Raw genomic sequence first — 60948 nt, forward strand, 5'->3', positions numbered from 1 at the left:
GAACATAGACATAATTTTTTTTTAGTTTTTATTTATTTGTTTTTAGTAATCCCGACACCCAGTGTGGGACTTGAACTCACAACCCCGAGATCAGGAGTCCCATGCTCTTCCAACTGAGCCACCCAGGTGCCCCTAGACACAAAAATTTTAAACAAAACATTTTCAAACTGTATCCAGTAACATAGAAACAGGATTATACACTATGACTAAATGGAGTTCATTCTAGGAATGTAACATTGCTTTAAGTCTAAAAATAAAATAATGTAATGTATCACACTAATAGAACAAAGGAAAAATGCATGATTATCTCAACTGATGCAAAAAAAGAATTTGAAAAATCCAATTCTCATTTATGATTTTAAAAAAACCTTCAAAAATTCTCAATAAACTAGGAACAAAAAATACACAGCTAAGGGGCGCCTGGGTGGCTTGGTCGGTTAAGCGTCCGACTTCGGCTCAAGTCATGATCTCACGGTCCGTGAGTTCGAGCCCCGCATCAGGCTCTGTGCTGACAGCTCAGAGCCTGGAGCCTGTTTCGGTCTGTGTCTCCCTCTCTCTCTGCTCCTCCCATGTTCATGCCCTGTCTCTCTGTCTCAAAAAAATAAACGTTAAAAAAAAATTTAATAAAAAAAAAATACACAGCTAATGTCACACCTAATGATGAAAGACTGACTGCTCACCCACATAGCCAGGAGCAAGACAAGAATGTCTGCTTTTACCACTCTTATTCAACATTTTCTGTAGATTCTATCCAGTTCAAAAAGGAAAGAAAAAAAATTAAACGCATACATACCATGCTCAGCACAGAGACTGCTTGGTACACTCTCCCTCTCTCCTCTCTGCCCCTCCCCCACTCACATATGCTTTCTCTCTCTCTCTCAGAATAAATAAATAAACTTAAAAAAAAAGTAATCTGGGGGCAACTGAGCAGCTCAGTCAGTTGAGCATTTGACTTCGGCTCAGGTCATGGTCTCACAGTTCATGAGTTTGAGCCCCGTGTGGGGCTTTGTGCTGACAGCTCAGAGCCTGGAGCCTGCTTCAGATTCTGTCTCTCTCTCTCTCTCTGCCCTTCCCCTGCTTGTGCTCTGTCTCTCTCTGTCTTTCTAAAATAAATAAATAAATGCTTAAACAATTTTTTTAAAGTAATCTGTATGCCTTAATTTTTTTTTTTTTAAGAGAGAGAGGGGCAGTGGGAGAGAGAATCTCAAGCAGGCTCCATGCCCAAAGTATACATATTACTTTTGAAGAAATGGATCCAGGGGTGCCTGTATGGTTCAGTCAGTTAAGTGTTTGACTCTTGGTTTTGGCTCAGGTCATGATCTCATGATTCATGGGTTCAAGCCCCACACTGCTATCACTGTGGAGCCTGCTTGGGATTCTTTCTCTCCCTCTCTCTTTGTCCCTTTCCTGTTTGCACTCTCTCTCTAAAAAAAAAAAGAAAGAAAGAAAAAGAGAGAGAGAGAGAAAGAAAGAAAAGAAAAGAAAAAATAAAGAACAGAAATGGATCTAAGGAAGAAATAAAATTGTCTTTATTCATAAATGACATGGCCTTTTATGTAGAAAATCCTAAGAGACTCATAAAAAGAAAAAAACTATCATAACTAATAAGTGAGTTTAGCAAGGTCATATGATCCTAGATCAAAATATAAAAGCCAGTAATATTTCCATAAACTAGCAATAAACAATCAAAAATAAGATTTAAAAAAACAATTCCACTCCCAAAAGCATCAGAAAGAATAAAATACTTAAGAACAAATTTAGCAAGAGAAGTGCAAGACCTGCACAGTGAAAACTGGAAACGCTACTGAGCAATTTAAAGGACAGACAAATGGAGAGATATATACCATGTTCATGGATTAGGAGACTCAAAAGTATTAAGATGGTAATTATTTCCAAATTTATCTATAGACTCAATGGAATCCCTATCAAAATCCCAGAAAGCTTTTTTTTTTTTTTTTTTTTTTTTAGTAATTGGCAAGCTGATCCTAAAATTTATATGGAAATGCAAAAGACCCAGAATTGCCAAAATAGTTCTGGAAAAGCAGAACAAAGTTTGGGAACTCACTCTACCTGATTTCATAGCCTCCTATGAAGCTGTGGTAATCAGGATAGCATGGCATTGACATAAGGATAAACATGTGGAACATGGAATAGAATGGAAAGTCCAGAATAAATACTTATATTTATAGTCAATTGATTTTTGACAAAAGCTCCAAGAAAATTAAAAGGGGAAAGAATGGCTTTTCAACAAAGAGTGGTGGAACAGTGAGAAAACCATACAAACAAACAAGGAATGCTTATCTCATAACATATACAAAAATTAATTAGGGGCATCTGGGTGGCTCGGTTAGTTAAGTGTCTGATTCTAGGTTTCAGCTCAGGTCATAATCTCACGGTTCCCTGCATCAGGCTCTGTGCTGATGGTGCAGAGTCTGCTTGGGATTCTCTCTCTCTCTCTCTCTCTCTCTCTCTCTCTGCCCCTCCCCTGCTTGCTCTCTCTCTCTCTCTCTCTCTCTCTCTCAAAATAAATAAACTTTTAAAAAATAAAAAATAATTAAAAACAGATTAAAGACTGAAATGTAAATGTTTTAGCTATAAAACTTCGAGAAGAAAACATAAGAGAAAATCATGCCAAAGCATGACCCATTGGTAAAGTGGACTCATCAAAATTAAATACTTTCTCCTGCAAAAAGTATTGTGAATAGGATGAAAATATAAGGTACTACAGACCGGGCAAAAATATTTGTAAATCACAAATCTGACCGATGACTTGTGCCTAGAATATATAAAGAACTCTTGAAACTCAACAATAATTTAAAAAATTCACTTAAAAAAATGGCAAAAGAACAGACATTTCACCACAGAAGATATACAGATCAGCATGAGAAAAGATGGTCAACATCATTAGCCATGAGGGAACTGCAAGCAAAAACGATGATGATGATGACGATGATGATGATGATGATGATGCTATCACACCTACTAGAAATAAAATAAAGAAATCAGACAATACTAAATGCTGGCGATGATGTGGAGAAACTGAATCTTGTGTACTTTCCTGATGGGAAGGTAAAATAGTACAACCACTCTTGTAAAATAGTTTGGCACTTCTTGTAAAATTAAACATACACCTATCATAAAACTGAGAAATCAGGGGCGCCTGGGTGGCGCAGTCGGTTAAGTGTCCGACTTCAGCCAGGTCACGATCTTGCGGTCCGTGAGTTCGAGCCCCGCGTCAGGCTCAGAGCCTGGAGCCTGTTTCCGATTCTGTGTCTCCCTCTCTCTCTGCCCCTCCCCCGTTCATGCTCTGTCTCTCTCTGTCCCAAAAATAAATAAACGTTGAAAAAAAAAAATTAAAAAAAAAAAAAAAAGAAGACACCCAGATGGCCAACAGGCACAGGAAAAGATGTTCAACGTTACTGCTCATCAGGGAAATACAAATCAAAACCACACTGAGATACCACCTCACACCAGTCAGAGTGGCTAAAATGAACAAATCAGGAGACTACAGATGCTGGAGAGGATGTGGAGAAACGAGAACCCTCTTGCACTGTTGGTGGAAATGCAAACTGGTGCAACCGCTCTGGAAAACAGTGTGGAGGTTCCTCAAAAAATTAAAAATAGACCTACCCTATGACCCAGTTGTAGCACTGTTAGGAATTTACCCAAGGGATACAGGAGTGCTGATGCACAGGGGCACTTGTACCCCAATGTTTATAGCAGCACTTTCAACAATAGCCAAATTATGGAAAGAGCCTAAATGTCCATCAATTGATGAATGGATAAAGAAGTTGTGGTTTATATATACAATGGAATACTACTTGGCAATGAGAAAGAATGAAATATGGCCTTTTGTAGCAACGTGGATGGAACTGGAGTGTTATGCTAAGTGAAGTAAGTCATACAGAGAAAGACAGATACCATATGTTTTCACTCTTATGTGGATCCTGAGAAACTTAACAGAAGACCATGGGGGAGGTGAAGGAAAAAAAAAAAGTTAGAGAGGGAGAGAGCCAAACCATAAGAGACTCTTAAAAACTGGGAATAAACTGAGGGTTGATGGGGGGTGGGAGGGAGGGGAAAGTGGGTGACAGGCATTGAGGAGGGCACCTGTTGGGATGAGCACTGGGTGTTGTATGGAAACCAATGTGACAATAAATTTCATATTAAAAAAATAAATAAAAATTTAAAAAATAAAAAAAGAAACACAGAAAATGCTAATACAATATTAAGTTAGGTAAGTAAACAAAAATATAAGCACACTATAAATACAACTATGTAACATATATTCCTAAAACAGAGACCAAAAGAAATAAACACAGGAAAAGGTTATTTTGTTACAATGATAGGAATGTTTTATTTTGTTACAATGATGATAGGAATGTTTTAAACTTTATTTTTTAAAAAATTTTCATGTTTATTTATTTTGAGACAAAGCAAAAAGGGGAGGGGTTGAGAGAGAAGGGGAGACAGAGAATGTCAAGCAGGCTCTGTGCTATCAGTACAGAGCCCAATGTGGGGCTCGATCTTACTGTAAGATCATGACCTGAGCCAAAATCAAGAGTTGGACGCTTAACCCACCGAGCCACCCAGGTGGCCCTAAACTTTACTGTAAATGATTGGGGTGCCTAGGTGGCTCAGTCGGTTAAGTGTCCAACTACAGCTCAAGTTATGATTTCACAGTTGGTGGGTTCAAGCCCTGGATCAGGCTCTGTGCTAACAGCTCAGTTCTGTCTCCCTCTCTCTCTCTGCCCCCTCCCCCACCCACTTGCACTCTGTCTCTCCCTCTCTCAAAAATAAATAAACATTAAAAATAAATAATCCTTGGGGCGCCTGGGTGGCGCAGTCGGTTAAGCGTCCGACTTCAGCCAGGTCACGATCTCGCGGTCCGTGAGTTCGAGCCCCGCGTCAGGCTCTGGGCTGATGGCTCAGAGCCTGGAGCCTGTTTCCGATTCTGTGTCTCCCTCTCTCTCTGCCCCTCCCCCGTTCATGCTCTGTCTCTCTCTGTCCCAAAAATAAATAAACGTTGAAAAAAAAAATTTAAAAAAATAAAAAATAAAAAAAATAAATAATCCTTATTATTTGTATAAATTAAGATTAAAACCTGTGCTCAGCTCACACTCCCCAAATACCTACAGAACAAAGTTCAAACCTGCTTAATGAAAACCCCATAAATGGCTCCCCATTACTTTGAGGCCCGACAGGTAATTTTTAAGTTTGTTCTGCCTGCCCACCCCCATCTCCTGCTACTTCCCTCCAGCCACCTGTGCTTCAGTCCTATAAGACCAACCACCCGTGAGAGGCCTTCCTTGCCTAGGGTTATCTTAAGGGACCCCCAGCATCTGGTAAGAATCCACATGCCCCGCCCCCATACGTGTCTTTGTGGTAACCCTTATCACTTGGCTGTAGGTGAGTTATCCCTTAGCTTAGGAGTCTTCTCGGGGAAAGAAACCGTCTTCCTGGACCCCATAGGTATTTTAAGTAATTGTTCAATGTTTGGGAAGACAGGGTAGGACAGCCACTGAAGGCTGCCTCCTGCATGAAGCCTTCCTGATTCCCACACCACCTCCACCACTCCGGGAGAAATCAAACTCTCCCTCTCTTGTATTGGCATAGCACTTTATGTGACCTTGGGTGACAGAGTTATTCTCTCTTAACTCAGAGTCCTCATCTGTAAAATGGAGCAGTAACAGTACCTATGTCACCAGGTTATAGTGAGCATTAAACCAGGTTATGTTTTCGATGCCCCATGCCACGCTCAGGGTAAATACCCAATAAAAGAAGCCACTGTGATGATTATTTTGACGTTTGCCTTGTTGTCTCATATTGCAGCATGTACACTCTCACCTCCCCTGTTAAATCGAAAACTCATCTTGGGCGGGGAATATATCCTGTCTATCTCTGTATCTTCCATAGTGCGTGGCAGGCTCTCTTACCGCAGTAGACATTGACCAATCATTCCTGAATGTGCACAAAGAAGCACACACAAAGGCCATACACATGTGCAGGTGTGTGCCTATACATTTGTGGACACACATGCATCAGTCTGTCCTTCTGTCCTCACTTGGCTGGACTGTCTGGTCTGCAGCATTCAACAGCACTGATCACCCCCACCTTCTGGAAGTGAAGCATTCCCTAGCGTGGCTCCTAGGATCTTTCCTCCCTTGGATTTCCACTCTTAGCCCTCTGGCGACTACTTCTCACCTCCTGCACGCCCAGCCCCTCCCCCACTTGCCCTGAAATGTCTGGTACCCGTAGTGCCATCACAGCCCTCTTCTTAAAGTAATTTTTTTAATTAAACTTTTTTAATGTTTATTTATTTTTGAGAGAGAGAGAGACAGAGCATAAGCGGGGGAGAGGCAGAGAGAGAGGGAGACACAGAATCCAAAGTGGGCTCCAGGCTCTGAGCTGTCAGCACAGAGCCCGACGCGGGGCTTGAACTCACAAACCGTGAGATCATGACCTGAGCTGAAGTCGGACACTCAACCGACTGAGCCACCCAGGAGCCCCTCAGCCCTGCTCTTCTTGCTTTGGACACTGTTGACTGACTTCACCAAAGCACAGATACACTGGAAGAGTGTGGAACGGTCACAAGCCTGGATGTCGCCAGCCTCACTCTTCCCTTCTCACCTCCAGACTCGCAAAGCCTGCCCTCCTTCCTTCACCTCCCTCCCCAGGGTAAGTCATCAGTGCTGTGGTGTCAACAATAGCTCCTTGAAGGATTCCATCCTCCTCCACCCTCCGCTAGGTCCCACGGCCACTGGGTCTGCTCCAACCTCTCCACTTTTTACCTGGACCCTGCAGCCAGAGTGAGCACTCCTTGGTTCAGCATCCTGCTGAAAGCCCATCACTGTGGACCAAGGGATGCATACAGGAATAGATACGCAAGAAATCAACTTTCATATCTCAACTGTAGAATCTAAGTGATAGGTATATGAGTATCTGTGGCAATTCCTTCAACTTTTTTGTGCTTCAAATTTTTCATAAGATATTGGGGAAAATATCCTTCAATGGTTTCTTTTGACTTCTTGGATAAAACTCAGACTCCTTCATGTACACCATAAGGCCCTCTATGATATGGCCTCTGCGTCACTCTATAACATCATCTGCCGCCACTCAACACGTCCCTTCCCATAAACCATCCTGAAATACTTGGAGCTACTGGGGAGAGTTGGGGTATTTCATTCCTCTGTGCCCACCGATTTGCTGTTCCCAATTCCCAAAATGTTCTTCCCTGCGTTCTTCCTCCCAACCTCCTCTGTGCCCTTCAAACTCATCTCAAGTGATGCCTCCTCCAGGAAGCCTTCGCGGACTCATCTGGTTCCTCTGCCTCTCCCCTGGCTCGGCAAAGGTTTAAGGCGTGCAGGGCCCCACCTAGGACTAGATTGGCAGCTGTGCCGTCTCACTGGAGGCCTGGCCCGAGGGCTGGGCTCTAGTTACATGGCTCTGAACCGAGGAGGAGCTCTCATTTCTCCCCTCAGAGGACGCGTCCTCGGGCAGGTCCTCTGCGTGTGCCACAAACACACTTAGCTGGCTGAGCGGATCCTGATGCTGGATCTCACAGGGCGACCTGGGGAGCCCCGCCGAGCCCCGCGGCCTGCAGCAGGGGCCGCGCCGGCCAGGGGTGGAGGCCCCCCCCTCCCGAGGAAGAGGTCCGGCCTGGGGTAGGGAAGAAGGCGGGGCCTGAGGCCGTGCGAGTCGGTGTCCCGGCTGGGGACGGAAGTTGCAGAAGTACCATTACTTTCAGTTTTGTTTCTCTTTCAGGCACCAGCCCCAGCGGCTTCCAGGCCCCGGGCCCCCCACGCCCCGTCCCGGAGCCCAAGGTCAGCTCAGACCTGGTAAGCAGGGCGGATGACGGAAGAGCTGGAAGGCGTGGGGGGAAGGGAGCGGGAGGAAGAGGAAGGGGGAGGGGAGGGACCCGGAAGGCGGGAGGAGAGGAGAGGGTGGGAGGGAGCACCCCCCTCGCCCCACTCCGGGGCCAGAGGCCTGAGGCTTACCTGGGAAAGGCCTCCTCCCACTCTCTGGCCTGTCTTCCCCGACCCCACGCTCCAGAAGTTTGGGGGAACACCCCCCCCTCCCGCAGTCTCTTCCTGGAGGATTTCGTCCACTGTGCTGGGATCTGGGGGGGAGTCACAGACGGGTCCACACAACTCCCCTTCAGAGGCTTCTAGAAAAGCTGAGGCCCCTTTCAGCAGGACAGGTAGAAAGAAAGGCCTCTAGGAGATGAGGCACAGGTTGCGGTGACCCCAAGGTCTAAGAGCTAGAAGGAGCGCAAGGCCGCCCCCTCCCCACAGCCTTACTTCCACCTGCTCCAGAACCCTCCAAGGGGAAATTGGGCAGGAAGTGGGGCCCCTTGACCCCTGATGCGGTTCCCAGGGTCTAGAAGACAGGTGTGAGGGGCTACAGGAGTTGGGGCCCCTTACCCTGCCCCAGTTGCCACAAGTAGAGGTGACTGCGCAGCCGGACCCTCTCCTATGTCCTCTCTGCCTGCACCCCACCCCTGCACCGGTCCCCAGCAGGGCCTCAGGACTACTCACACAGGGCTAGCGCCACACTTGCCAACAGGCCTGTCAACCCTGGGGTGCTGATCATCACACAGCTCCCTAAGGCTGGGCTTCTTGGTCTGGTTCTTTCTCAGGGCACTAGGCACAAGGTACAAGGCAGGAAGCATTTACTTTTTTGCATTTGCTGAATGTATGCCCGGAGAGGGGCGGCTCCCTAGCTCAAGAGCAAGCGGCCACAGGCCCTGGAAGACCAGAAGGACGTTCCTGGCCATTCAGGTGAGACCTCAGCCCTGGCGGGGCTTGGGGATGGGGGGAGAGGCAGGCTGGCAGGCTGGAGGCAACGTGGAGGTACCCTCTGCCCTCTGACCCCGACCTCTCCCTTGCAGCATGGTTTCCCAGGGATCCTCACCCTCCCTACTGGAAGCCCTGAGCAGCGACTTCCTGGCCTGTAAAATATGCCTGGAGCAGCTTCGGGCACCCAAAACGTTGCCCTGCCTGCACACCTACTGCCAGGACTGCCTGGCCCAGCTGGCCGAGGGAGGCCACCTCCGATGCCCTGAGTGCCGAGAGACCGTGCCCGTGCCAGCGGCGGGCGTGGCCGCCTTCAAGACCAACTTCTTTGTCAACGGGCTCCTGGATTTGGTGAGGGCCCGGGCTGGCGGAGACCTGCGCGCGGGGAAGCCAGCCTGCGCGCTGTGTCCCCTGATGGGGGGGGCCGGCACGGGGGGGCCGGCCACTGCCCGGTGCCTGGACTGCGCGGACGACCTGTGCCAGGCCTGCGCTGACGGGCACCGCTGCACTCGGCAGACCCACACCCACCGGGTGGTGGACCTGGTGGGCTACCGGGCAGGCTGGTACGACGAGGAGGCCCGGGAGCGCCAGGCGGCCCAGTGCCCTCAGCACCCGGGAGAGGCCCTGCGCTTCCTGTGCCAGCCCTGCTCCCAGCTGCTGTGCCGCGAGTGCCGCCTGGACCCCCACCTGGACCATCCCTGCCTGCCACTGGCCGAGGCTGTGCGCGCCCGCAGGCCAGGCCTGGAGGAGCTGTTGGCAGGCGTGGACAGCAACCTGGCGGAGCTTGAGGCCGCCCGGATGACGGAAAAGGAAGCTTTGGCCCGGCTGCGGGAACAGGCAGCTAGGGTGGGAATGCAGGTGGAGGAAGTGGCCGAGGGGGTCCTCCGGGCCCTACTAGCCCAGAAGCAGGAGGTGCTGGGGCAGCTACGGGCCCACGTAGAGGCTGCTGAGGAGGCTGCTCGGGAGAGACTGGAGGAGCTGGAGGGCCGGGAGCAGGTGGCCAGGGCGGCGGCCGCCTTTGCCCGTCGGGTGCTCAGCTTGGGTCGCGAGGCCGAGATACTTTCTCTGGAAGGGGCGATTGCCCAGAGACTCCGGCAGCTGCAGGGCTGTCCCTGGATGCCCGGGCCATCCCCCCGCCTGCTGCCCCAGCTGGAGTTCCATCCTGGACTCCTGGACAAGAACTGCCGCCTGCTAGGGCTCTCCTTTGAGGAACAGCCCCAGAAGGACGGTGGGCAAGAAGGAGCTGGAAGCCAGGGAGGTGATGAAACTTCGAGCCAGAGAGAGGACGGAGCCAAGTCAGAGAGACACGGTGGAATCCAGCCCCAGAGTAGGGCTGGAGCTTGCACCCCAAAGGAGAACAGAGCCCAGACACCCCAGGAGGATGGAACCCAGACCCCAAAGGAGGACAGAGCCAAGACACCCCAGGAAGACGGAGCCCAGACTCCAAAAGAGGGCAGAGCCCAGACACCCCTAGAAGATGAAGGGGCCCAGACCCCGAGGGGTGGCAGATCCAACAAGAAGAGGAAGTTCAAAGGCAGGCTCAAGTCCGTTTCCCGGGAGCCCAGCCCAGTGCCTGGGCTGAACCTGGAGGGCTCTGGCCTCCTCCCCAGGCCCATTTTCTCCTGCAGCTTCCCCACGCGGATGCCAGGAGACAAGCGGTCTCCCCGCATCACAGGGCTCTGTCCCTTTGGCCCCCGGGAGATCCTGGTGGCGGATGAGCAGAATAGGGCACTGAAGCGCTTCTCCCTCAATGGCGACTACAAGGGCGCGGTGCCCGTCCCCGAGGGCTGCTCCCCATGTAGCGTGGCTGCCCTGCAGGGAGCAGTGGCCTTCTCGGCCGGCGCGAGGCTCTACCTCATCAGCCCTGATGGTGAGGTGCAGTGGCGCCGGGCCCTGAGCCTCTCCCAGGCCAGCCACGCTGTGGCTGCCATGCCGAGTGGGGACCGCGTGGCCGTCAGTGTGTCAGGCCACGTGGAAGTGTACAACATGGAAGGCAGCCTGGCCACCCGGTTCATCCCTGGGGGCAAGGCCAACAGGGGCCTGCGGGCGCTGGTGTTCCTGACCACCAGCCCCCAGGGCAATTTTGTGGGGTCCGACTGGCAGCAGAACAGCGTGGTGGTCTGTGATGGTCTGGGTCAGGTGATTGGTGAGTACCGGGGGCCAGGCCTGCATGGCTGCCAGCCAGGCTCTGTGTCCGTGGATAAGAAAGGCTACATCTTCCTGACCCTTCGCGAGGTCAACAAGGTGGTGATCCTGGATCCAAAGGGGTCACTGCTCGGCGACTTCCTGACGGCCTATCATGGCCTGGAAAAGCCTAGGGTGACCACCATGGTGGACGGCAGGCACCTGGTTGTGTCTCTCAGTAACGGGACCATTCATGTCTTTCGGGTCCGGTCTCCTGATAGTTAAAGGGCTAGGACAGGAGAGGGGCTGGGGAGGGATGGGGGGGGGGGGTGCTGGGGCTATAGGGGGGACGAGGGAGGCAAGGCCGCCATGGGATGTGGTGGCTGAGGGTGTTTTCTGGAAGGCAGGGGCTGGCAACCTTTCAATGTGAAGTGCCAAAATGCTAACCCCTCTTCAGGGTGTTGTGGGGATGGGACCAAGGGCAGCGGTGTGACCACAGCTCTCAGAAGCAGGGGAGGAAGGGAGGAGTGCGCCGAGAGCTAACTGTGTCTCCTGCTTTTGGGGGGTGACTGCTGCTTCCGTCGCCACCCTTGTAGGTCAAGTTTTTGAAATTCGTAAGCTTGTGCTGGTTGGCGTTCTTCAAAACTACTCCCGATGGGATGGCCCAGGGAGAGTCTTGGCGAGGCTGGCAGAAGGAATCCTCCGAGTCGAGAAGGGCTTGGGGTATGTCAGGCATGTGCCTTCTAGAAGAGAGCTGAGAACCCAGCTCCCCTCAGACTGGAAGCAGGGACACACCAGGTCAGAAGAGGTCTGGGATTTTGAACCAGCCACAGTCCTGACGTAGAGATCCCTCTGAGGGTGGGCTTTGTGGGGGACCAAGTACAGACACCAGCTGAGGCCAAGAGGTGTGTACCTCAAAGTCCGTGAGGTGAATGTGCCAACAGAAGGGTTGGAGTCTAAAACACAGGGTTCTGAGTATGAGAGGGGAGACCCCAGGGTCTCCCCTCCCACCACCAGGCTAATCCAAGGCAAGACCTACATAGGATGTATAATCTCTGCTTTGATGTCTTTACACTTCCTAGAGTCTTATTTTTAGTTCCCCTTAGTTTTCCGGTGTGATTCCTTTCGAGAAAATTTGGGTTTGGCAGAACTAAAGGGTGAAGGAGTTTGCCTTCAGGTGGGCCATTACTGTGGGATAAACAGCCTACCCTAACCCTGGAGGCCAGGTGCTGGACGGTGGGGCCAAACCAGCTGGAAAACTTGAGAAGTCAGTTGTGGGGCTGGGCTGGGTGGAGGGATGAAACCCACAGGGAATTCTGCCAGAGGTGAGCCGCGACCACTGCACTCTTGCATGGGCCATGGCAGCACCAGAACTGAGGTGGACGTGTTGAGCCTGGGGCTGTCGTGAGATGACCAAAGGGAATCTTAATCTAGGGATCATGGACAATGGAATGTTCATGGGGACCAGAGGGATTTTGGACAAGTCCAGAGGGAAAGTCCAAGGGAAAAGAAAACCCTTTTCTGGAGAGGTCGTTGCTTATTCCGTTGAAGTAATGGGGGAAATCATCAAGGTCAAGTGTACAAATTCAATTATATAAAAACTGGAAATGTATACACAGCAAAAAAATAATGAAAAGGAAAGGAAAGCCAGTAAGATGAGGAAATTATGTAGAATTGGTCCAAGTAAGGGCTGAGCCTCCAGTACAAGCAGTGACCAAGAGATCTACTTGGTTAAAAGACCAATCAGGCGACGTACGCAGGAGGAAATGCACACAGGCCAGGACTGGGAAACTATAAAGTAAAGTCAACCACTTGGCATTCACAAAAAATATGTTAAAAATACGTCATGGGGAGGTAGACTGCTGGCATTGTAAAGTGTGATGCTTTCTGGAGAACAATTTGGTAATAGTTGACAAAGGTAAAAAGAAATGACCATAGGACTAAGTTATCTCACTTTGGGGAATACGTTCTGGGAAAATAATTCAAGAGGAAGAAAGTAGTTGCACAGAGATATTTGTGGCCGTCTTATATGTCACAGTCATCGACTGGAAACTGCTTGGCTGTGAGGGACAGCCAAGCAGCTTGTGGTCTGTTCGGACCATGAGCTATTGCCTTCACGTATGACAACTATGAAAACTATTTAGAAGAATATGTTATGTGATGCAATCATAGCAAAAAGAGAGAGAGAGAGAGAAAGAATTTGGGATTATGACCACTTAATGATAGCAACAAGGTAAAAGTATGTCTGAATAGTTACCGAGTGGAAATATGTTCAACATTTGTAAATAGTGATTTGGGAGACTGAGTTCTGAGTTATTTCGTGTACATATATATGCACATTCATATATGCACATTCCTACTTCAGTTCTTATTGACCATTAGGTAACATATATGCTTAATATTTACTTCAAAAACATACACCTCTAGAAATGATGTGTGAGCATAGCTATTGGATTTGCAAATGAATGTGTCAGTTGGTATAAACGAGACTGTCCAGTTGAAGGAGAGGCAGGAGTCTGGAGGAGAATCCCAGCTGGCCAGGGCCTGGCAGGGAGGAAGGGCAGAGCAGAGGAGCAGAGGCTTGTCTGCAGAGGTTGGAGAGTCCTCTCAGGTGATCAGATCATTGTGGAGTGTCCACAAAACAGGGGAAGGTCATATTGAGTTCACCAACTAATTCAGAACAACTGGAAACCAAGTGGTATTTCTACAGAACCAACTAGTATAGAGTAAGTTGTACGGGGGTGGGGGTGGGGCAGTGTCTCATCTGCTTTGCAAGCTCTGTTTCCAGAGTGAGCACAGGGATGGCTCATGGTAGGTGCTCAATAAATGTCTGTGAAATGAACAGACAGTGGTAAGACTCTTGTAGAGGTTTCCCACCTCAGATGTCTAAGCCCCAGCCAACCAAGCTGTCCAAAAGCTTGGCTTGTGAGAAATTTCTGGTAGGGGGCACTATGGACACAGTCCACCATATGCCTCCTGGGGGGTGGCCCTCCTCTGAGTCACAAAAGAGGTGAGATTGGGGTGACTTGATTGTGTGTGAAGGGGGACCTGGGAGGTCATAGGCTCTAGGGGGTCATACACCTTCAGGTTAGCAGAGCCGTTCTGAGGGTTGCATTGGAACCACAGGAACGCCATCTGGCTGCAAGAAGAGAATCCCACAGATGCTTCAGAGCTGCGGGAACCACTTGGCTTTCCAGAAAGCTGTAGGAATCCTGGGAAGCCAGGCATTGGAAGATTGACAGAAGTACTAACTTTTCCTCGTTGAGGGGTAGGGGTGGGAAGGCACAGAACACTGGCAAAACGTGAAATGCAAGAGAAGTACAGTATTGAGCGTGCTATGGAGGTAAAATCTCCATCACCTTACCCGTGACCTAGGAATCCCACTCAGCACCAAAAGAAAATTCTTGGTTAAACTAAAGATGTGAAGAAATCAGGAACATCATGAAAGATGCAACACCCCTCCCCTACACACACACACACACACACACACACACACACCACATTGGGCTTGTAACAATTTTCATTCCATTTCGTGTTTGGAACTTTCCAGGTTGTGCATATACTGGTGAAAGGAGCATGCCGTCCCGGTAGGGAGAGGGTGGGTAGAAAACCTCTTTCGTAGTCTTTGTGTCTAAAGGGAAGTGAATGAGGTAGCAGAGACCTAGGTTGAGTGCTGGCTCCTCCACAAGACAGCTGTGTGATCTTGGCTAGCTTCCTAACCTCTCTGAACCTCCATTTCTATGTCAGTAAAATACACAACATACCCACTTCACAGGGTCGTCATGAGTGCTGGGTGAGAAGCACAGAGAAGTGTTTTGCATACCATGAAGTTCAGATCCGAAGTGTGGGTTAGGAAAAAGCTCAGCCAACTTGTACTGACTTCATATGGACTGTTCTGCCAGTGCAAGCCTGAATGGGGATGTTATAGGAACATGTTGACGAGGTCAAAGCTCAAGAAGGTCTGGGTAGAGTTGTTACCTGTTTCTCTTTTGGAGGAGATGTTTTGCCTTGCCGCATTTATTTGAAGAAGCCATATGTAAGACACAACAGTAATTGTAGGAGCAGAAGGGACCAATGGCCAGCTTGCTAAGACTCAGTGCTGTTCCTAAAAGCCAGCTGAGAACCAGACTGTGCTAAATTAAGGACCGATAACCATAGACATTTAGGAAAAATTCAAAATGGCAAGCGTGGCCTGATCTTTTGATAATTTAGAGAAAATATAACTCGGGAGGGACTAACTTCCCCTTCCACTGTAATCTTGTAATTACTATATCTATAAAGCCATGTTACGTAATACATGCTTAAGAGGGAGAATTCCAAAGGGGCAGAGGTCTAAGAGAGAAGTCAGAAATCTTCCAAGGAAATCGGTAAAGTCGGTGATCTGAGCTGGGCAGGATTCAATAGGTGGTTGCCAAGGCCAAGGTGTTTGACCATCTCTCTGTGGCAGGTCAGCTGACACTATAGCTATCCTGTAAATTGAGTGGGAGATTGGACACAGGGCATAGAGGTCTGTTTCAGCAGAGGGGAAGGCGATTTTGGACTAGCTGGGGCAGAGAACTGCCAGAGCGGGCGCTCAGGAAGATGTTCCTGGCAGGAGAAAGATCAAGTTCAGATGCAAGCTTAGGAAAATAGGCAGTTTGACTGAAGATCACAGAACCAGCCTACCCAACTGGTTCATGAATATAGCTTAATTAAACGGATCAGGACAGAAGCAAAAACCGGTTTTCTGGGGACCATAGACGCCTTTGACAGGAGAGTGGAGTAGTACAGTGGGATCAGGCAAGACCTCACCTGAAGCCCCAGGTGAGGAATCTTTGGGACCATATAAAGAGGCGATTAGGAAGGAGGTTTGGAAGGACAACTTGACTGTCTCTGGAGAAACTTTGAACCGGTTAGCTCAGCAGCCAAAAGAGACAGGGTTGGAGACAGAACCGAGACCTCAGTACCCATGGGGTCAGCCCAGCAAAGTTTTAGTTGCCATGGGCTGAAGAATCTGTGTTGTAAACTCTTTCATTCCTTTGTGTACTTTGTATTTTTCTTCCGTTTCATAATAAATTCTTCTGAAAAAATGTGAACCTTTTCTTACATGGATTCATGGCTGTGGGGAACTGTCAACACCAAAGCCCAGAGAGCAAAGGTATCATGGCCACCCCTGCTGTAGCTCCAAAGATGCCAACATCTCGTCCTTGGGGACACTGCAGGAGGTCCCACCTAGTCCCGGCCACTGCCACCTATAGACAGAGGGCCCTCTGGGCAGAGGTGTCTTACAGGCTAGGCCTCGGTGGGAGCCAGCCGGTGACCTGGCTCAGCAGGACTGAATGTGGGCACACTCAGGTGGGGAATGACTGCGTGGAAGTGGGGTGGGGGGCAGGCAAGGGGCCCAGGTCAGGGTGGCTGTGCCCACCACTGGTCTCTGCTTGTTTTCTGGTTTGGAGGAACCAAACAAACAGCTGTGGGCACCGTCCAGCACGCACGGTGGGCCCTGCAGGGCTGGGCGGAACATGTGCCTGCTCGCCAAACCTACCCGCTCTGACCTAGTCTCCAAAGCCCCTGAGGGAGCTCCTGCCCCCAGCTGTGCTGAACCAGAAGGGGAAAGACCTCAGATGTTCTCTCTCTCTCTTTTTTTAATGTTTGCTTATTTTTGAGAGAGGGAGAGAGAGACAGCGGGCGCGGGGCAGAGGGAGAGAGAGCCAGAGGATCTGTGCTGACAGCAGCAAGCCCGACGCTGGGCTCAAACTCACCAACCGTGCGTGAGATCACGACCAGAGCCAAAGTCAGACGCTTAACGGGCTGAGCCACCCGGGCGCCCCAGTTGTTATTTCTAACTCACACCACCTCTGACTTCCCCATCAAATATAGTAGATGGAATAGCAGTTACTGAGTGCCTGCCCACCTGTGCTTCATACCCATCGGCTTCCAGAAGCTTCAACTCCTACAGAGTAGGAATCGTTAGCATTATTTGACAGACAAGGAAACCAAAGGTGGCAAGGCTTGCTCTTGGATCCTGACTCCGAAGCTCCCCTTCCAACCAGCTCTGAATCCTAAGCCTATGTTCCTCTTCTCCCCTTCGTCAATGACGGCCGAATGAAATGAGATCTGAGGTTCCTTCCTGAGCTAACAGACCAGGCCCTTGTCCCTATAATAGGACTGGAATCTAACACAGGAAGGGAAACTCAGAGATACTTCTGAGCATCCCAGCGGCTAGTGCTCACTGCAGGGGGGTGGGGCGGGGGGAGCAAGACGGAGAAGAGAAGACAGCGGAGGAGACAATGTTTTGAGTGGCCTGGTGGGGAAGCAGGGGGTGGGAGTCAGGGCCCACCACTGCTGCGGTGACAGCCTGGAAAAGAATTCCGCAATTCATCATCGAATGACTCAGCCTGGCTTTGGACCGGAGCCTCTGTGAACCCCGGGGAGCATGACTCAGCAGCTGAGGGGGCCGGGCGCAGGAGAGGCTGCCGCGGTCCATGTGAGCGGTAACTGTGGGGAGAACGGCCTGTTCCAGGCCCCAAACCCCAAGGCGGAGCGTCTGCCTCTGTGGTCAGACACACACGGCCTGGGGTTCCTAGCCATGTGGCCAAGCCTCCTCCCTCAGACCTGGGTCTCCACTTCTGCAGGCCTGGCTGCCTCCTTTCCCCATGGCCTTGGGGTCTGCTGCAGGATACTGTGGCCACAGACTCTGGGGGCCTCTTTCCCCTTCACTGCTCTGCCAGGGTCAGGCCGGCCTCTCTAGAAGGGCAGCAGGGGCCCCACTGTAGGGGTGGGGGAAGGCGGGCACATGTCACAGGCAGGGCACGCGACTAGACAGATGGTCACAGCATCCCTCCTCCTGCTGAGGGCCGGGGAATGGGGCGCTCTGCTCTTGATTTTGCTCAAGGGTTAACTCAGAAAACGTCTCTTCCCCCTCAGAAATTTTCTCTCCCCTTAACACTCAGGTCAGGACAGTCCATCAACTTACCAGCTGAAAACAGCCAAAGCAATGGGGAGACAGAATGGCCCCCGAGTCCTATGGGGGAGGCCGGGACACAGAGGTTGTAGGTTAGCAGGAGGGCACACAGACCCGCTCCTCCCCGCCAGTGCCTGGGCACTCTTGTCTGGTGACCCCAGTTACTTTCTCACCTCGATTATTCATACAGTTCTTTCCTCCCCTGCCAAACCCTCAGGACAAGAACTTCTGATTCACATGGAGCATTCCATGATCAGGTGTTCTGTAAATATTTGTTGGTTGAAAGAACAAATGAGTGAATCTGTGCTAAAACCCTAGTCACCGTCCCTAAGGTCGGAGGAAGCCCTGGGAGGAGAGGACAGGCCCTGGGGCAAGAGACCATTATGCCTCCTCCTTAGAAGGGAGGCATGAATAGAAGTTATCCAAATTCTGGGGGGAAAAGATAGTAATCCCACTGTGCTGTCCTTTTTCTTTTTCCCACCACTCCTTTAACCTTCTAAGGTGCTATTTCACTTAACTGTTTATCTTTATCCTGTTTATTGATTATTGTGTTCCCCCCCCCGCCCCAGTTGCTACCCTGGAAGGATGCAAGCCCCAGAAGGCATTTTGCCTATTTCATGCACTGATCTAACCTACGTGCCTGGGGTATAGTAGATACTGAATGAATGAATGAATCAATCAATGAATGGTATCTATTGAGCATTTACTCTGAACCAGGCCCCATTTTACATGTATTATCTCATTTTGTGCCCTTAACAGTTCTAGGAAGTAGTATTACTGTCTTCCCTGGTTTAAACGTGAGGAAGGTGAGGGGCGCCTGGGTGGCTCAGTCGACTAAGCTCCCAACTTCAGCTCTGATCATGATCTCATGGCTCATGGGTTTGGGCCCCAGGTCAGGCTCTGTGCTGACAGTACAGAGCCTGGAGCCTGCTTTGGATTCTGTGTCTCCCTCTCTCTCTGCCCCTCCCCTGTTCACACTCAGGCGCTCTCAAAAATAAATAAACGTTAAAAAAAAAGAGAGATTAAAAATGAGGAAGGTGAGGTTAGAGATTATGTAACACGAACAAGATCACCAGGAGCTGGGCAAGGGGCTGGGCAGAGGCCAACGCCAGCTGTGGTCTGCCTGGGGACAGCTTTCTATCACTCCCTGGGGAAGCACTGCACACACCAGGCCTTCCAGGTAAGCCACACCCGCTTCATCCCTTCTGCTTGATGTTTTTCTTTATCCTTCTTCCTACCGACTTCCCACATGATCCTGTCCCACCCCCAGAAGATATCTCTGCCCTGAAACACAGCACCCCAGCTTCCAGACTTTTCCTGGCAGAACCGCAGAGGCCTGAGAGCAGAGAAGGGGACTGGGGAACCTAGGCCTGGCCCTCCCCACCCAGGTCCTGCAGAGTTGAGGCAGGAATGTTCCGGTAGCCCACTCCCTAACACCTCCCTTCCTGCTGTCCCTCAGACTGTGTGGGAGGCTCCCCAGCCCCAAGTTCAAGGAAGGCAGAAACCCCCAGATCACTTTTCTGTGGACTTCCTACCGCTGGGAAGTAGGCTAGAACACAAGAAGGCCTCTGCCTACGCCAGGGGGCCAGTGCTCCCAGACACGTCTCCTGGCAAGGACAGCTTTGCAGGCCCCTCACCTCCTACCTCACTCTCCTGGCCCCTTCCCTGCATCCCCTTAAGCTTCTGTGGTTCTCCTGCCAGGAAGAGTCTGGAAGTTGAAGAGATGCTGTGCTTCAGGGCAGAGATATCTTTTGGGGGTGGGATGGGCTCATGTGGGAAATCAGTAGGAAGAGTGATAAAGAAAAATATCACCAGAAGGCATGAAGCGGGTGTGGCTTCCCCAGAAGGCCTCCTGCAGAGCACCTCCCCAGGGAGTGATGGAGAGCTGGCCTCGGGCAGGCCGCAGCTGGCATTGGCCTCTGCCCAGCCCCTTGCTCCTAGTGATCTCTGGGGAAAAGAACGGAGACCCAGGAACAGCAGGAGCAGCGAGAAGCCTACAGACACCTGAGGGCACCCATGTCCATGCTCAGGGAGACACAGCACCTCCACCTCCCTCCAAGGGCTCAGGAGGGCAGTGAGAGAGCGAGGGTAAGGAGGCTGGGATGTCTAAGCAACATCTGGAAATGGGCCGTCAGGGGAGTCAGAAGCTAGACTGGGGGTTGTCAGGGAGAAACTGAGTCCAGATGTTGGGGAAGCAGTACCACGCCTCACACCTGGGATCCTGCCTGTGGCTGGAGCCAAGCATCCTCGCTGGTGTTGATATGAGAGAGGGGGTGTATCTCTGTGGTCTTATAAACACATGGCGGTAGGCATGCCATTAGGATGTTCCCAGGCAGGCATGCGCCCCATCAAAGAAGCAAGACTGGAATTTCCCTGAGGCTATCATTTCCTACCATTTAATCCTCAGTCGAGGACCACAGGGCCTCCCAAGGGCAGGTGCTGGGGGAGTGGGCAAGGTGCACAGCTCTCCAGGAATGCCCCCATGCCCCATCCGCCTCTCCACCCGCAAGCCCCTCTCCTAACACAGAAGGTGATATGCTCTCCCTCTGGGGTCTTTCCCTCCAAGAAAGGGATTCAGGGTGAGGACAGCCTCATTTTATCCCAGCTCTGTCACTCACTAACAGGGGACACCCGCATGGGTTTCTTAACCTCTCTGGACCTCGGTTCCTTGCCTGTGTAATGGAGGCAGTGAGATATCCCATGGGGCTCCCAAATGAATAAATGAGATAAAGAATATGAACACACTCAGCCAGCGTCTGGCACATAGGGGATGTCTAGTCAGAGTTCATGGTTCCTTCCTGCCTTCACCTCTTGGGACCACGTGCCTTCTCCCCACACCTTCTGGGCACAAACCACCCGGGCTGAGCTCTTTTCCTTCCACCCCCATGCACCACCACTCAATCAGCGCACCAAACCGAAAGCATTTACTGGGCCCTGCCTCTAAGTTACCAATGCAAACAGCAAGAACAAAGATGTGGAGGGAAGACGTGGCCAGCTGGGGTAAGTAGCTGGTCACCCAAATGAAGTGACTTCTCTGTGGAGTTTCATCACATCACAGCCCAGCACTTGATTCTCCAACTAACATGTGCACACCATGGACAAACCGATCTCGGGGCGTACTGACGTCAAGCGTGCGTACAAGACGCACAAAGGGTAGCGTTAGGAACCAAATGCCAGCTCGTTAGTTTACCGACAGAGCCACTATCCCCAGGCACCTGGGCACCTCTCTCCTGGCGGCTTCAGAATGGAACTGCTGAGGATGGAATTAGAACAAGGCCAGGCCACTGGATGATTTTAATGGCTGGATGATAGCCTGAGGTGTCCACACCACCTCAGGATAAGCCAGTCCCAGGGCCCGGCCCCCTGAGGTTTTAGGGACAGAGCACCAACTGTCCTGCACAGCCTAGAGACCCGGCCCCAAGCTGGATCTCCTTGGATCTCCCATTTATAATGAGAAGGAACTCTCTCCTCTGTTGGCATTTTCCCTCAGGCAGAAGACAATGCAGTTAGGTCCCTAAAATCAATTGCAATCTTATCTGCTCTTCCAGGTTTCACCCAGGTCTCCTTAATTGGATTTCAGATATTTACAGACAGTCAGTCTCCTAGGTAATTTCTACAGAGGGCTAATATCCTCTCCTAAACCGGGTTTCTTCCTAATTGGATTCTCCAAAGGCAATGTTAACTGCAAGGTACTTGGCTGTCAGGCCCAAGTCCTGCCCACGTGGGGCAGTATTAAGGGGCAGAGGAGGAAAGCACAGACCCAAACATTCCCTACCTCTAAATGGCACATGACCCAGTAGGGAGAACAAAATGAACACATGTGGTACAGATGAAGAACCCTCCAATGCTGAATGGTGTGTCTGATCATAAGAGTGTTCAAGTTCAAAGGAGAAACAGCTTAGGGTGGCCTGGAGGATGCTGGAATGGCTTTGGGGAAAAGGTAGGATCCAAGCCCCCCTGGGAGGCTCCGTGAAGAGCTTATTTGCATATGAACAGCAGGGGGTGTGTGGAACATTCCAGAGGCCAGAGATGGGTGGGAAAAGCAGAAATCAGGCAGTGTAGATGGAGGGGATAGATACGGCAGATGGAGATCCTGTCCCCGCCGTTATGAATGCCTTCCCACTTTCCCTCTTTCACCCACACTGTTCTTGCTCATCTTCCCCACACATGAACTGGGTTTGTTGAGAAACCCGGGAGGCGTCAGGAGGCCCGGCAATTAACACAGACCTGGCACATATACCAGGACCCCCACACACATAAACACACACTCCTGTCCTGCTGCTGAGTTAATGGTCCACTGGCAGGAAAGCCCTGTCAGAGCAGAAGGGTGGGGAACCTCGGCCCCAGACCAGGAGTGACAGACCCGCGCCTTCCACCTGCTGCGCTGACGATGTGCCTGATTCAGCCCGGAAACCAGGCCGGTGTGCCAGACACAACAAGACGTCCTTCCCCTTACCTACAGTCCCTTGGGGTTCGCAGAAATGATAACAGGGAGTTCCCGAGTCAGGGGCTTTCCGTCTGGGCTCAGCTCCCACCTTAGCCCCATTTCCCCGGGAAAGCCGCTACCACAGGCTACCCCACAGAGGGGGACCCGCCATTTCCTGAAAGGATAAGCACTTGAGGACACAGGTCCCCTGAGCCCATCCTGAGGGTTTAGGTCTACTTGATACACTCAGAGCAGAACGGGGTCTGTTGGCGCTAGTCTGAAACAGGAGCCCAGGGGGCGCCTGGGTGGCTCAGTTGGTTTAGCATCCAACTTTAGCTCAGGTCATGATCTCACGGTTCGTGAGTTTGAGGCCCGCATCAGGCTCTGCGCTGAAAGTGGAGAGCCTACTTCGGATCCTCTGTCTCTCTTTCCTTCAAAAATAAATAAACATTTTAAAAAATAAATGAATTCTCAGTATGGGGCGCCTGAGTGGCTTAGTCGGTTGAGTACCCTACTTCGTGATCTCTCGATCCCACATTGGGCTCTGTGCTGTCAGTGTAGAGCCTGCTTGGGATTCTGTCTCCCCGTCTAGAGAGGGACTTGCTCCCCGCTTGCACTTGCTATTGTGCGCGCGCTCTCTCTCTCTCTCAAAAACAAATAAAATATTTTTAAACAATTAAAACAGGAGCTCAGAATAAGAAGGTCCCCCCCCCCCAAGCTTTCCTGGACCCTAAAGCTCTCCTGTTGGCCCCGCTGTCATTCCACTGGAAGGGTCTAGACCTTGGAAAAGAGGTCTGCTTCCTCAGACCGCCATATCCTTTGACAGAGCTGGCCGGTGCAGGGCTGAGGGCTCAGGAGGAAGGAGGGAGGGGTGTCCACCCGCATGGCCCCGAGCTCCTGACGACCGTGGCAAGACCGACAGAGGCCGTCTGGGTCTGGGCCAGCCCTATAGGGAGGTGAGCTGGCAGGCTGGGGCTGCACCCTGGGAAAGAGGGAGTGTGCCTGAGGGAGCTAGCTGTCGGTCTGGGCCGTGAATAACGGGGGCCTCATCACCACCCCAGAGCTGCAGGGGCAGGAGCACCCAGCACGGGGACTGACTAAGAGAGCAGGTCTGGGCGAGTGGGTGACGAGCAAGGAGCAGAGTGCCGGGCTCCTACACACAGGGCAAATCCCTCGGCTGCTCTTTGGGCTCCTTCCTTCTCGGGCCCTTCTCCCCACATGATTCTGCTTCTCCAGCCTGACATGTCGTCCGCATCCTCTCCACCAAGCCTCTCTGCCTTATCCCAAAGGTCGGGTCCCTGGACTCTTCCTGCCTGCCCCCAGGCCTCAGACATCCCTTGGCTGGATGCCTGATCTCCCGTGTTACTCAACAGGCATTTGGCACACCCCTCCTTGGAACTCCTTGTCTTTACAGCAGTCTGTCTTTCTACCGGAACAGGGCCCTAAGGCCCTCCAGGGCCAGACCCTTATCCTCGGCCCCAGCACCTTTACACGCCCCGCGGACAGAAAAACCAATAAAAGCAGTTCTCTGCAAATGCTTGCAGATCATTCTTTCAGGTCTAGCTCATAGGTCCGCTCCCACAGGGGCCTCCCGAGCATTTCACGGGTACCTCTCCTGAGGCATTCGAGGCCGGTTCTGGCTTCTCTGGCTCTGAAGGTGAGGACAGTGCCTCCGTGCCCTGACCAGCTTCTCATGTCCTCTCTGCCTTCTCCACCCATCTCAAAGTCGAGCCTGCAGTCCAAGGTCCACAGATAACCAGCCCACAAACGTGAACAGGGCACAGAAACTGCTAACCGAGCCTATGGGTCAAAGGGCAGTGTGCTTCGTCACCAGGCAACCCGGGCTCAGGGCCTCCGGTAGATTCTTTCTGGGTCGATGAGATCCCTGTCTCCAAAAGCCACCTGGGGGGTGGGGGTGGGGGAAAGCACACAGGTCTGAAATTCCCCACCCCTGGCTGGGGTGGTCTAAGGCTGCAATCTCAATCCCAAAGGGGAGCCAGTAAAGACCAAACCAAATCAGCATCCTGGGATTCTGATTCAAGATTCAAATCATCAGAGATGGGCCCGGCTCTCACGGCTTTTTGAAAGCTCCTGGGTAAGCCTAATGTGAAGCTGGGGCCGAGAGCCACTGGACGAAGCACAGGATGTCACAACTCCCAAGCGAGCGTGGCCTTCGAGGGTATGAAACGGTCAATCATCACGGCTTGAGCCAGAATCAGTTCCTTGCTCAGAGGACAGGAAGGTTCTGAAGGAAGGAGTCAGGGATGGGAAGGGGAGCCGTGAGATATAGTGAGGGCGGAGCCGGGCCTATCCTGGGTCGGGGGGTTAGGGGCACAGGCCCACAGGGGACACCACGGGGACAGCTGTGGCGCCGAAAAACAGAACGGAGGCAGGGCGTGCTGGAGCCAGCTCCTGTCATTAGCTGAGGGACCTGGAGCAAGAGATCCAACCCATCTCTGTGGCGGTTTCCTCATCTGTAGAATGGGACAGTGCCATCCCCAATCTCTGAGCCAGATGAGAACCAACGCAGGTAATGAGAGGACAGCAGGGCCTGGCAGACAGCAACTTCTCTGCACACTTTAGCCACTGGGACCGCGGCAGATCGGGGAAAGGGGACTTTTCCCTGCAACTCTGAAGAAAAGGCATGCAGACCCAGCACTTTAGGAATGAAGAGATGTGCAGATCGGCAGCTGCCTAAATAGGGGCACCTGCGGGGCTTGGTTGGTTGAGCGGATGACTTGGGCTCAGGCTGTGACCTCACGGTTTGTGGGTTCTAACCCTGCATCGGGCTCACTGCTCTCAGTGCAGAGCCTGCTTCAGATCCTCTGTCTCCGTCTCTCGCTCTGTCCCTCCCTGACTCGCACTCTCTTTCCCCCGATCAAAAATAAATAAAACATTTAAAAAAGAAAAGAAACTGCCTAAAGAAATAGACAGGGGCAACCACAAATCCAGACAGCCTGGCACGAGTTTTCAAAGTCTCAGCATCCCCAGCCTTCCCAGCGTGGGAGGCTGGGATGCATCCTGGGGGCACTGCAGCCCCGGTTGGGTGTTTCTTTCTGTCGCTTCCAATGTTAGCTTCTTCTGAGCTCCGAAAGAGGAAGGAACCTCTCACCTCTAGCCCTGCACACAGTGGGGAGCCCTAGGCTGGCCTCCGCACTGGGCTGGCCTGACCGCCTTCATCCCAAATGGAGTGCTCAGAGGCTCCAACCTCCTCAAATCCTATCCTAGAACCTAGACTTGCCTTTGACTTGGTTTCTGGCAGCCGACTGGCCATTTGGGGCCGGGGTGATCCCAGCCCAAGCATGACTGGCCTTCTTCGCCAGATGCTCCTTCACTTCTGCCTTTGGCCTCCCTACGATCCTCCTGACCTTGGCAGGAGACCCTGTTTTTTCCTTGTAGGAACTCATCTGCCTTAGAAGGCCAGAGAGGGTGCAGAGGACCATTTCTCCCAGTTGTCCCGAAGCAGGACCCAGGCCTCCAGCCTTCCACGCCAGCATTCATATCTGGAAGACAGTTCATGACAGGGCTTCCCTAGGCTGGGGGTTGTTTACCTGCTTGGGGCCGGAAGGCCCCGTCCCTTTCCTTGCCCCCATGCTCCCCAGAGGGTGACTGTCTTCAGCGCATTGTTTTCTTTCCGGTGGAATTTCTGCTCTTGAGGACTCAGTGTTCTGTGTTACTCCCGCCGCCACCACCATCGCCAGACCTCACATCCTGGTTTCCTCCTGTCCAGACAGTGCTGGCCACTGGCCAGGACCTCGACCATTCATGGAGAGGACAGGGGCCGAAGACAGCAAAGTGGGAAGCAGGAAGTGGGAAGCTGACACTCCTCCTTGGTCAGGGCCTCAGGCCTCTTCCATGGGGCCTGCAGAGCGTCCGTGGTGGGCGGTGTGTCCACTGTGGGTGGGCAAGCCCTACCCCGCCTGGTGGTGGGCAGTGTGAGCTCAGTGAGCAAGCCTGGGGCAGACACATGAGGAGGTTTCCCATAGATGGGGACAAACCTTACAAGCTGGAACTTCATGATCCCTGATCAGTTTCTCCTTAGATCTGGTGCAGGACCCGCTCTGGCTCTAAGGAAGCCAAGGAGCCCAGATAGGCCAAGACTGAGGCCAGTCTCCACTGTGGTCACGGGGCAGGGGGTGGATAGTGGACGTGACAGGCAAGACTGCCCCACTTGTGCCAACCGCCCTGCCCATGGCACTTCCCATGCAGCTGCACAAGGTCGGGAGAAGGGGCAGGTGCGGGTGGGGGTGGCTTATGCCTCCCCTTTCCTGCCCTAGACCCCAGCCCGCATGGCAGCTCCAGGAAAGAGCCTAAGTCTGATTCCTGGGGTGTTAAATATCCCCCAGGTTAGCCTGCCCTGCCCCCCCACCCCGGAGCCCTTCTCAGGCCTGAACTGCCTCACGTTGCCATCTGGGCTCCCCTCACCCAACAGGCCCGGCTCCCTCCCCCAGCACCCCCACACTGCCATGTGAATAAGTTATTTACTCTGCCTGCATCAGCCTTTACTCAGAGTCCTAATACTTCTTGACACATTTGTGGGGGCACAGCAAGGCCCCCCAGGCAAGGGACTCAAGAGAAGGGCATGTTATAATTCTGGGTCCCAGAACAGGATGGACAGCAGGCACCGCTGGCCTGGAGCACCTGCTTCAGATCCAAGTTCTTTCTTTTTTTTTTTTTTTTTTCTTTTTAACTGTATTTATGTGGAGAAAGAGAGTGAGCACAGGGAGGGGCAGGAGAGAGGGAGAGAGAGAATCCCAAGCAGGATCTGCACAGGCAGTGCAGAGCCCAATGTGGGGTTCAATCCCCTGAACGGAAATCAAGAATTCAACGCCCAACCAACTGAACCACCCAGGTGTCCCCAAGTTCTTAACATGGCGACAATACTTTTGTCCGGCATCCACAGGAAGCCTGGTCCTCTCCTGCCAGTGACATATGTGGGCCAGAACCCTTGGTGGCCTTCCTTGTCCTGGTGGAGGCCCTGTCCAGCCCCACCATTGAGCTTCTGGGATCCCTTACCCGAGGACCTGATTAGCTACCCCCTCTGGCACAGGAACCCAGTCTACCCTCAGGAAACCAAGGGGCTCTTGAGAGGAAGCACAGGGGAAAAAAAAAGAAAAGAAAAGAAGAAGAATGCAAGTTTTAAAGTCAACTGAGACAGGGGCACCTGGGTGGCCCAGTCGGTTGAGCATCCGACTTCGGGTCAGGTCATGATCTCACAGTTTGTGAGTTCGAGCCCCACATCGGGCTTGCTGCTGTCAACCTGTCAGCACAGAGTCTGCTTCAGATACTCTGTCCCCCTCTATCTGCCCCTCTCCCGCTTGTGCTCTCCCCCAAAAACTAAATTAAAAAAATAATAATAAAGTCAACTGAAACCTACAGGTCGCTTTCTCTGTAGAAATAGATGCACTCAGTCATTTCATCCGTGCTGTCCTTTGAAATCCTAACTACACTATCATGAAAATGGCAACATTTTCTCTCCAGAGAAAACAGGCTCAGGGGAACAAAGGAAGCTGCCCAGAGGTTCCCGCTGGTCCTCGGGCCACATCTGCCTCTTTCTATGCAAAGCGTGTTGTTCCAAGCCATGGTGTCGGTCTTAGGGAGGCTCTGGGAAGGAAGAATGATAACCAAACCCGGGACTGCACGGGCGCACTGATGACCCTCAGAGTCCTGTGTTGAGAGCAGACACGCCATACCCGCCCTCCCCGGCCCTTACAGCTTGGAATCCTGGGAAAGGTTATGGTATATAACCTGGCATATCTGGGCTCTGGCAAATCCAAGAAGCACACCAGCAGCCTGAATGCATTAGCGTTCATCAGGCCAGCTGCTCACCAAGTAGCCCAGGCTGACTCAGATGGAAAGACACACAGTAGAGCCTGCTTCCATATGGCAAGGAAGTGAGGGAGAAGGAATGGTCAGTGACTCGAGGGGCCCCTGACTCTCCAGTGGCAAATTCCATCTGTACTGACTGCATCACTCAGGCTGCTTCATCCCTGGGACCTCCGCCACCCACAGGTCCCCCACTGACCCGGGGTCACTGTCTTTCTGGGCATTTGCTCAGTAAAACAGCGGTGCCCAGGGCCAGGATCCAGACTAGAGCAAGAACATCTCTTTTGAGGAGATAGAAAAGCAGAGGCCTGCAACACAAAAGCCGACAAGAGAACAAGGCAGAGACGGGAAGCCTCAGCCAGAAGAGAAGTTGTTCCCTGGAGATGAAGACGCAGAGAGACGATGGGCACGTTTTCCTCCCTTCCCCCACAAGGCTCTGCACCTCCTGGGCCCACCCCATCCCCATTTCTCTGCCAAGGCCACGCTGCCTCTCCCTCATAACCCAGCACCGTCCCTCTGCTTCTGGGAAGCCTTCCTTCCACCCTCAAGCCCAAGTCTCACAACTTAACATGCAGGCAGTTTTAAGTTTTAATCTAATTGTCGCATGTTCGTTGATCTTCTGCTCCTGTCCCTGTGTCTGTTCTCTCGGGGAGAGAGAAGCGTATATGTCTCTAGGTCACACCATTGAGCATTCATTGTCAACAAATATTTGGCCGTTTTGGGGAAGCCAAGATTCACGCAACAGCCAGGGTAAAAAAACAGGATGTGTTCCAGAGAAAGTTACAAAGGGAGATTCAGGAATTCAGAGAATGAGGAACAAGTTCTGGTAAAGATAAAAGAAGTGAATCAGAATTGGACAATCCACATTCGTGAGTAAAGAGAAATGGAAGGTGGCCCTGGGGTGTCCCTGGGGCGCCCCACAGGCGCCTCGTTCTGGCTGACACCATCAGACTCTGTGGTCACAGCTACCCGAAAAATTGCACACCCCACCCTTCCCGGCCCGTTAAACTTCCCCTTGTGGCCACAGTGGGTCCCATTTACTCTCTCTGCTTCTTTCCCCCAAGAGAGAAGGCTTATTCTTGCCTTGGGGGTAGGGGGGGTCTTCAATGCTTACTGAACTCTGACATTATGAGAGAGCCTCCAAGGGGCACCCCAGGACATAAAAATAAATGAGGCGTGGCGACAGCACAGTGAGTTTAGTAAGTACACACAGGACCGTTGAGACTGGGAAAGTATGCAATGGGTAAAGAGTTATGGAGACTCAACAAGAGATAGTGGACGCGGGTGGCAGAGAGTGGGTCCAGTGGGCCAGGACCAAGAAAACAGGTCAAACTCAGTTTGGTTTTTACCTTTTACTAAAACAAGCCCCCCTCCTTCCTGGTATGCTCGAGGGATTGGGACACAAGTGTCAGATGTCAGTGAAGTCCACATGCAAACAGAGCCCACAAAGCAAGATCTCCCTAAGATCGAAATCTGCCCATCAGCCAGTGGAGCATACCAGGCGGGGGGTAGAAATGAGAAGATCCGGCCTGAAGTGGACAAGAGGGGCTGGTAGCCATTCTCTCCTGTCACCGGCCACCTGAGGCATTTGATGTCAACACTCAGTACAGGCCAAGGGAAGTGAAAAGAACACCCACATCAAGGAACTCACATTGTATTGAAATTAACAGCTCAAGCCATCTGGGTTCCTGTTCTGGCTCCTTCCCGACCAAGAGTGGCCACCACTTAGTGAGAGCCTAGAACATGTCAGACACTTGGGGACAACATTTCATGTAACCCCAACAACCTTGAGGGATGGGGATCATCCTCAACCTACCTATAAATTGTCATCTGCACCTAGCTGCAAAACGGAAAACCAAAGCACCCGAAAGTTAAGTTTTACCTAAAGACACATGACCAGCAAGGTGTCAGATCTGGGACCAGGCGGGTCCATCCACTGCAGTGACCACCGTTCCCCCTCACCGGATGGCACCGTGTGGACTCAAACACATCATGCAGCCTCTGTGGACCTCAGGGCCCATGCCTGCAAATTCGAAGGGCTGCATTAAATGGTTCTTCAGACTCTCCTGCTCTGAAACGCAGGGATATAATTACAGAAAAAAAGCAACTGTGGACAAGTGGGGCTGAGACTGAGGGAAGGAGACGGGTTGGGGGCTGCCCTCTGCCTTCCTCAAGCTGTCATGTTACAGGCATTTAAGGAGAGAAAGCTGGTGGTGGCTGGGGAAGGGAAATGGAGGTGGTTATGCAGGCAGAGGAAGGGGAGACACGCTGGGCGTGGTACCAGTGTGAGGAGAGACCCTGGACGGGCCAAGGTGGCCCATGTCTGTCGGGGTTCCAGGGTCAAGATCTTAAGCAAGGATAGGCAGGGAGGGACACAGGGCACTCACCCCAGCTCACTCCTACGAGAAGGGCAGAGCCAGCCCAGCCTAAACACAGGCTATTTTTGGTGTTGTGTTGTTTGGAGAGCAACCAGGCCAGAAATAGTACTGTGAGTTAGTAGGACCCTGTTCTGCTCCCACCCCCAGCTCTCCCAGTGAAATCACCAAGAATCAGGAGGCCAGCTCCAACATTCCAGGGAGCCTGTGTAACTGATAGGGGACAGCACTCTCCGCCCTGCAGGAAGACTTGGAGCAGAACATTTGACTGTAAAAGGGATTCTTCAAGAGGGGAAGCCAGGGAAGGGGGACTGAGTCAGAGAGAGCGGAAGAGAGAGAGGGAAAGTGGGAGAGACCTCCCCTGGCTGGCTGAGGCTAGTGGAGTAGACCAGTTGACCATGGGTTGAACAAAGAAGTCAAGAAAAGGGAGTCTCGGAGAGAGAAAGGGAAAGTGAAAAAGAAAGCAGGTAGTGGTGCTGGGAGAGCAAAGAGGAAGAGAAGGGAGTAGGCAAAGAGGGCAGCTGAAGGACAGGAGGTGAAAGATTGAAGGGAAGATGGGCCCACAGAGAACCAGGGCTGCCAGGGCCCATGGGCATGGGGTGGGGGGACAGTCACGGAAAGCGTGAGTGTGGTCTAGTCATGAACCACCTGCTAGCGGACAGATGGAAACATCTTTCCCAATTAGCTGGAACTGAAACTTCCCCAGAAATCCACAGTCTTGTAACTCATGCTCTTATCTCTGACCCTCTGGGAATCAGAGATCCAGCAATTTCAAAAGCAGGGACTTTTCTCTTTCTGCTGTTTGACCCCTTACAAAAGAGCCACGGCTTGAGCAAGGTGATTGGGTCAAGGCTTTGTTTGGGGTTCGGGGGAAGGAGGGATAGTGATGTGGCCCCTTGAATCAGGCTGGATTCTGAGAAGGGCATCGCAGGGAAGTCTGTCAGGGGGTGGCGGGGCGATCCGGCTATACTGTGATGTGTGGAAGGTCTCCAGAGGGCAGACAGGGTGGAAGCAAGGCCTTAACACACAGAGGAGCAACAGGCACCATGGTCACGGTCACGTCTGGGCTTAGATCATCCAGCGGCCCTAGCTCATGAGAAAGTCAAAGGAAGAGTCAGAAACCCCAGCATGGGACCCAGTTAGACCGGGCCTTGCCTCAGTTTCTAATCTACACCCACCAGATACCTACACGTTCCCTCCAGTTTTGGAAAAAACCCTGATTAAGTCAGCCCTTTGTGTTTTCAACATAAGTCATGTCCCCTTTCTCCCCAACAGGACATAGAGCTGCTCCCTTCCATGCCTGGGAACAGAGTGTCTTTTCTGGAATGGCATCAGGATCATCCATCAGGTCCAGGACAATGGTTCTTGGATGGCCAACAAAAGAAGGGAAGGAGGGTCAGCTGAAGTGGCTGGAGAGGATGGGCAGTGGGGCACCTCGAGGGAGCCCCTTTCAACGAGGTCTCGACCCACTGCCCTTCTAACTTGGGGCTTGGCACTCCCAACCTGGATGCTCATGTCCCCATCCCCCTTGAGCCCCAGAGGTGGAGGGCAGGGCACTGGGGGCATTTCTGGGGGGTAGGAGATGGGTTGGGGGCTTCACTTCTGTCTTCTCCACTTGAAAGAGATCAGAAGTAACCACCTTCTCATGCTTAACCACTCTCTCAGAGACTCCAAACGAGACCAAGAAAAGAAAAGGACATAAACAAGAAGCAGTTACATGGGAACAGTCCTGTACTTGAAAAGAGTGGGTGATCCTAACTTTCCGACCGAGGTTTCCCCTTTTTTCCCTGCCACCCCCTCCCCACCTGACTCCTAGGGGCAACAGAGAAAACACAGGCAGAGGCAGAGTAAAAAGTGGGAAAGCTGTCCAGCTGTGGTTGCCCTTGGTATCTGCTTACTGAAAAAATCCAAAACAAATATCCCGAAGCTTCCACCCACTTAAACTTCCTGTGATTCTGCTATCCGCTGTCTCCATGGATACTCTCACTTGAACCCCACCACCTACACAAAGCGAGACAGCGTGTGGAGCCCAGGGTCAAGTGCATCATCTCCCCACCCAGCCACCCCTCTGTCCACAACATCCTGGACACGTGACCTGACCCTGCCAAGCCCCCAGGTGCAGTCCCACGCACCAGTCTCTGGCCAATTCCCACCCTCTGCAGAACTGTTTGGTTAGTCTTCCATCCCCAAGCCCCGTGTCCTGGAAGCACACCCCACAAACCCGCCACGAACTGACTCTCACTGGCCACCCCAGCACCACCCCCCAGGTGTCTGTGTCTCGAGGAAAGGATAAGGTATAATTCTCCCCAGGCACAGAAGGCAGCTTAAAGAAATGAAACTTACACATTGGGCTCCTACTTCCTTGCCAAGTCTTTACCCTGTCAACCCCTGGTTTCTTTCAGCCTCCATCACCATCACCCCATCCAGCACACCCAAACCCCCTCCAGACACGGCTGTTGGCACAAAAGAGAGCCTCAAGGGCATCTTAAGAGTCTGGACACGTGGGAGAGTCAGCTGTGTATCATCGACCAGCGGGCGGGCGCGCACCTGGCAGGGAAGAGGGAAAAACGGAAGGGAGTCCTCCGCATGCTCATGTCCTAGACAGTCAAAACCCAGACAATCACATGGCACGCTCCGTGCCCTCTGGCCACTGGAATGAGGCCAAGAGGAGGGAGGGGTGTTCTCCCCAGGCTGGCCAGCACGTACAGACTGGACAGCACTGGCAGACAAAAGTTCACGGCTTCTTTGGTAACTACGCGGTGACCCGTTTCTCCAAAAGGAGGAAACGTAAACTGTTTTTCCCCAGCTGAGTATCAGGGAAGGTAATCCCAAACACGGGGTAGTTTGGGGCCACCTGGCACTGCCAGGGGTCGAGCTGGAAGATCATCCAAAAAGAGGGGGACACAGGCAGAGGGTAGCAAGTCCAGGGAGGCCCTCGGGCCAAGGCGACCGGGGTTTGCCCAATTGTTCCTGACCCCTCTGACACACATACACACAGAACAGCACGCGCACACGCCTCTGCAAGTTGGGCAGAGGGAGGTGCCGAGGGGGCCTGGCCAGCTGTTCAGAGGGACTTGCAGAGCGAGAAAGTGGGTGGGGCTGAACCATGAGTTCATCTATTTCCTGCCCACATCTGGTATAAAGGGAGGCGGCAGCCTCTGGAGGAACACAGCTGCGTCTGGCTGCGGGGCCAAGAGCACTGTCAGGAGAGCCACACGCCCTCTCCAGCTGCAGAATCACCATTCTGAATCATCATTCAGCAACAGCAGGACAGACCACCAATCACAAGGGGCCTTTGAGAACTTCAGGTAAGAGAAAAAAAACTCCATCTCCTCCTGAGGTTAAAGCAAAGAACGCCCCTCCCATAAAATGTTCTCTGTCCACGATCCTCACTTTTCTTCTTTTTCCCCCTGGAGAACTGCAGACCTGAGTTGATGGAAGGTGGCCAGGCCACACCGTCAACCCCACCACACAGAAACAGGGGCTTCGACTCTCCGTCCCTCTCCATCAGGACGCCCAGCCCACTTCTGGAAAGGGGCTTTTCATGCCGGCTCGCTCGAAAAAATTCACGGTTGAGAAAGCTTTAGAAGAGAATTAAGAGCATTATGCAAATCAAAGGCGTTATTACAATTTAGTCTTTTGGCCTCCTGAAGGGAAGGGAGATACGCTACAGGGTGCTGCCAGGGGTTCCCCAAAGTCCCACTGGTGGAAATGCACTTAAGGCTCCCTGGGGCTGATCATGATCTCACGGTTCGTGGGTTCTGGCCCCACGTCGGGCTCTGTGCTGACAGCTCGGAGCCTGGAGCCTGCTTCGGATTCTGTGTCTCCCTCTCTCTCTCTGCCCCTCCCCAGCACGGGCTCCGTGTCTCTCTTTCTCAAAAATAAATAAACTTTAAAAAAATTTAAAAAAAAAAAAGACTCCCTGGGGCTGAGACGAGGGGAAAGGCTCAGAATCGGAGCCCATCAGGGTTTCTTAAGGACTCCTGTCCTTGTGTTTAGGTATCACCTGCCAGCGGTGAACCCGAGGAGCCTGGCCTGTGATTGGGGTGCCGCTTTCCAGAACTCTCCTCTCACCAGATCCATTTCCGCTTGCTCTAGGATGCGAACGTCTCCAGTCTTCGCCTGCCTAGCCCTGGGCCTGGCCCTCGTCTTTGGTGAAGGGTCGGCCTCCTACCACCGCCAGACTCAGGCGGCCCGACTGACCACAGACTTTGGAGTGAAGGTGTTTCAGCAGGTGGCATGGGCCTCCAAGGACCGCAACATGGTTTTCTCACCTTACGGGGTGGCCTCGGTCCTGGCCATGTTGCAGCTGACGACAGGAGGAGAGACTCGGCAGCAGATCCAAGCAGCCATGCAGTTCCAGATTGATGGTGAGAGACAGGGCAGAGCAGGGGGCGGGCACTCACACTGTCTTCACGGGACAGGGGTGTAAGCAACCAGAAGCAGAAGGCGGGCGGACGCCAGCTGAGCCGAGCCAGCTCCTATGCGGCCATGTCACGGGGCATCTTTACTGGGCTCTGGGTCAGTCACAAGGGGCACAGGCCAGGGGATGTGGTGTAAAACAGGTGTGCCTCACCACTGACTACCTTAACACCTCTGGACCTCAGCTTCCACATCTGCAAAATGGGGACGATAAAACTATCTACCACATAGAGCTGCTGTGAGGATTAAATAGGATTATACATGTGAATGCTTAGCACAGCTAGTCTTACGATAAGAAAAAGCTTAGGGTTCGTCAAAAGCAGAGAAAAGTATTCTAACCCAAAAAGGGGTTAGGGCCTGAGATTTTTGAGGAGAAGAGAGAGATGCCGAAGAGATTAAGGTCTGGAAGGGAATCTCCCTCCAGAGACCCCTGGGGGAACAGAAGAGCCCCATCCACATGCACAAGGTTGGGCCTCTCCTGGGGGAAGTTGGCCCGGCTGGGGGCCCTCGGCTCAACATAAGCTAATGTGTCCTCTCGGCCCTGCCTCGGCACAGAGAAGGGCATGGCCCCTGCCCTCCGCCAGCTGTACAAGGAGCTCATGGGGCCGTGGAACAAGGATGAGATCAGCACGGCCGATGCCATCTTCGTCCAGCGGGATCTGAAGCTGGTCAAGGGCTTCATGCCTCACTTCTTCAGGCTCTTCCGGACCACGGTCAAGCAAGTGGACTTCTCAGAGGTGGATAGAGCCAGGTTCATCGTCAACGACTGGGTGAAGACACACACGAAAGGTGAGCGGGCAGGGAGCGGAGGCCAGTCCCAAGGGCCTGCAGAGGAAGGGGATCTAGAAACAAGTCCCCAGAATCCCAACCTCTCCCCATCAGCATGCTGTTCTCTGTAGACAGGGCAGGTGCTGTAAGAATCAGAGCATCTTAGTTTTCAAAGTAGGCCCTCTCACGAACCAACTCTAAGGGCCTCCCTAAAGTGCTGTGAGATGTCATGACAACAGTAATAACCACAAGAAACACACACAGCTCATCCACACTGCTGCTTGGGGAGCAAAGTAAGGCAAGACTTAAGCGTCCGGGTCTGATCCTGGACAGGATCCCGGGGCCAGAGCATGCGATGAGCGGGAAGCTTTCCTGAGACTCTTAGGAAGATGAACAGGTTGAACACAGCTAGACTGGCTCACTTACACCCCCGTCTGCCTCCTGACCGGATCCCCTCAAAGGACTGAAGGGAACCATCTAAAAGGGTCAAAACATATTTAGCCTCCCGCTCACCTGGCTTTCCCATAGGCATGATTGGCGACTTACTGGGCGAAGGGGCCGTGAACCAGCTGACGCGCCTGATGCTGGTGAATGCCCTCTACTTCAATGGCCAGTGGAAGACGCCCTTCCCAGAGTCAGGCACCCACCACCGCCTCTTCCACAAATCTGATGGCAGCACCGTTTCTGTGCCCATGATGGCTCAGACCAATAAGTTCAACTACAGTGAGTACAAAACCCTTTCCCCAAGTCCCACAGCTACTTCATCTCTTCCCCGGGGTGCTCCCCTCTCAGGGAGGAGAACCCCTCGAATATAGCCCATCTTTGACAAAGAATCCCCAGGTAGGAGCTACTGGGATAACTGGAGCAGCAGAAAGTAGCTTTATATCACGCAAGATGAAAGTGCAGGGCGCCTGGGTGGCTCAGTCAGTTAGGTGTCCAACTTTGGCTCAGGTCATGATCTCCCAGTTGGCGAGTTCGTGCTCTGCATCAGGCTCTTTGCTGTCAGCTCGGAGCCTGGAGTCTGCTTCGGATTCTGTCTCCTCTCTCTCCCCCTCCCCCGCTTGCGCTCTGTCTCTCTCTGTCTCTCAAAATTAAATAAAAACATCAAAAAAAAAAAAAAGTCCAGAAAGTCCCTCCAGCCCAAATATGACCACACGACCCATGTGTTTCTAGGTGATCACCAGGGGCTCACAGATCCTGCTGCGGGAAGGCCTATGTGGAAGTTGAGATGAAGGAGACTCTGGGATAAATCAGTGGCTGGGTGTGGGGGAGAGGGGGGTAAAGGCAAAGAAGGCCAAAAGGAGACAGTATCAGAAGATGCTGAATTGGCAGAAGAGGAGGGAAATGGGGATAAAAAACACCGACTAGGGAGCCTCAAAAGCCAGGGTGGAGAGGTGGCTTCCAGAAAGAATGGATGAGACAGAACTAGCTGAAAAGCCAGTGCCGGGTCAGAAGCAACGAGAGCTGAAGCCATTTTCAGTGCGCCATCTTGGTGTCTTCACAGCTGAGTTTTCCACCCCCGACGGCCATTACTATGACATCCTGGAATTGCCCTACCACGGGGACACTCTTAGCATGTTCATTGCTGCTCCCTATGAAAAAGAGGTGCCTCTCTCTGCCCTCACCAACATCCTGGATGCCCAGCTCATCAGCCAGTGGAAAGGGAATATGACCAGACAGCTCCGCCTCCTGGTTCTGCCCAAGTAAGTCACCCCTTGCTCGCACCACACTTGCCAATGCTCTAATCCTATCTACCCCTCCCCTCCCCCAAGGCTCCCTGAAGGGACCACCCCCATGTTTCCCAAGTATGACATTTGCAGGGCAGGGATATGTGTGGGAAGCTGATGGGAAACACTCTGGCCTGGGTTTGATTAAGATTCCTCTCCTCATCTCTGCTCCTGTTTCTGCTGGAGGGCAGAGGGCAGCGGGGAATTTTCCTAGACCTTGCCCCCACACTCCCCACCCTCAGAATATCCAGCAAAAGCCAACCAAAAGAAGAGCCAGAAAAATGAGGGGGAGGGGAGGGGGATGGATCAGCCTTTGAGATGACCCTCTCCCACCCCCATCTGCTCAAATCAACATCCAAACAAGAGACAAAAGGAGACAAAGCAGCCAGAACTACAGCTTCTAGCTGGCTTCCAACAAAGCAGATTAAAAAAATCCTTCTGCAGGAGTAGAGGGTGGAGAAGGCTGAGGCTGGGTAATTCCAGAATTGCAAGGAAGCCTCCCACCACACCTACCCCAAATTTCCAGCTGTTATAATGCCATGCTTGGGGAAAGAGGAAGATTCAGTTGTTTAGGGTGCCCTTGTGTTCTCTACCCCCACCCACCCCCACGTCTAGAAAACGAGAACCGAGGTGACTCAGGCCCTGATGGGAAGCAGAGGTGCCCCCAAAACCTCTGCTGGAGTCCTTTTCAGAATTCGCTCCCAGAAACACAATCTACAGACCAAATTTTTGTTCAAATATCTTGCAGGAGGATGTGCCCTTTGCCACCACCCCCCTCAAGATTCCAGGGGGTGAGGGTAGGGGTTGTTCATTTACATTACACCTAACGCACAGATGTGAAAAAACCAAGCCTCCCTCCTCCACTTTCACACCTATCCCCATCCCGTCAGCTGAGGGTGATACGTGGACAGGGCCTGGCAGAGGCAACAAGGGGCGGCCTGAGCTTGAGCTATTTCCCCCTCCTGTTTACAGGTTCTCCCTCGAAAGTGAAGTCAACCTCCGGAGACCCCTGGAGAACTTGGGGATGACTGACATGTTTAAGCCAAACCAGGCAGACTTCTCGAGTCTCTCAGGTAAGAGATTTTCCTTCCACCTCCTCCTTATGCTGGTGGACTGGGGGGCCCCCGAGAGGACAAAGGAGTGTATCTCTGAGAACCCCAGCTGATCCACACTCGGATCCGCTTGTTTCAGATGAAGAGGCACTGTACGTGTCACAGGCGCTGCAAAAAGTCAAGATCGAGGTGAATGAGAGCGGCACAGTGGCGTCCTCCTCCACAGGTGAGTCAGGCTCAGGTGAGGCCTGGTGAGTGTCCCCCCAGGACTTCCAAGGAGGGGCCCATGTCTGGGAGGAACCCCACGGCCCTGCTTCACCAGCCTCTCCTCGAAGAGGGGCACCCCCCACACCAGGTGCTCAGGGCATCACCCTTATCCCCCCAGAGTTTCTTAGCCTGCTGTAGGCCCACTTTTCCTGGGATCCCGGTCCCCCACCCAATGGCTCCTGAGGCCCCGTGAAGGTGAAAAGGCCCCTCAAAGGAAGCCTTGGCTTTGTGTTCATGGTGGCCAGTCGGCTTAAGGAACTTGCTTATCAACATTCTAAAAAGGGTTACACAAATAGCTGTTGGTGAGTAGCTGGTAAATCTCTCTGAAATGCCTGGAGGCAGCCAGTCCTCAGAGAACTTCCCTAAACTGTTAAAGTTTGTGATGGGAAGAACAACTAAGCCTCCTAGTCGCCCTCCAATGCTGCCATCAGAAGGCTGGTGTCAATGGATCACTTATGATCAATCCAGGCACCAGTGCCCAGTCCCTCTGTTCTAACATTGTTTCCTCTCTCTCAGCCATTATTGTATCAGCCCGAATGGCCCCCGAGGAGATCATCATGGACAGACCCTTCCTCTTCGTGGTTCGGCACAATCCCACAGGTGAGCCGGGGCGGGGAGGCTCCACTGCCCCCTGCCCCCGCGTCTCTTCGCCTCAGACACCAGTCCAGACAGGTGTAGACGCTCCCTCCTGCCCCAGTCCATAACTCTGCCCCTCCTCCTCCCTTCAGGGATGACGCTCTGTCACAAACTGAGCACCCTGCCAGGACCCCAGCCCTAGCTTAGTCACTCCAAAAGCTGGGACTCCAGACAGCTCACTCGCGTTCTCACATCTCAGCTCATCCATAAACATGGGGCTGGGCGAGCCATGCCATTTCTCCCCATTCTCATCTCCTACGATTCTTCCATTCTCAGGAACAGTCCTCTTCATGGGCCAAGTGATGGAACCCTGACCACGAGGGTGAAGCAGTCCTCATCTGTGACAGAACTGGAGATGTAGCCAAGAAGAAAGAACTCCAAAGGAAGAAAACTTTTATTTTAATTAATTTTTCTGGAGAAAGAGAAGGCCTTTGCCTTCAAAAAAAAAAAAAAAAAAAAGGTAAATCTTTCAAATCTGCCTCTTAGACCTCAGCCTCTCCCAGGAATGGAGAGGAGGACCTTTCAGGAAAACTCCCTCGTGGAGCCCCCCTGGGAGCCCGCCAACGCTCAGCTGAGTCTCCAAAGCAGACTGTAAAACATGCACAGGCACACGCACAGCTGCTTCTGCCCATCGCTCTGCCCATCCGGGTCTTCAGACCTGGACCCCACCGAGACCCTGGCAGGATGGCACCAGAAGGCTTTATGGGGGCTTTTGTGCGCTTGGTAGACACTATTTGCGTTCCAGTCACGTTGCTGTCACTCTTGCACTGTCTGCCACTGCTGAGGAGGCTGGCGGCGGGCCAAAGAAGGCCAGTGGAAAAGACATCCTTTCATCTCGAGGCCTGTGCTCCCTGGCTCGGCGGTCCTGCACACGGACAGAGCACCTGCCCGCCTCCCTGCGGAGACCCCCTCCGACCTGGCCGACTCCCTCCCAGAAACAGTGTGCATGTATTATTTTGGAGTGTAGGTGACTTGTTTACTCATAGAAGCAGGTTTCTGCTTCCCACGAACTTTGTTTTGCAGGAATGGGCGGGGGGGGGGGGGAGTGGGATGTGTGCCTGGCTCTCGGCCCTCATCTGGTGGGGAGGGTGGGATGCCGGGGTGTGCCTAGTATTTATCACAGCCTTGTCCACATGTGCTTGTTAAAGAGAAAGAGGACTCTCAAGAGAAACGTATAATCTGAACTAGCTAGTAGTGTTCCTCGGTGGTCTTGGTCATTGCATCTCAGGAGTCTGGCCACTTGACTGGCCACCCTGTTGGGTGGCCAGCATGGTGGGGCCCACACTGCCACCTTGTGGCTGCCCGAGCCTTCTTTTCCTCGCCCTTCTCCACTTGAGGGCTGAGACCCCCCCGCAAGATGATCTAACTTCAGCCCACTTTAGGGACCAAAAGGATGTGGCGGGTAAGAGAGATCGGAGTGAGGACAGAGTGGTTTCAAATTTTTCCAATATATTTAGGAACACGAGAGCAAGGGGCTGCACGACCTAGAAGGACAGAACTTTCCCCAATTACAGGGTGATTCATAGCCGCATTGGTGACTCACTTCAACGTGTCATTTCCGGCTGCTGTGTGTGAGCAGTGGACACGTGAGAGAGGGAGAGAGAGAGAGACTGAGAAAGAGGAGGAAGAGGAGAGAGAATGAGAGAGACCATGAGCTTGGACTCAACTACCCTAGCTAGGTAATCTTTCTGAAAACCAACGAGCTAGGGGGCATGACATCAAGACCAATTCATCGAAGAATTGCACATAGATGTCGAACGAATGAATGTGAGCCAGTAGGACCCTAATCATCCCACCGTGCTCCTCAGTGAAAAATCTTTGTTCTTTGTGTGTCTGTTTGTTTGTTTCTCATCATGCACTGGAGAGTGACAGCCACACACAGTACCCGTAAGGATACCCCAATGCGGGGTCCGACATTCTTGAAACTGTTGAATTATATGCTTTTTCACTTTTGATATATAAACAAGTAAAATATTTTTTAAAAATAATAAATAAGTAAAAATAGTCCGAAAGAGTCCCTGCCTTTATTTCCAACATTTTGCACAGTACAAACTCAAAAGCTCATCAGTTCATAGCCCTTCTCCAGTAAAGGGGAGCTTTACGAAACACACACCCACAAGCCCAAGGCACGAAGACCTGCCACAGGGAAGTCCACAGGGTGGACCACCGGGGCTGCACAAGACCCAAGGGACATGGTGTGCAGGGCATAATTCCACACCCCCCCCCCACACGGGGTGCCACCGTCAAAAGGGAAAGAGGGGTCCCCCGAACACCTGTCACCTCATACCTTCCCTGACAGGCCTGCTCATGCCCACTGTCCCTGGGAGTTCCCATCTCTGTTCATGCCATCTCCTTCCCCGCCAAATGCCCCACCCTGCACCTGCCCCACTCCCCACTTCTCAAAACCCAGACCGAGTCTGTTTCCTTCGCCTGGCACTCCCCATGGGTCGGGTAATACGAACATCTTCAAATGGCACAAAAACAGCCAAAAGTGATCATTCTGCCTGGTTAGAATCTTACCTGTTCTCAAGCTTAAATAAGCCCACTGCCATGGATAAAGATAGATTTCAGGCCTTGAACTAAAGGAACCTTCACGTTACAACTTTCTCTAAATTGTGTTAGACTTCCTTGGAGCAATTTTAGATCATGACATAAATTCAGGAGGAGCATCTGTTCACTGCTCACCCTCACTCACTCGACCTGTGCGAAAGGCCTTCCCACTGCCCCCGCCATTCCTGTGTCCCTCTCGAGGGACAGTCAGGGACCTTCTTGGAAGCCACCAACATGGTGCACTAATGTGTTCCGGTGGGTGCTGATGTCTGGCATCTTCTCTTTATGGATTCATCTCTTTGGATTCATCTTTTTTCAGGCCTTCTCTTCCCTCATGAGGGTCTATATAGTAAGAGGGGTCCTAAAGCCCAATCCAACCTGGAAGGAAAGTCTTCCTCTCTCCTTAGAAAGCCAAAGGATTAACTTTACTGGAATTAAAATTTTAAACTTAATGGAAAGAAGGAAGGAAGGAAGGAAGGAAATGGGAACCAGAGCAAGACCCAGAAGAAAGGAGTAGAACGCATAGCCCACTAAAGCCCACTCTCAGCTTTAGAGAGATGCTCTCAATCTCAGTGAGTGCTTCCTCTTCCCTTTCCAAATCTCTGGCAACCCCTGTAGGACCAAGATATGGTCACAGAACTAGAGAAAAGGGGCCATAGAGGCAACTTTGGCCTGCTTCTAGCTGGCTCAGACCAGAGCTACCCAAACTAGACATGGCCTAATCCAGTTCACGAGATCACTGAGATTTGTAGCCAAAACTTCAGCTGGTACTAAAGTATTCCTCTTCCGGCAAGAATACTCCCTTCCGCTCACACCGGTCTCCCTTTCAGCTTGTAGTAGGTAGCTGGGGTCATGAAGGCAACGGTCCAAGAATTCAGGGATACAGGGACTCAGATCTTGTGTCCTCCTTACACCCAGAAAATATGACCAGTTCCAGGCACTGGGCTAGTTGTTGAGGATTTACCTATCTGTAACAGATTTGCTTAGAAACCACAAGAGCTTCAAAAACCAGAACAAGTTAACCTGATTTGACAGTGGGCAGTTCAGAAACCATCCATACATGCTGAGAGGTCTCAGAAGAAAAGGGTTCATCAGAAGGCCTCACCCCCGCAGAGAGAGTTTGCTCCAGGAAGTGCCCCATTTAGCGGTGCCCTCTGCTTTTCTTGGATATTTTGAGCACAGAGATGACGATGTAGCCTCACAGTGGAAAGCCTGCCTGGCTCCGCCCGGGCCCCCTCCTTACCCTTCCAAATCTCTCTTCCTCTATTTCTTTAGAAATGAAAAACCAACCAGATCTGCTTCCAGCCATCATTGCATTTCTCATAAGCCTCACGCAGTGGGATTATTTATCTGCCCACGTGTAGGCAAAGGGTATGACTCATTCTGTAAATCCCTCAATGGTAAAAAAATATTCCATCAGAATGAAACTTGTCAAGGAGACACCATCTGTTTTCCAAGCCGCTTTCCTTGAGGTGGTTCCTCAAGTAAATTCTGGGGTGAGAGTAGCAAAACTACTTAGGCTGTGGCATTTGTGAACACGGGTCTCACGTGCCAGTCACCAGAGGGTCCTGCGCTCACACCTCTGCCTTTCAGCCAGCACACCGGTGTCCTACCACCACATGGCCTTTTATCCCCTAGCCACCAGGTGTCGCTTTGACTCCAGTGGAAAGCTCTTCTTGAAGCAAAGCAGCTGTGGCTTCTGCCAAAATCTTCCCGAGTTTGAACCCCATTCAATCAAGCAAGTATTTATTTAAAAGCTTAACTTGATAGGGGTGCTGTGAAGCACGTTTTGCAAAGTGTAAGTGGTCTTTCTAACTATCCAGTACCTAAGGAGAACAGACACTGAAATGCTACGTGAGTCACTTCAAAAAGGGCTGAAGGGAACACTGTTGAAATGATCACTAGAGTCTACACCAGACTGTGAGGCTTACTTGGAGTGGGGCGTTTGCTGGAAACTTACAAGATGGAGAAGACGGATTTGGGTCTGTGGGGCAGAACTGTAGGGCATTTGAGAAAACACTGTGAACAGAATGACAAAGGAAAAATAATAGCAAGGCACGTTCAAGGGACACACCTGAGGAGGAAGTCCCAAGTCACCTTGAGACTGCTCCTCCCTCCTCTGAAAACCCAGCCAGTCAAGTCTCCCCCTCTCCTGATCTAGTCAGGCAAGTCTGGACTATGTCCCTTGAATCAGCCATGCTTTCTTGTTATCCTTCACGTCCCAGGCTCATAGTCTGCAAGTCTAGGAGAAGGCAGTGACATCGACCATGGCGGGAAACCAAAAGATGGGATGGTTTCAGGGGAAGGCGAAGGTTTTATCAAGTGAATTTTGAGACGACATTGGGATTTCCAAATGGGGGATCCAGGATACGCTTATTCTACTAATGTTGGGTATCTGCTGCCGTATGTCAGGCATTGTGCCAGGCACAGTAGAAACACCAAAAGACAGTTCATCCTCTAGCAGAAATAATACATGTTGAATATGCTACCCACCATACACAAAATTAGAGTTTAGAATAGTTTGGATTAGAAGAGTTAAATATCTAGATTTGATAACCATGAATACCAATCATAATTGAAGCCAGTCAACAAGCACTATGTTTGACGCTGTGAAGAAACAGAAGATGAATAAGATGCCATCCCTGAAGGGAGCGCCTGGGTGGCTCAGTCAGTTAAGCATCTGACTCTCAATTCTGCCTCAGGTCATGATCTCACAGTTGTGGGTCTGAACCCTGGATCGGGCTCTGTGCTGACAGCATGGAACCTGCTTAGGATTCTCGGTCTCTCCCCCTCTCTCCCTCTCTCTCCCTCCCTCCCTCTCTCTCTCTCTCTGCCCCGCCTCTGCTCATGCTCTCTTTAAGTAAATAAATAAACATAAAAAAAAGATACCATCTCTGAAGGAGACAATCCAGCTGAAGAGACAAGGCCAACTCACACGTGCAGCCAAGGGACAACACGGCATGCTTACCGAGAGTACCAGGCAAGGTTCTTAGTTACCAGGGACAGAAACCAACTCTAGCTAAGGGAAGCACCAGAGGAAACTGGGGAGCTCAGGGAATTTCCAGGAGGGCCAGAGAACCAGAGGAAGGTCTCACACTAGAGGTAGCGCCCCAAATCACACTGGTGACTCTGCCCTATAACCTTCACTGGGCCCCGGACACTGCCATTGGTGCCGCTGTACTGGCACCCTAGGTTTTGACCCTCTGCCCTTCTACCAGAGTCTTATATCCCTTCCATCACCTCATTCCTTCCTGGACCAAAGTCCGGACAGATGCACAGATTGGTCAAGTCCAGCAGACATGCCAATGCTGTGGGCACAAAGAAGGCTGCCAAAGTGAAAGTCAGGAAACTTCTCTCTTTTTAAAAATGTTTACTTATTTATTTTGAGAGACAGAGTGCAAGCAGGGGAGGGGCAGAGAGAGGCAGGGAGATACAGAATCTGAAACAGGCTCCAGGCTCTGAGCTGTCAGCATAGAACCCAACTTGGGGCTCGAACTCACAAACCACGAGATCATGACCTGAGCTGAAGTGGGACACTTGACTGACTGAACCACCCAGACACCCCAGGAAACTTCTAATGTTTCACTGGGAGGTTGTTCTGTCTCACCCTAGACTCATAAGGTGGGATTCCCAAACCCTACGACATGGGGTTGGAGCCTGGGAAGTGAAAAGAAGGGCAAACATCCACCACAGAAGATATTCTAATTGTCCAAACTGTTAGGAACAGCATATAGTAAGGTCCCGATTGCTCAGTTAAAAAGAAGAAGAAGAAAGAGGAAAGAGGAAAGAGGAAAGAAGAAAGAAGAAGAAGAAGAAGAAGAAGAAGAAGAAGAAGAAGAAGAAGTTGTTGAAGTTGTTGTTGTTGAAAAAACAATGATGACTACAAATAACATCATCTGGGAACTATGGACTACTTACAGAATGTGCAAAAAGTGGGTGCACAGGTTATCACAAGACAGAGAAACACAGAGCATAAATTCATAGAGATGAAAAGGCTTCAGGCCACCCCCCTGCCAACCACCGCAGGAACCACCGCTACAACCAGGTAAGGGAAGGCTCAGGGAGGTGTCAGCATGGTTTGTAGGGTGACAATACAAATTAGTCATCAACGTGAGTTGATTGGCCCATTTCAGGCACCTCTCCAATTTGCAAGTCTCCATTTCATCTTTGTGCCTGGATTCCTAAAGATGATCTTCCAGCCTTCCATTTATCCTTTCATATTGTCCCCCAGATTACTGTAAGATTAACCTTCTTTTTTTTTTTAATTTTTTTTTATTTGACGTTTATTTATTTTTGAGACAGAGAGAGACAGAGCATGAACGGGGGAGGGTCAGAGAGAGAGGGAGACACAGAATCTGAAACAGGCTCCAGGCTCCGAGCTGTCAGCACAGAGCCCGACGCGGGGCTCGAACTCACGGACTGTGAGATCATGACCTGAGCCGAAGTCAGTCGCCCAACCGACTGAGCCACCCAGGCGCCCCTAGATTAACCTTCTTAAAAGTGTTCTCGCCAAGTTATTCATCAGCTCAGGCAACCATAGTGACTCCCAACTGCCCACGGCCTCGAATCCGAACTCCTCTGCAGACACAAGCCACACCGGATCCACTAACTCACAGATTCGCTACATTCACCGTTTGCTAACAGTGAAGAAATCCAGCCCACTGTCTTCAAAATGATGTAAACCACTTGGAAGTCTAGGACTCTACATGAGCAAAATCCATATTTCTAACAATTCTCTCACAAATCTTCTCTTTTCTGCAGCGAGGCAATGCCACGCTGAGACAAGGAATTCTAGAAAGTATCAGCTTTCCAAGGAGTGTAGGAGTTCACATCTCTAGAGCTTCCAAATTTCCACAGGCTGTTGCTCAGCTCTCTGCTTTACGTCTTTGCCTCACGGCTCATTACTTCCTTATCTACAACCTTCTCCTCTTCCCACCAGGAGCACATTTCTTTCATTCCTTTTGCCTTCTGCCCTTCTTACACATTTCCTTTCCTTTTTTTCACTCCCTAATGATTTACCCTTCCTAACTCCAACAGCTTGCTTTACTGATCTTATGCTTGACCTAAAAAAACAAAAAACAAAAAACAAAACAACTATCAAGATACTTCCGCCAACATGTATGCCATTGGCAGGCTGAAGGCAGAGGAGAAAGGGGAATGAAAAAGAGGAAGAAGACAAAGGAGTAGACCAAAAAAAGTTGAGAATGGGGAGAAAATGACCAGCGTCACCGTCAACAGGCGTTGACAGTATGCCGGATACTCTGCACATCCTCAAAACCATCTTGCAAGGCAGGTACGGCCATCCTCAGTTTTCAAATGAGGAAACTCGGCTGAAATGACTCACCCGAGGCCGCACATCCGGTAAGGGTCAGAGACCACACTATATGCCAGATGCATTAGGCCCCCTGTCTTGCCACAATAGCATATGACTTCCATATCCAAGAGGAAGAAAAAAAGAACATAAAATGGAGACAGGCGAGGCCTTCCCAACAATTGCTTCAAGTGGTACCCGGAAATTAAAAAACGTCATTTTCCACATGACAAAATTTAAGATTTTCTCTTAGGTGCGAACCGCTTTACTTGACCGCAAGGAAAGATACACGCACATGAACAGCCCAAGAGCCCGTAGCCCAATCCACAGCCTCCTCATTTTTAAACTTGTGTCTAGGCTACATGTGTCCCTTTTCAGTTTCGACCCATGCTCACCTTGTAAGATGCTCTACATTCCTCTGGCCTTCGTTCATGCCCCTCTCCCTTTTCTTCACATCGCTTAAATATCAGCCCCTCCTTTTCTCTCTTATTTCCCGTCTCCCTCATTACCTGTGCATTTCTTACTTGAGGAGAGTGCTGCATCTGGCAGGTTCTCAGTACATGCCTATTTTGGGCTCCATCCTTATCTTATGTCAGCCCCACCACCGCGCTTTGTCTAGCCTTCCCCAAGTCATCGCCCCTACCCCAAATCCAGTTCCCACCCTGCTCCGTCTCCATCGCCCCAGGCCCTCCATTAGTCCTCCCGGCTTCCTCACAAACTCCAATGGTCGTCCCTTCCGCCTCTCACCCCTTTTCCCGCCTTTTTCCCCCTCAAGGTGCAGAAGCGCGAGGACCGCATTGTCCACCCCCCCATCCCCCAACCAGCCTACCAGAAAGCCTTGTTACCATGACGATAGAGCTACTCAAAGCCGAAGTCGAGGACCTGGTTGCCATGGCTTCCGCTTCTCCGCCTCCAGCCCCGCCCGCGCGCCCCGCGGCGCTGGCGCCTGCGCAGTACGCCACTCGAAGGGCCTCCGAGCCGGGGCGGGACGGGGCGGGGCTTCAGGCTAGAGGGAGGGAAGGAGGAGAAAGGATAAGAAGGGAGTGGAGCTGGCGCGTACGGTGGCCGAAGAGGGACGCGCCGAGCCGGAGGCTGCAGGATGGTAGGCTGTGAGGAGAGGGAGGGGAGGGGGAACCGAGGGGCGTGGGTTGCACCTGCGGGGGTCCTTGGGGGCCGCCCTCTGTGCGGGCCGCCCTCTCTTCCTCCGGTCCTCACAGGCCCCACTTACCTGAGCGGGTGGGCGAGCCGGCCTCGGAAGGAAGAGCAGCTGGAAATGGCTTTAGGGAGAAGGGGCGGGGAGGGGCGCATTTGTGGGGCAAGAGGGGGTGACTAGGGGCGGCGGGACCGTCCCGAGTCGTGGGGACGTCGCGGGTGGCGGTCCAAGGGGACCTCCTGACCACTGCCGCAGGGAAGTCGCAGGAGGAAGAGGGGCGCGGGGGCCTGCCGGCGGAGGGAGGCGGCGGGGTTGGCGGGTCACCAAGACCCTCTGTTCCCGAGCAACCCAGAGGAGCGGCGGCCCGCGGGGAGAGCCGTGTGTGGGAGGGGACAGTTTCCGGGTCCGAGGAGTGGACGTCCTGCCTCGCTTTATCTCCCAGCTCGCCTACAGGCTGGGGTGAGGTGGGAAAGCCAAGTGGGCTCGAGGTCTTGCTCTCCCGGACCCAGGCTTCGGATCCCCGGCTCCCGTGTTCTTGGCTCTCCGCCCCCCATCCCTTTCTCTTTCCGGAGCCCAGGCCTTCCGTCTTCCTGCTGGCTTCCCGCTTCCCCGCCCCCCAGTCTCAGACGCGCAGGGCTCCCTTGCGCCCCTCTGCTGCCCTCCCACCACGCTAGCAGTGTTTTCCCTTCCACACCGCCCAAAACCCTAAAGTAGCATTGTTTCAAACACCCACGGATTCCAGCCCTGGTAATGCCCAGGGAGAGGAGCACTGGAGGGACAAGGCAATAACTCCAGGATATATAGACTGGACCTGGAACTGGAACTGGGAAACTGAGGGTGCACAGGGTAGTGAGGGCTCTGCCCTCCTCCCCGCTCAACTCAGCCTGCACTGTGTTGCACAAAGCTTCAGGAACCACCCTGAATGGCAGTGTCCTAACTGAGGAACTGAAAGGGAAATTGTCACCTGGTGTCTGGAGAGGTGTCAGTGCCTAACAGGAGTCACCCTAAAAGGAAAAAAAAAAAAAAAAAGAGAGGGCTGTCAGTGGCCAGGTGCCTGGATGGCTGAGGAGAGAGGAGGGTGGAATTTGGGGGTCCCAATGCCCCTGGTAATATGACTGGCAATTGAAGGCAGTGCATTGGGGACATCAGCAAGAATGTATGTCCAGGATGGGGTGGAGAATTGAGGTAGCTTTTCTAGAGACAAAATACCCCATTTCAGCGTGGTGGTGGACAGAAGGACCATGGAAGAAAGCAGACCTCTCTTTGACTTCAGCTATGGGCTGTTTGTCACTCTATTAGGCATTTTAATGACCTGTGGAAGACAAAAGTATGAAACAGAAGGTGAAGGGATAATAATACTGACTCTTAATGTGTTACAGTGCTTACCACGTGACAGGCACAGTTGCATATATCAACTCGTTTAATCCCTCCAAACAGGAAGGTACTTTTATTACATCCATCTTACAGACCAGGAAACTGAGGGCCAGAGACATGAAATAATTGCCCAAGGCAAGTGACTCAACTAGTAGAGCCAGGGTTTGAGCCCAAATGACAGACTCAGAAGCTCTGACATGTTCCAGAAGGAAGGGCACCTGCTGGCGGGAATACCCAGAGTTGACGGCAAGGGCTGATTTTCGAAGCAACCGGGGCCATGAATAGAGAAGAGTTAGATGTGTGTGGATATGATGGATGCATTTGTGGCTGTGTTTCTGGAGTAAACAAACTCAGAGAACCAAATCTCTGACCCTCAGCTCTGCCCCCTCTGCCTAGATGCGATTCATGCTGCTGTTCAGCCGGCAGGGGAAGCTGCGGCTGCAAAAATGGTACCTGGCCACATCGGACAAGGAGCGAAAGAAAATGGTTCGGGAGCTTATGCAGGTGGTTCTGGCTCGCAAGCCCAAGATGTGCAGCTTCCTGGAGTGGAGGGATCTCAAAGTCGTCTATAAGAGGTGACTCACCACCGGCTTTCAGACCGGTCTGGACCCTGCTTGATTGGGGCCTGGCAGTGGGTTCAGATGGCCAAGAAATAAGGCATCCCTTCGGGTCAGGGAGGATTGGAAACTAAGGGCATCCGGAGGGCAGTGATGAATTCCAGCTTCTTCCTTTACTCTCCGAACTTCCCTTGAAGACCTTCTTGTTCCCCACTTGTATTGCTCAACCTGACACCTACTTCACCTCTGTCGCAAAGGCCGTATTCTTGTCCATTGCACACGTCCCTCGCAGCCTCATTCAACAGTCCTAGGTCCTGCACCACCTTTCCCAACACACACACACACCCTGTCCAGTTCCTTCTTTGAGCAGGTGGATTAGTTCACTCAGGATTTTGCTGAGTCAAACTGAACAGGTCAGAGGGCGAGAGGGAAAGAGTGTGCGTGCCTGTCTTTGCCTGTGCTTGTGAGAGCCACCTCGAGGCAGAGTGAGTTACTATTTGCATACCCTGGGGTCACCCTGCCTGTGTCCAGTAGGGACATAGACCCTGAGCTGGAAATGAGGGCAAATGGGAGGTTTGAGTGCAGAAAGCCTGGATCCGGAAGCAGGCCCAGCAGCCCCCCCAGCTACCCCGCATGTGCCCCTGTCCACAGATATGCCAGCCTCTACTTCTGCTGCGCCATCGAGGGCCAAGACAATGAGCTCATCACGCTGGAGCTGATCCACCGATATGTGGAGCTCCTGGACAAATACTTCGGCAGCGTAAGTGTCCCCACCCACCTTTTCGTACCCAGCAGTCCCCTCTTCTACCAAACCCTGGGACCCTTCCAGGCTCTGCCTAGAAGATTTGGGCGAGGTGAAATTGGAGCAGTGAGAACAGTAATTAATTTCCCATTTTAAGCCTTAAGCCTATTAGCCATATCCCTTAATCGGCCCCTGGGCCCAGGGGGGGCAGATCAGAATCTGCCACTTAATCAAGTGGAGCTCAGCTCGGACCTCTCCCATAAGGACAGAAACCAAGTTCAGATTTTATCAGTGGCTCCTGACCTTGACTTTGCATTGGAATTTCCTGGAGAAGTTTGTTGTTGTTGTTGTTGTTGTTGTTGTTGTTGTTGATTAGTGATGCCTGGGTCCCACCCCCAGCAGTTCTGAATTAACTGATCTGGGGTATAGCCTGGACATTGACAGCTCAGATCTTAGATGGAGAATAGTAATGACTCCATAATTTGTATTCCACTTAATGGTTTACAAAGGGCTTTCAGGCTCTTGTGTCTGCTCCTTATTCTATCCTGCGAGTAGGTGTTGTTATCTGCATTTTCAGATGAGAAAATTGAGGCTCAGAGAAGTGAAGTGACATGTGCATCTAGCTGCCTAGGGGCAGAGCCTTGCTTAGAACTCAAGTCTTTCTACCTGTGATTCAGAGTCTCCTCCTCTGCTCCATAGTGTCTAGGAAGGGAGACTAGCCAGCCTCTGGTGGGAACAATGTCACAGATTTGGAGGGGAAGGCAGCAGGAACTACAGTCAAGAAGGAAAAGTCAAACTGAACGCTAAGGCCTATGGGTTGGGGAGGTCATCGACCTGCGTGGCAAGAGCCCGGGGTGGGAGAAGTGGTCCCAAAGAGAAGACCGTGGAGCCATGATGAGAAAAGAAGTGGGCAGGATGCCTGTGGGGCTCAGTGGGTTAAGCGCCTGACTGTTGATTTCAGCTCAGGTCATGATCTCTTGGGTGTGAGATCAAGCCCCACGTGCGGCTCCACACCGAGTGTGGAGCCTGCTTGAGATTCTCTCCCTCTCTCTCTGCCTCTCCCCACCTCAAATAAACATTTAAAAAAGAAAAGGAAAAAAAAGAAAAGAAGTGGGCGGCTGGGGTGCAGGTGGGGTAGGAACGCACCTTGACATTCAACCCTGCCTTCTCCCTTCCCCTCCTCCCAGGTGTGCGAGCTGGACATCATCTTCAACTTTGAGAAGGCCTACTTCATCTTGGACGAGTTTCTGATGGGGGGAGACGTCCAGGACACCTCCAAGAAGAGTGTGCTGAAGGCCATCGAGCAGGCAGACCTGCTGCAGGAGGTACGGGCCTGGGACAGTGAGGAGGAAGATGAGTACCGTGGTGGAGGGTGCCCTCCCTACCCTGGACACCTTGCCTGCCAGCCACGGCTGCCCCCTTCCCACCACCAAGGGGGCCCCCCTCCCTGTGGCGTCTGGCCCCCACAGCACCCAGTTGGCCAGCTTGCCCTCAAGCGCTGACTGCTCGGGGTGGGAGGTATGGGTGGCAGGCAGCCCACTGGGCCCACTCCCCCTCTTTCTCCCAAGACCCAAGGTGTCCCATCCTAGCTGAATCTCCCGTGTCCCATCCTTCTCTAGGCATTTAGGGTTGCTCAGGGAATTGGAGAAGGGGCACATGATTCTTCACCCCCCTGGTGTCTTCTCCTTCCCCATTTTTTCTTAACGCACACACACACACACACACACACACACACACACTCACTCACACACTCAAAAGCCTCTGCTCCTCAGAAGCGAAGGGTGGCGGGGACTCGGGGGTTGGGGTAGAGGGTGCCTGGCTGGGGGTTCTCCTGCTCTCTGACGCCCCCGCCCTCACCCCATTACTGCCTGCCCCCTCTCTGCTGTGCCACCGCTGAGACTTGGTGCAGGGAGATGAGTCACCGGAATCTGCAATGACAAGCAAGCTGGCCCGAGCTGGCTCTGAGGAGGGGGAAAGATGGGGGCTCATCTCTGCAGTAAGAGAAGGAGCAGAATTGAACTTGCCACCTCACTGGTCTGACTTCCCCTTTATACACACACACACACACACACACACACACACACACACACACACACGTGCCCTGGCACACACCCACCCCTGTTACTAGTGCTCTGCTCAGACCCTAATGACTCATTTCTCTGCAGTCTGGTTCACCTTCCCTCAGGGACCTGATGCCAACTGATTACTCCCTGCCCCCACTCTGAATAAAAGAACCCAGCCAGCTGGCACCCCCAGCCTTCAGAAAGCAGGTTCCCTCCCCTGCCCGCCCCCGTCCCAGCTTCACACCCTTCCCCCTCAGATACTGAGACTGTGCCCCTGCTCACCAAGCTCCTGGTTTGGGATTTTCTGGGTGGTGGTGGACTCAACCTGGACCTCCTTCCTCGCCACAGTTGGCCTCTGGGGGGTGGTCCCTGGAGACTGGGGAGCTCCCCGGAAGGGTCCCCAGCTGTTCCAGCCTTGAGCTCATGTTGGCTTCTCTCTCCCCTCCCCGTGTCTCTCTGTGCTTCCCCAACTCGTGATGTTGTTGTCTTGCCCACCCTCCTCTGCCTCATTCCCTGTCCGCCTCTCCTGGTGTCTCTGCGTCACCCTCTGTCTGTCTCTGCCTCAGGAGGATGAGTCGCCTCGCAGTGTGCTGGAGGAGATGGGTCTGGCGTAGCCCCCGCCTGGGCCGCGTGGAGATGTGGGGAGCTGGTGGAGAGGCAGGGCATGAGTGCCCCCTTTTCTCGACGGGACCCAGCTGTCCCTCCTCTGCTGCCTCACCTTCTTTCAGAGTGAGCTGTGGGCTCAGGACCCTCAAACATTCCCTCCCTCCACCTCTATCTCCTGTTTCCCCTTTCCCCAATGAAGGTTTTAGGAGGTAGGCAAATGTGACCAAAATGGGGGTGCTATTTGGCTTTCATTCCCTGCCTTTGAAGAACTAATGTTACCCCAAACTCACTCCCCTCCCCTATAACTGTAAATATATAAATATGTCAGGTTAAAGGGAAAAGGTTTTCAGGGTTCTTCTCTGCTCCCTGCCCCAAAACCTACCTCCACCCTGCCCCATAGTCAGCCAGGGCATCTTCTCTGCCTGGGGCAGGAGCGGGGAGGGGGGTCCTGTGTATTTGAGAGGGAAGTCCTTTCCCCTCATCTGCCCTCCTCCTCCCTCCTCCTTGGCTGCAGTGGGGACTCTGTCCAGTGCCAGGGGAGGGACAGCGTGGTTAATTTTTTTCTAACCTTGCCACTTTGAGGGAAGTGAGCTTTGGGGGAAGGGCAGGCTTTATGGGAGACTGTCCCTCCCTCACTCCGCGTTCTGGGTGAGGCAGGAGCTAAGAGGTGGGGTGTGGGCAGTGGCTGACTTTATTTCCTTTCCTCTGAAATAAAAGGAAGAGCATTTCTGGACTTTGCCTGCTTAGGCTCTGGTGAAGGAAGGAAAAGCTTCTGGGATCAGTCAGGAGGGGACGGGAACACTGCCTCTTCACCCCTCTGGAACTAGGTTTGCCAGAGTTCGAGAGAGAGAGGAAGAAAAAAAGAGGACACCCAGTTCACTTTGAGTGATACTATTTTTAGTTTATGTGTCCTATGCAAACACATCCGCTGTTTATTCAAAATGAAATTTTAACCGGGTGTCCTGTACTTTATCTGGTACCCCTATTCCAAATGGGTCTGTGAGCTCAGTGCCTTTCTGAACACGGTGTCTCCGGCTCTGGAGCTGCCTTTGGCCAGGTAGGAGCCATTCCTGGGGACATAGTTTCACCCCTCTGAGGTTTCTTTGTGGAACATTTCATTCGGCTGTTTTTTGTTTTTGTTTGTATTTCTTTTGAGAGAGAGAATGCTGGAGCGAGGGGCAGAGAGAGGGGGGTCAGAGAGAATCCCAAACAGGCTAAGTGCTGTCAGCGCAGAGCTCGATTCGGGGCTCCATCTCACCGTCCATGAGATCGTGACCTGAGCCAAAGCCCAGAGTTGGACACTTAACTGAGCCACCCAGGCGCCCCTCAGCTGGTTTAGTTCTATTTGGAGAGAGGAGTCAGGAGTTCAACAGTATATCCGACCCTGTGTGCTTTGCAAAGGGTTGAGAAATGTCTAAAAGCAAGGTGTTTCTATAGCTGGAGGCCCTTCCTCCCTGTTTGTTGCGAAGTATGCAGGACCAGGGAATTTAGGGGGCAGTTAAGGGAGGCGAGTAGGTGGAACAGGGGCTGTGGGGAGCCACCAGTACTGCCTAAGAGGCCAGAGGATCATGGACAGAAGAGCCTTCAAAGTGGCCTGGAGCTGCCCCACCCTGGGGACGGACCAATGACTTTACACCCCCTCCCCCCCCCCCCCCCCCCCCCCCGCCACCACCCCTAAGCTGGAAGTGGAATTTAGGCTTTCTTAGTAGATGTGGGCCATATTCTACTCTTGAATATGGTTGAAAGTGGTTCCACTACCCTCACTTTTGAACAGGGTGTTGTGGCTGGCGCTTCCCTCACCGCCCCTTGGGGAGGACCACGGAGGCCCAAGGGGACGGGTGAATAAGGGAGAACAAAGTCCTAATAAAATAGTCACTTTTATTTCTTAGCAAAACTATTTCCTCCGTGAGGGGTATTTACAACAGAGAAGGGAAAGAATAGGTAAATTCACAGCGAACTGGAGAGGGTGCAGAGGCTCCTGGGAGGCCCAAAGGGCAGGAGACAGACACTTCTTCACACAATTAACTGGAATAGCTTTTTCCGGTTTTGGACGGGGACGTCCCGAGAGGGACTAGTGGGGACCAGAGGCCGTGGTAGGAGAGGGAATTCGCACAAACCGCCCGCCCGCCTGGGATGGCCCCGGGAGCCCCCTTGAATGAATTTGGGGAGTTCGGGCTTCGAATCCGGGAAGCTGTCTGACAGGTCCCGGCGCAGCCCTGGGGCGGGGCGACCCGGGGGTAGGGGCGGGGCCAGGCGGCGGCCAGGGATGGGGCTGGGGTGCATGCAAACACCTAGAAGGGGAGAGGAGCAACACGGAGGGGGGTGGCAGCGCGCGCGTCTCCGGCGCGCGGGGGCGGGACCGGGGCAGGTCACGGGCGCCGGAGCAGCACGTGCTCGATGTAATTCTCCAGCTCCTCCTGCTCCTGCATCCGGCGCTCCTCCGCCTCCGCCTCCTCCTGCGCGCGCCGCGCCTGGGCCTCCCGGCTGGGATAGTGATGCGAAGGCGGCAGGGCGTGGTGGTAGTGGCGGCGGCGCGAGGCAGCGGGTGGCTGCAGTGTCCGCGGCCGGATGTAGTTGGGAAAAGGGTGGTAGGGCCCCGGGGGAAACAACTCGTCCTCCTCGCGATCCCAAGGCGGGAGCACCTCGTTCCAGTCGGGCAGCTCCTCTCGGGCGGGGGCGGGGGCGGGAGGCGGGGGCTGCGGGGAACGGACGTGGGTGGGGGCGGGGGCCGCCCGGGGGTGCGGCACGGGCTCGGGAGGGGCGTTCTTCTTCCGCTTCCGCTTCTCCTCCACCTCTTCGATGATGCTGACCACGTCGTCTGCTGGCAGATGGAGTTTGGTGGACAGCTCAATAAGGCTGTCGATCGTCTGAGGGTCCATCTCTTCGTCGTCGTCGTCCTCCTCCCCGCCCTCCTCTGCCCCCTCAGCCTCCTTCCGACGGTGGCCGGGCATCTCCTCCTGGGAGCGCTTGTCCTCGGCTCCGGCTTCTCCGTCCTCCTCCTCCTCTGCGAACAGCAGCGCGTTCTGCCGCGCCCTCTCCGCCTCCTCCGCCTCTGCCTCCGCCTCCGCCGCCTCCTCATCCTCTTCCCCCACCCTCTCCGCCCCGCCGCGTCTCTCCTGCTCCGCCTCCGCATCCTCCCTCACGCTCTCTCGCTCCTCCTCCTTCTCCTGCAGCCCCCGACCCCCAAGGCCGCGCTGCCGGGCCCCGCCCTGCAGCAAATATTGGAGCAGCAGGTCCGAGGCGAGGTCTGCCAGCCGCTCTTCCTGCGCCGCGGCCTGCCGTGTGGCCTCTGCCTGTCGCCGCCCGGCTTCTACCTGCGCCAGCCCTTGCTGTAGAAGGCGCTCCCCAGCCTCAGAGCCGCCCAGGAGTGAGCTCTCCGGACGGCGCGCCTTGGGGAAAGGGGCGCCCAGGCTTTGGTACGCCTTGGATAGGGGTGCCAATGCCTCACCTAGATGTGTTTGGGGGGAGGATACCCCTTCCCCGAACTGGTGGGCTTCAGGAAGGGACCCGCTCTCGGGCATACGCGCCTGGAATTGCGGGGGAGCGGGGGGTGGCAGGGGCGCGCGCTCCGGAACGCGCGCCTGGAACTCTCCCCAGGAAGCGCGCCACACGCGCTCCGGCCCGGGGCTCTCCAGGTTGACTCGGGTCAGAGTGTGCGTGCGAGTTTCCGTTTCTGCTGCCGCTGTCTCTTGCTGGCGCTTGGCGCTGCTCGGACTGAAATCTCGCAGTTCCTGGAGCAGAGAAGCTAGCGCCTCGAGCTCCTCGGAGGGGTCTCCAGCCTCGGGACCATTCTCCTGAGTCTGAGGGCGAGGCGGGGCCGCAGGTGCCTGGGTCTCCGGCGCCGGCAGGCTGTGGGTCTGGCTGCGCACGGTCTCGGTCAGCAGAGCTTCTGCTGCTTCTTCCTTTGGCCCCTGCTGGGAGCCGCCGGGAGCCGGGGGCGAGGCCGGGCGGTCAAGTGCCTGAAGCAGCACCGCGGCCAGCGCCCGGGGATCCACGCCCTGGAAAAGCTCTCCCTCGTCCTGCGGCTCAGAATTTCGAGCGGCTCGGACCTCTGGGGCGCTAACATCGTTCGGCCCGGGTGCTGCGTCCCCAGCTACCGGCTCTTTATGTTCAGAGCTGAGGGGAGGTGGCTGCGCCTCAGGGTGCCCCGGGGGCGCTGCTCCCAACCCCTTGATCAGTAGAAGGAAGCAGACGAGGGTGGAAGCCTGCAACCTGAGCGATTTCATGACCAAAGGACTGCCGGAGACTGTGAAAAATAGAAGGGACCAAAGAAAGAGAGGGTTTCTGTAAGAATTTTCCGCTCTCTGATTCTATATCCCCTTCCCCCACCTTTAATCAGGAAAGCCAGGGCTTCCCTCATCCCCCTAACCTTACCCAGAGGAGGGACGTTTAGAAGCAAAGGAGGAAGATGTTGTGCCGATCTCTGGAGTCGTGTAAATGGGAAAACGCCCGCAACCCTCGCTCCCCCAATGCCTCTTCGCCCCCTTGCCTAAGCCATCTCACTGCCAGCGCCCACGTACTAAGCAGCTAAGATAAGGTGGAAAAAAATCTCTGCTCCCTCCCCACAGGACTCCCCGGATGGTGCGTGGGCGACTTCAGCAGCAAGAGAAAAGCGGCGACTCCCCCACTTATCAGGGACCCTTACCGGGGTCTCCCCGCTGTGTTTTTAACACCCCCATCCGGGAGGAGAGAGAAACCCTCCCTCACGCCCACGGCTGCTGAGGGTTTGAGGGATGGACAGCGGAGTATTTACCAGCTGGTGTCACGATGCGGGAGGTGGAGAGGAGGGTCGGGGCGGGGTGGGGACAGGGAAAGATCGGGACGCGTCCGCCTCGGCTCCGAGCAGTGGCTGGGATAGGAGCGACGGTCGAGTTCTGGCGTCCAGTGGGTTGGGCTCAGCTGGGTCCGCGCGGCTCTGGGCGACTCGCTCGCTCCGGCTTCAGCACGCTGGACAGCGCCCGCGCCGCTGCCGCCTTATAAAGGGGAGAGCGCAGGGTCACGTGGGCTGGCCCCGCCCCATTGACGTCAATGTTCATTCATGGGGAAGCGGGCGGGTGCCTCGAAGCGGGGGGCTGCCCAGTGATTGGAGGATGTGTTCTTCTCCCGGCCTGCGCCTGCGCACTGGGAGCCTCGGCTAGAGGGGCGTGCGTTAGCCTAGCACCAGGGAAATGAATGAATGAATGAATGAATGAAATCGCCGAGGCGGGCGGGGCAGGGGGCTATGAATGAATGAAGGAGGGACGAGGAGAAAAGGATGAATGAATGAATGGGAGAATGAATGGAAGGGTGGATGCGGAGACGCTGCAAAGCGGGAGGGTGGGTTACAGAGCAACTTGCAGCTGCGGCAACCCGCGTCGCTGAGCCGAATAGGATGGGGGCACTCCCGGAGTCTGACTGGGTATCAGTAGGAGATCCATACTGGGGAGGGGGAGGATAAAGATTCCCAAGCCGAGGAAGGGGCTGGACTCCCCATCCCCCGACCGCACGCACGGTCCATAGGGAACACACCCAAGGACGGCGTGAACCCGAGAGAGGAGGGACGGATCTGCGCGCCTGCGGGCGCTGTTCGCGGATCTACGGTGCGGGGTGCCAGTCCTGGGCCGGGGCAGATGGGTGGATCTTGCGGTTTTGGTAATCCCGTTGGAAAGGGTCCGAGTCAGAAGAAAGGGGAAAGATTGAGGATGTGTGTGCCTCTGTCTTGTCTGTTCACAGTCGGTGCGTGTTTGGAGAAAAAGGTGTGTCTGTCCTTCTGTCCATCTCACTCTGTAGCGTATGTTGGCGCCCCCGCTTGCCCCTTGTCAGCCCACTTCTCCCCACCCTCCTCCTGCTTCTTTCCCTCCCTCTGCTTCCCCCCCCAAAGGACGTTTGGAGGGCGAGAGCAGACCAGGTGGGGAGGGGGTTGCGCAGGTTGGGGGGGTGACTCAACTCCAGCTCTCTTCACCGCTTAAAGGGAAGGTTTGAACGCGGTGGGGTGGGGGTGGGTGTGCAACGTCAGAGACAGCCCCTCTCTACCACCAGACCCCTCGTCCGTATCTCCTGCCAGAAGGGTTGGGGTTGGGGGCTTGGACAACTAGAGGTTGTGGGGGGTGGGGGGGCGATGACGCACAGATTGCGCAAAGAGAATCCATCAGCGAGCCGGGTCCAGTGAAGGGAGACCAGCCGTGGGCGGGGGTGGGGGGGGGAGGACGGAAATGGGGAGGGGGTAGGGGAGAAGAGAGGAAGGCAAGGGGAGCAGCCACTGCAGGAATGAAGGGGAGGAGGGAGGTTGAAGGGGGCTGCGGTGCAGGCAGAAAGCTGTGCGGGGGCGTGGGCAGGGAAAGGGGGGAGTGACAATGACACATGCCAGACACACAAGAACTGCGGACACAGGGGTGCCTGTGGGCACACGCAGGACACCCGCGCCCTAAGACTCTGGAAACCGAGATCAGGGCAGTCTGTCAGGGCTCAGAGACTCTTTCTGAGCCAGTCCTCAACCCCCTCCTCATCTCTTCCTAGCACTGACCCTCCTTCTCTCTCTCTCTCTCTCTCTCTCTCTCTCTCTCTTTCACACACACACACACACACACACACACACACACACACACTCACGTGCTTTCCCTCTATAGCCAGCAGTGGCTTCTCGGTTCCATCAGTGGCTCGACTTTCCCAGAAGAAAGCCCATCAGCTCTGCAGGGAAAGAGGTGGGGAGGAGCAGAGAGAGAGGCAAGAGAGAGGAGATGGGAGCAGGAGAGGGAGGGAGGGAGGAAGGAATCTGGAACAGGTAGAAGGAACAGGCTAAAGGAGAGGGGGGAAAAAAAAGCCCTGAGAACCAAGGTGACTGTAGAGATGCCAAAGAAAGCAGAGAAAGGAGGGGGCAGCAGACCCCAAAGCTGTGATTAACCCCCATCCCCCAAAACACACAACTGTCTAGGACCACTCCCTAACCCTGTGAGCTCCCCTCATTCCCTTCTCCTCCTCTTCTCCCCTTTATCTTCCCGGCCTGGTTACTGAGAGCAGTGGAATGGGGAGGGGGTCACGTTACCTTCCCGAGGAGGCTGAATCAGTGAAATGGCTCTGACATCTGGAGGGGGGAGGGGAAACCATCCAAGAGAGAAGGGGGGAGGGAAGGAGCCAAGGGGGGGGGGCAGACTGAGAGCTGATGGGGCTAACAACTAAGTGTGAGATGAGGGGAGACAGGCACCTAGAGAAACAGTTTGTGTTCCTGGGGGCTTGTGTACGTCCCCATGCACCT

The 60948-nt window shown here is 53.1% G+C and overlaps 4 protein-coding genes across 9 annotated transcripts; 3 read left to right on the forward strand and 1 right to left on the reverse strand.

Moving 5' to 3' along the window:
- The first annotated feature begins 7428 nt into the window (after positions 1–7428).
- Positions 7429–15994, forward strand: TRIM56 (tripartite motif containing 56). 5 transcript variants are annotated; one of them, XM_047838962.1, is made up of 4 exons: positions 7429–7664; positions 7765–7838; positions 8639–8780; positions 8891–15994. In XM_047838962.1, exon 4 carries the CDS (start codon positions 8892–8894, stop codon positions 11202–11204), a length of 2313 nt encoding a protein of 770 aa, XP_047694918.1. In that variant the 5' UTR covers positions 7429–7664; positions 7765–7838; positions 8639–8780; position 8891; the 3' UTR covers positions 11205–15994. The 5 variants fall into 5 exon arrangements, with proteins under 5 accessions (XP_047694918.1, XP_047694917.1, XP_047694919.1 ...); XM_047838961.1 differs by having other exon boundaries at positions 7429–7652; XM_047838963.1 differs by having other exon boundaries at positions 7429–7652; positions 7765–7823.
- Positions 15995–33656: 17662 nt separating this feature from the next.
- SERPINE1 (serpin family E member 1) lies at positions 33657–41368 on the forward strand. 2 transcript variants are annotated; one of them, XM_047838967.1, is made up of 9 exons: positions 33657–33797; positions 34588–34859; positions 35467–35700; positions 36208–36402; positions 37184–37382; positions 38379–38479; positions 38598–38684; positions 39242–39325; positions 39638–41368. In XM_047838967.1, the coding sequence occupies exons 2-9, from the start codon at positions 34589–34591 to the stop codon at positions 39673–39675; spliced, it is 1209 nt and encodes a 402-aa protein (XP_047694923.1). In that variant the 5' UTR covers positions 33657–33797; position 34588; the 3' UTR covers positions 39676–41368. The 2 variants fall into 2 exon arrangements, with proteins under 2 accessions (XP_047694923.1, XP_047694924.1); XM_047838968.1 differs by having other exon boundaries at positions 33658–33797; positions 34489–34859.
- A 6845-nt stretch (positions 41369–48213) lies between these two features.
- Positions 48214–54450, forward strand: AP1S1 (adaptor related protein complex 1 subunit sigma 1). Its single transcript, XM_047838970.1, has 5 exons — positions 48214–48324; positions 50146–50324; positions 50958–51066; positions 52236–52373; positions 53678–54450. The coding sequence occupies exons 1-5, from the start codon at positions 48322–48324 to the stop codon at positions 53723–53725; spliced, it is 477 nt and encodes a 158-aa protein (XP_047694926.1). The 5' UTR covers positions 48214–48321; the 3' UTR covers positions 53726–54450.
- A 1120-nt stretch (positions 54451–55570) lies between these two features.
- VGF (VGF nerve growth factor inducible) lies at positions 55571–57943 on the reverse strand. The gene has a single exon (XM_047838966.1). The coding sequence runs from the start codon at positions 57941–57943 to the stop codon at positions 56087–56089; it is 1857 nt and encodes a 618-aa protein (XP_047694922.1). The 3' UTR covers positions 55571–56086.
- Between the last annotated feature and the right edge of the window lie 3005 nt (positions 57944–60948).

The sequence above is a fragment of the Prionailurus viverrinus genome, chromosome E3 (genome assembly GCF_022837055.1).
Source record: "Prionailurus viverrinus isolate Anna chromosome E3, UM_Priviv_1.0, whole genome shotgun sequence".
Classification (NCBI taxonomy): domain Eukaryota; kingdom Metazoa; phylum Chordata; class Mammalia; order Carnivora; family Felidae; genus Prionailurus; species Prionailurus viverrinus.

Coding starts and splice junctions, on each gene's coding strand:
- TRIM56 (XM_047838962.1), top strand. CDS start 8,892: ATGGTTTCCCAGGGATCCTCACCCTCCCTACTGGAAGCCCTGAGCAGC.
- SERPINE1 (XM_047838967.1), top strand. CDS start 34,589: ATGCGAACGTCTCCAGTCTTCGCCTGCCTAGCCCTGGGCCTGGCCCTC. Junction 36,403..37,183: donor GACCAATAAGTTCAACTACA/GTGAGTACAAAA, acceptor GTGTCTTCACAG/CTGAGTTTTCCACCCCCGAC. Junction 39,326..39,637: donor GGTTCGGCACAATCCCACAG/GTGAGCCGGGGC, acceptor TTCCATTCTCAG/GAACAGTCCTCTTCATGGGC.
- AP1S1 (XM_047838970.1), top strand. Junction 51,067..52,235: donor TGGACAAATACTTCGGCAGC/GTAAGTGTCCCC, acceptor CCCTCCTCCCAG/GTGTGCGAGCTGGACATCAT. Junction 52,374..53,677: donor AGGCAGACCTGCTGCAGGAG/GTACGGGCCTGG, acceptor TCTCTGCCTCAG/GAGGATGAGTCGCCTCGCAG.
- VGF (XM_047838966.1), bottom strand. CDS start 57,943: ATGAAATCGCTCAGGTTGCAGGCTTCCACCCTCGTCTGCTTCCTTCTA.